General features: G+C 33.6%; 8 protein-coding genes and 1 pseudogene across 10 annotated transcripts; 5 read left to right on the top strand and 4 right to left on the bottom strand.

The window, feature by feature from the left end:
- The first annotated feature begins 10,565 nt into the window (after positions 1–10,565).
- Positions 10,566–11,989, top strand: LOC118045673 (transcription factor MYB48). 2 transcript variants are annotated; one of them, XM_035054363.2, is made up of 3 exons: positions 10,566–10,774; positions 10,870–10,999; positions 11,260–11,989. In XM_035054363.2, the coding sequence occupies exons 1-3, from the start codon at positions 10,660–10,662 to the stop codon at positions 11,741–11,743; spliced, it is 729 nt and encodes a 242-aa protein (XP_034910254.1). In that variant the 5' UTR covers positions 10,566–10,659; the 3' UTR covers positions 11,744–11,989. The 2 variants fall into 2 exon arrangements, with proteins under 2 accessions (XP_034910254.1, XP_034910253.2); XM_035054362.2 differs by having other exon boundaries at positions 10,749–10,803.
- A 5,540-nt stretch (positions 11,990–17,529) lies between these two features.
- Positions 17,530–21,847, top strand: LOC118045675 (uncharacterized). The gene is made up of 9 exons (XM_035054364.2): positions 17,530–17,689; positions 17,787–17,872; positions 18,128–18,175; positions 18,263–18,351; positions 18,890–18,943; positions 20,193–20,260; positions 20,493–20,542; positions 20,658–20,755; positions 21,493–21,847. The coding sequence occupies exons 1-9, from the start codon at positions 17,631–17,633 to the stop codon at positions 21,598–21,600; spliced, it is 660 nt and encodes a 219-aa protein (XP_034910255.1). The 5' UTR covers positions 17,530–17,630; the 3' UTR covers positions 21,601–21,847.
- An 856-nt stretch (positions 21,848–22,703) lies between these two features.
- LOC118045672 (aquaporin TIP1-2) lies at positions 22,704–23,945 on the bottom strand. Its single transcript, XM_035054361.2, has 3 exons — positions 23,756–23,945; positions 23,410–23,660; positions 22,704–23,285 (listed from the first exon to the last, which is right to left on the bottom strand). Exons 1-3 carry the CDS (start codon positions 23,886–23,888, stop codon positions 22,911–22,913), a joined length of 759 nt encoding a protein of 252 aa, XP_034910252.1. The 5' UTR covers positions 23,889–23,945; the 3' UTR covers positions 22,704–22,910.
- An 11,205-nt stretch (positions 23,946–35,150) lies between these two features.
- LOC118045671 (uncharacterized) lies at positions 35,151–37,375 on the top strand. The gene is made up of 2 exons (XM_035054360.2): positions 35,151–35,250; positions 36,290–37,375. The coding sequence occupies exons 1-2, from the start codon at positions 35,215–35,217 to the stop codon at positions 37,184–37,186; spliced, it is 933 nt and encodes a 310-aa protein (XP_034910251.1). The 5' UTR covers positions 35,151–35,214; the 3' UTR covers positions 37,187–37,375.
- Positions 37,376–41,872: 4,497 nt separating this feature from the next.
- Positions 41,873–43,510, bottom strand: LOC118045670 (large ribosomal subunit protein uL23-like; annotated as a pseudogene).
- A 1,191-nt stretch (positions 43,511–44,701) lies between these two features.
- LOC118045669 (monofunctional riboflavin biosynthesis protein RIBA 3, chloroplastic) lies at positions 44,702–47,549 on the bottom strand. The gene is made up of 7 exons (XM_035054359.1): positions 47,336–47,549; positions 46,924–47,239; positions 46,460–46,681; positions 45,979–46,304; positions 45,659–45,788; positions 45,272–45,568; positions 44,702–45,157 (listed from the first exon to the last, which is right to left on the bottom strand). Exons 1-7 carry the CDS (start codon positions 47,392–47,394, stop codon positions 44,903–44,905), a joined length of 1,605 nt encoding a protein of 534 aa, XP_034910250.1. The 5' UTR covers positions 47,395–47,549; the 3' UTR covers positions 44,702–44,902.
- Positions 47,550–48,342: 793 nt separating this feature from the next.
- LOC118045668 (UDP-galactose/UDP-glucose transporter 5B) lies at positions 48,343–53,364 on the top strand. 2 transcript variants are annotated; one of them, XM_035054358.2, is made up of 12 exons: positions 48,343–48,490; positions 48,643–48,752; positions 48,835–48,948; positions 49,026–49,118; positions 49,253–49,318; positions 50,123–50,221; positions 51,105–51,184; positions 51,601–51,713; positions 52,286–52,374; positions 52,515–52,601; positions 52,702–52,770; positions 52,842–53,364. In XM_035054358.2, the coding sequence occupies exons 1-12, from the start codon at positions 48,472–48,474 to the stop codon at positions 52,950–52,952; spliced, it is 1,050 nt and encodes a 349-aa protein (XP_034910249.1). In that variant the 5' UTR covers positions 48,343–48,471; the 3' UTR covers positions 52,953–53,364. The 2 variants fall into 2 exon arrangements, with proteins under 2 accessions (XP_034910249.1, XP_073263305.1); XM_073407204.1 differs by having other exon boundaries at positions 48,406–48,490; positions 48,640–48,752.
- Positions 53,365–55,990: 2,626 nt separating this feature from the next.
- Positions 55,991–57,495, bottom strand: LOC118045667 (uncharacterized). The gene is made up of 3 exons (XM_035054357.2): positions 56,787–57,495; positions 56,519–56,594; positions 55,991–56,415 (listed from the first exon to the last, which is right to left on the bottom strand). The coding sequence occupies exons 1-3, from the start codon at positions 57,402–57,404 to the stop codon at positions 56,261–56,263; spliced, it is 849 nt and encodes a 282-aa protein (XP_034910248.1). The 5' UTR covers positions 57,405–57,495; the 3' UTR covers positions 55,991–56,260.
- A 5,234-nt stretch (positions 57,496–62,729) lies between these two features.
- LOC118045666 (exocyst complex component EXO70H1) lies at positions 62,730–64,944 on the top strand. The gene has a single exon (XM_035054356.2). It carries the CDS (start codon positions 62,887–62,889, stop codon positions 64,756–64,758), a length of 1,872 nt encoding a protein of 623 aa, XP_034910247.1. The 5' UTR covers positions 62,730–62,886; the 3' UTR covers positions 64,759–64,944.
- The last annotated feature ends 5,521 nt before the right edge of the window (positions 64,945–70,465 follow it).

Raw genomic sequence — 70,465 nt, 5'->3', positions numbered from 1 at the left:
CAATACAGCTCAAGAACTGCTAATTACTGTCTCATTAACGCAACCTCTACGGTGCAGCTCAATCCTTGTTTACAGAAACAACCACCAGATTGAGCTCCGTAAAGTAATTCTGCTTATTTTTTTGTTTTTATTGATGTGATTAGCGATAATTTGGGAGGGCAGTAGTTTCTATTTTGGATATTTTTTTAAAATGTGTTTGTTTTGAAAGAAATCATATTAATATAAAAATATTTTAAATTTTATTTTAATATATTTTCAAATAAAATATATTTTTAAAAAACAAAATACACCACCTCTGCAGTTGCTCTGTTGAGACTTGACGGAGAGAGTGAGTTCAAGCTACTCGTTTATATTTGAATGGGCCTGCTGTAGATCTAAGCTGAGCTTGACCTATAATCTAGAACCTAACGCCTTCTATCCAAGACTGCGTGGCGGGCTCCTCTGTTCCTGACAACCCAATTTATAAATGGCGGGGTTGGGTTTAAGATGTATCTCTAGTTTATACTTTATATTAAAAATATAGTTATTTAAGAGCCTAAATGTAGTTTGGCTTCGGCCGGTTTTTTTTTTTTTTTAAACTGTTTGTTCATTGACTGGTCAAAATTGAAGGCTCAAAAGAATATATTTATATTCTTAACACATTATAAATATGTTTTTATGTCTTTCTTTTTCTTTTTCTTCTTCTTATGTTTTCCTTTTCTTCATGATCACTATATATATATATATATATATATATATAACACATTTAAATATATCTATATTCCTATATATTTATTGCACATTATTTAGTGGTTTTAGTACAAAACTAGCCTTAGTACTTGCTAATTAGGGTTGAACTGTTTTTTATGTGTAAAAATGATGTTTAGGTGTTGAAATGGGGTAAAAAAGAACATAAAAATCAGTCATGATAAACTTTAACCATGCTAATTAGAACTGAGACAATTAGATATATCTCACTAAACCTGTGGCTTAGTTCATTTGATTGGAATAACTTGATAGAAAAAATAAAAAGAATTTTAAAGCTTTTTTTAAGCCTTTTAAAAAAAAAAAAAAACAAAACTTGTGTTAGATTTTTTAAACTCGTGACCCGAGTCATTAAACCTGAAACCTTCAACATAAAAAAAACCATGAAGTCTAATTTTCAATCAATGAAATATTGAAGGATGAAATTGAAAAAATAAATCAATTTAATAATATAAAGAAAAAAATTTAAAAAGAATAGGATCAAAATTAACATTAAAAATAAAAACAATATTGTAATTAAAGCGAGAAATTGAAAAGAATAATAGCTTTTACAAAAGATCTAAGAAAGAAATTAGAAATCAAAACAATGAGAACCAAATTGGAAGACACAATACCATTAATTTGAATTGAAGGATGAAATTGAAAACCATTAAAACTTTTATAAAAAGACAAAAAAAATCAGAAAATTCAAATAATGAGAATCATATTGGAGAATATTATATTTGGTAAGCTAGAATTTAAAGATGAAATTGAAAACAAATAAAACTTTTACAAAAAAAACAAAATTAAAAGAATAAGGATTGAAGTTGAAATGCCAATAATCAAGAGGGCTAAGCTTTAATTTTTTGTAGAGAGGAGAGAGAAGAAAGAAAGAAAAAAAAGCTTATCGGTGCCAAATCAGACCACCACCAACGACACGAGCCACACTAATTAGAAGAAGACATGGTGACGCTTTTAAAAACATAGTGGAGGGTATTTTTTTTATGCTGGAAGACGCCACACACACTGCCTAAATAGCATGAATACCTCCCATATGCCCACCTTGTTTTGTTTCTTAACCAAATATATAATTTCCCCTAAGCTGACTTTATAATAATAAAAGAACCAAAAATCAAAAATATCTATTGATTTTAGGCTTAAATTTTTTATTTTAAGAATATTTTCATTGTTTTACTTTGCATTTTAATTTTTTATTATGTTTTTTATATTTGGACAAATATCATATTTCCTCTCAGTTTAAATTATAATAATAAAAAATATTATGAAAATATAAAAGTACTCTATTTCAGGTTTTTTTTTCTACTTTCAAGAGTATTTTAATTATTTTATTATTAATTTAATATGAAAAAAAACTTATTTATCTTTAATTAATCTAAAATTAACAAATAAAACATATGAAAAAACTTTATTGACTTTTGAAGCCGGTGTTAAGTTTTGCAGGTGCACAAGCAAAAGAACCGTGACATTGTTTCCGGATATCATTTAGCTCTTTTTAATTTAATTTTAAAAGACAATGAATTCCACGTTGATAGCACGTTTTCATACGCGTGTTTGGAAATGTGGTTGCTGTTGCTTTTTAAAGTGCTTTTCACTTAGAAAAGCATGTCAATAATATTTTTTTATTTTTAAAAAATTATTTTTAAGATCAGCACATCAAAATGATTTGAAAACATCAAAAATATATTAACTTAAAGTAAAAAAAAAAAAATTGAATTTTTTAAAAAACACTTTTTCACCGCAATGTCAAACACCCTAACAATGGCAACACTTACATTCCACCACTTTTTCATTGAAAACATCCCGCATGATAACTCGTGCCTGGCAATAGATTAATGCAACAAGTTTTGATTTTTTAAATTAAAAATAACTATACTATGTAAAGATAATATAATTATATAAAATTATATTGGTTTCTTAAAATTATATTTAATATGTCATCATGGATAAACAAGTTGTCAGGAAATCCACTAAACAAAATGCCAATTTTATCAAACAAAAGTTGAGAAGTTGATGACGATGACGGTGATGATTTGGACTTCACATACATGTATGTTGTTAACTTGCGTGCAGTGTGCGCACGTCACCAAGAAACAAAAACAGTGCAGAGAGATTTCTCCAGAGTGCATGTTTAGAGAGTTTTCCCTGCAAGTTGCCATGCAATGCACGAATTTTTCTTCAACCTTTTCTATTTTCAATTTCGCCTAGCAATATCATAATCACAGAACGTGGAAGCATCTCCTGGAAGAAGCTGATGTAAGGCTTATCTTGAAAACTCCCAGCTCGTATTGTGCGATTAGACGTGTTGCATTCCTCAGCCACACAACTGGGAACCCTAATGGTTCATGGAAGACTGATCACTTGAAAGACTCTGGTGGGTGGGGTTCACTGTTTGGCTCTTTATCGTACATAACAAAACCAAAGTAGAGCATCCAACATGTCTCTGTTGAAGCTAATTTTCAGAGGCATGGTATGCATTTCATTTCAGATTGAAAACAACTGACAAATCAATCGATCGACGACCACTTTCTAAGGTAGAGGGAGTGGAGAAATCATGCATATAGGCCACTCACCTTATCAGGAAAAGACGGTGATGATAACTAGAGGCACGAAGCATCATTCCTAGAGAGCTACTATAGCTATTTCTGAATTGGGAAATTAACAGTGCTCCAGCAATGGATCAATCCCTCTTTTCTATTGTCAAACGCCCCTACAGTGCTATGGCTAATCGTGCTTTTCACCAAACGCCAGGAAATCTAAGGAAAAAGAGAAGGGGATTTCTGCTTTGGATTCTATCCTCTCGAACAAGGCCCCGAAAAGCTTGGCCTGCAACCATGACTTAAATAATATTTCACCTTGATTGGGGAGGTGCTAATATGCTGTCGTGAAGAGCCATCACCGAAGAACGAACGCTTCCTTTCTATAATTAGAAATCACAACCTAGTTAAGCTATAAAAGCAATTAAGGATGATCAATCCATCTCTCACTTCCGAAGCAGATGGGACCCTTCACTTTATTTAAGGAGAGACAGGTCCCCATGTCCTTTCCCCGTGTTAATCCTTGCCAATTAGTCTATGAGAAATGGAGATTTAACAAAATATATCATCTTATCGTGTCATATAATCTACATTATCATCCCGGTTAGTATATTGGAGGGGCCGTTAGATATCATGTCATCAGTGATGCAAGCTGTTGCCACGTGCCGCTATCCCTTTTGAGCTGCACTTTTGTGAGCTTTTCTTTATGGAACAAAGATCCTCATTTCCTCCGCATGCATGAATCTGCGGAGCATCTATGTCAAGACTGCATTAGCTAGAGTGTATTAGGGAATTCATACACAGTATCACAGTAAATAAATAAAAAAATAATTATTATTTAAGACAGTGATGATTTTACACAAATCTTCTTATAGTTGAAATTAATATAAATCTTGAAAGACTTTTAAGCTCAAATCTCAATTACACCGAATCCTCGCATCACTCTATAAATTTCTATTGTTTCTATATATCTTTGTCTTAACGAATATAGTATTGGTATAGTATCTTTCTGCAATAAATACTCTTTTTCTGCAAAAAAATTATATATATATACTTAACATGAAACTCTTATAAAAAAGAATAAAAAAATCACACCACATCTCAACATATGTTTAATTAGACTCGATTTTAAATTAAAATCAAGTAAATGAAGTTGAGAAAAAAGATGTAGAAATCAAGCAAAGACCAGCAATATCGATCTAAATGCTCATGAAACAAACCCAATACGAATTAAAAATAATTAATGTGCTGCCTTCAGGATTCACACAGGGTCGGACAAAGGAAACCTAGCAATATATGCTGTATATGTATGGATTGTATGCTTCCATGCGTGCGATATGCGCATAAACAGAGAGAGAGAGAGGGTGCAATGGAGATAGATTCAAGTGGAGTGACCACAGAATGGTGGTGTCCACGTCACAATGGTTCGTCTTCCTGGCTACTATTTCTATCTTTATTGATCCACTACTCATTGAGAGCAGAGGACCCATAAAGCAAGGAGCCACCTTCGCGTTTCTTTCCTTTGTTTTGTTATCTGTGAACCATGTTGGACTTAATGCTAACATCACAACCACAAACTAATATAATGTTGTTGGTATATATTAATATGGACAACTGATGCCATCTTCCACTTTAGATATCTTCTCCCTTATCACATTGTGGCTAGTGCTACAAGATGCTACCCTAGCTCCTTAACCATCTCCAAAAATTGTCAGTGGTGGAATATTGTTGACAGACCAATGGATCTCCATCGCCCATCTCTAAATCAATTGTTCGTTGTCTACTCAAATGAAAACGAAAGGTGTTCCAGAACGATGTATTGATTAAGCTGTTGACCAGAGAACAAGTCCTCAATGCTTAATTAAACGAATCCGACCTGCAATTTGATTGGCGGAAAGATTAAACAGACACTCATGTTAATAATAATAAAAAAAACCATCATCTTGATTTTAAGGCATCAATCAACCCTCTAAATTACAGTGATTAATCGATCGATGCAGAGTTGTGAGTTTGGTTCAAGTAGTTTAATTAGTTGATGTCGAAGAAAATCTAGAATGCTAATCTAGTTATGTTCTTAGCAACGACAAATGTCAATGCCCATTTAGACCTGCTGGGTTTTATGTTGTTAATCTGGGCTGTCCTACGCAGAAGGACTCCAGTCTCGAGGCTGATAAAATGAAAGAACATATAAACACATGAGAAATAATCCAAGTTTTGGCCTCACATATTTAAGACAAAATATCATTTCAATTTAATTCAACTTTTTTCTTTTTTGACAATGGTCTCAAGAACGCTGGTATCATATCCTGGTATCAAATTTTCATGTTTTAATTTGTTTTATATCCTAAAAATAATTTTCCCTTAGCTAGGCTCTTGTGATTTTATTTGACCTTCGAACAGAGAATAGAATAGGTATCAAATCGAATATAACCGTGCCTGATATAACAACATTCAGATATCTATTGCGAAAATATGATAACTGATAAGAAATGTCAGGGATGTAATTAATTCACATTTTTACTATTTTTTTTTATGGACCGATGCGAAGTTTTTGTTATAAAAATATTAAAATCATGTTATATGGATTTTATCAATGAACGTGATATTTACCATAATTGAATAATCATATACACCTATTGATGAGGTATATTTGCTTAATCTCTTGATTATGATAATTTGAACAATTTATTCTTAGTGAGGTGGTTGATCATACTTGACACTTGTAAAAGGTTTCTTTTTATGTATTTGGGATCTTTCTGATGATTAAATGAGTATCGTTTAAAAAAAAACAATCATATACAATTTAAAAGAAATACCTAAAATAGATATGTTATTTTTTATGGAGAAAAACTAAGCCTCATCAGTAGCGTCGTTTATGAGAAGGTATAACATCGAGAAGCTTCAAATTTAATTCACGGAGGAGCTTATGACTATTGTTCCTAGGAGAACAAAACCTCTTCATTAAAGATAAGGTATGTCCCATCCTCGAAGAATTGTGCAATCGCATTAGGAAGATTATGTCAATCACTTCCAAGATAAATTGTGTTGTGACACCAAGGAGATGTTCATATCTTTCAATGTAAATGTGCTATTGCACTAAGAAGAATGAATCCACCCTATTCCTGAAAGGTTGAGGTGTTTGTGCTATAGGGAGATGTATCCATCCCCATTGCTAAGGCATTGTGCATCCCATCATTAGAGAGATGTGCGATCATATTAAGGAGACCATATTAATTCCTTTTCTTGAAAGGTTGAGGGGCTTGTACTTGGAGAGAACCTAAAAAATAGAAGGCATTGTTAATTTGAATAATTTAATTCATATACAAGAAATTTATATTCTTAGTCATTAAACATAATACATTTTTATAGGTATAATCAACTAGAATAACATTATAGTTCTGGACCTAAAAAGACGAGGGAATGGTGGTTTTCCAATAAAGGTTTTCTTGGTGGTTTGTAAAAGGAATTTCTTCTAGATCAACATAATTCTTTGGATTATTACGAAAATATAACTGGTGAACGAGAAGGCAACCCTCATATTCAAGGATTTGTTTTTGAAGAACATGATTCATTAACAATATGGTGTTGTGTTGTTAATGAATGGTAAAAAAAAAAAATCAATATAAAATATTCACACTAATTCTACAAAAAGTATGTAGTAGCTATGTATATATTGTAGCTACGTATAAATTCTCATGTGTTAAAAATAGTTCTATACTGCTATTTTGCAGTTCTATACATGCATATATGCACCTGTAATTCGATATAAAACATTCACATCTAATTTGTTAATAATAAAAAAACCCAATAGACATATTTTCGTTTGTGAAAAATATAATACTATATATTTGATAGCCTCGTACTCTCATTTTGTAGATTTATACTATATTTTTTAGATCTTTTTTTTCTGCTCTTCCTTTACAACACTTATTGCATTGTATAAAAATAAAAATAGTTCAAATGACGAGCGGCAACATGTATGTATAACGACCACTAACCAGCACGATGCTGTAAGTCAATTTGTTTTGTATAAAAAATATCAAAAAAAATTAAGATTTAAAAGTGTTAGGTCTTTCTGCAAAGCTATGCCCAAGAGTCTTTGGTTTGACTGCAACGTCTGATTTAAGAGTAATATTCATAATATTAATAATAATATTAATTAAACTTGCATGACCTAAGTTTAAGTGGATTTTGTTGCAATACCAGATCTAATAGCATTGGATGTAGGTCTGGCTGCAAGGTAGTGTCATAAAAGTATGATAATTAAAGAAATTAATTAGAAAAAGAAAAAAGAAAAAAAACCAATAGAAAGAAAAAAAACTAATGATAAAAAAGAAAAAAAATCTGAATCAATTGGGTTAACTCGCCAAATCAAGTTAACCTGCCAAACCAGAGATTTGTGTCATGAAAGTGTGATAACTAAATAGAAAAAAGATTTAATATTAATGAACTACATTTAAAAAAAAAGATTAATTAAAAAGGAAAAAGCAAAGAGAAAAATACCTACAAGAAGGAAAAAACTAATGAAGAAAAAGAAAAAAAAATCTGAAGCAACTGGGTTAAACAATCAAACCTAGGATTCATGTCATGAAAGCCTGATAATTAAACAAAAAAAATTTAATATTAAGAAACTATAGAAAAAAATAAATAAATAAACTAAAAGCATAAGCTTTTTCACTGTAGACTGCATTATGCTATTCACAGTAAAAGGTTTAAAAAGAAAAAAAAACAAAGGCATACGGCATGGGTTAATTTTTTGTTTCTTGCATAAAAAATATCAAAAAAGGCTAAGATCTAAGAGTGTTAGTTCTTTCTCCAAAGATATACCAAAAAATCTTGGGTCTAGCTGCAACGTTTGACCCAATAATACTATTTATAATATTAATAATAATATTAAACTTACATGATTTAAGTTTAAGTGAGCCTAGTTGCAACACCGGATACTAGAGTATTAGATGTAGGTCTGGCTATAAGGTCGTGTCATAAAAGTGTGATAATTAAATAGATTAATTAAAAAAAAAAAACCAATAGGAAGAAAAAAACTAATGAAGAAAAAGAAAAAAATCTGAATTAACTGGGTTAACCCTTCAAACCAGGTTAACCCGTCAAACCTAGGATTCACGTCATGAAAGTTTGATAACTAAATAGAAAAAAATAATTGACGGGTATACCCAAAATTAACTGGGTTCACCCGTCAAGTCTGAGATATGTGTTATGAAAGTCTGATAATTAAATATAAAGAAATTTAACATTAATAAACTAAACTAAATGAAAAAAATTAATTAAAAAGAAAAAAAATTGGGGTTAACTCGTCAAACCATGCTAACCCATCAAACCCGGGATCAAACAAAAAAAATTAAAAAAAAAAATTTAGCATTTCATTTAATTTTTTAGTATATAATATAATATAATTATAATTATAATTATAATATAATAATATAATATATTAAAGATGGGAAAGTGAAAGGCGTGAGAAAGCTACAATAATTTTCTCACGCCTTTTAGAATATTTACTAATTACATGACCCGCGCGATGCCACAGGTCATTTTTTTTGCATAAAAAATATATAAAAAAAGTAAGATTTAAGCTATACCCAAGAGTATTGGGTTTGGCTGCAACGTCTGACCTAAGAGTAATATTTATAATATTAATAATACCATTAAACTTGCATGACCCAAGTTTAAGTGAGCTTGACTGCAACACCGGACCCAAGAATATTGGATGTGGGCCTGGCTATAAGGTCGTGTCATAAAAGTGTAATAATTAAATATATTAATTAAAAAGAAAAAAATAAAGGAAAAAAACCAATATGAAGAAAAAAAAACTAATGAATAAAAAGAAAAAAAAATATGAATTAATTGGGTTAACCCTTCAAATCAGGTTAACCCGTAAAACCTGAGATTCGCGTCATGAAATTTTGATAACTAAATAGAAAAAAAAAATTGATGGATTTACCCAGAATTAACTGGGTTAACCCATCAAACCAAGTTAACCCGTCAAGCCCAGGATACATGTCATGAAAGTCTGATAATTAAATAGAAAGAAATTTAACATTAACAAACTAAACTAAATGAAAAAAATTAATTAAAAAGAAAAAAAAATCCAGATTAACTTGTCAAATCAGGTTAACTCATCAAACTCAGGATCCGTATCATGAAAATTTAATAATTAAATAAAAAAAATTAACATTATCAAACTAAATCAAATAAAAAAAATTCATTAAAAAAACAAAAAAAAATTAAAAGAAAAAGAAGAAGAAAAGACAGTACTATAACATAATAATATATTAATAAGTGAAAGGCGTGGGGAAGCCACGGTGCTTGCCCACGCCTACACCTTTTAAGTATTACTTAATTAATAATATATTTGAAGTGACGATTAAACAATAGAAACAGATGAAGATAATCTTGATATAAGGAGGGCGAAGGAATTGTGGGTGTCAGCTTGTGGCAGCATAATTCTTTATTAGGATTTAGGAAACTGGTATTATGGAATACATAAAAAATGTATTTCCTATGTAATATTTCCTTCCGTTTAATGGTGGCACCCGCGGGACTCCAGAACAGGTGCTTGCTATTCCCTGCTTTACGAAGTTTGTCCTCTTCTTTTATTTAGCATATATAGCTTCCATAGCTGTGGCCTTTGCTAAAGTCAAGGGACACGCGCCTCCTCAAAAGGAAGAAGAAGATGTAAGGGACTTCCACCAACTTATTCCTTTTTATCCAATCATAAATCCTGAGGTCGTCCTCTTTCTGTGGAGTTCTCTTTAAAGCTTGTTATCCCTTTCCTCACTTTTATAATGGCAATTATAACATGATTAATTATATCTCCATAGCTAATGCTTCGGAATTTATAGCAGTACTGTAGCATAACACAGCTTTTATTATATACGAACAAGTCTGGCATGGTCCCGATTGGCTTAAGCACCTGTCTGGCTACAGACATCAAACAAACTGTCAGAAAAGAAAATTAAAGCTACTAATTACTACTCATTATATTAATTCTATCAAATGCTTAATTCAGTGGAGAAGCACACGTTTGTAATATAGCGATCGATGTTATAACAGGAGCTGATTATCAAAGTTACGTCAACATATCAAAATCTCTACTTTGGTTATTGCCTATAGTGGCTGACATCAAATGCATTGGGTGAATATCTGAAAATGAGCATGCGCATACCAAATGTACGGTGAAGATTGCAAAATGATGGTTATCATAATAACTAAAACTTGCACACAGGCTCCCACTAAGGCTAACTTGCTTGTATAAATATGAGCTGTGCTCAACTAGATCCCCCCATTAAGTACCAGTAAGAAGGTGAGCTGAAGGACGTTGGAGATTAGACAGAGAGAAGAAGCAGGCAAAAGGGAGACAAAGAAAATGATGCAAGACGAGGTCCGAAAGGGTCCATGGACAGAAAAGGAGGACATACTACTGATCAACTTTGTGCACTTATTTGGAGATCGACGATGGGATTTTATAGCAAAAGTATCAGGTTTGAAGGTGGCGGGAGACACGTAATAGGTATGAATATATGGCGATGGGTGGTTTTGTAAAGGAACTACCTTTAACACCATAGTTTTGTTGTAGGTTTGAACAGGACAGGAAAAAGTTGCAGGTTGCGATGGGTTAATTATCTCCACCCCGGTCTTAAAAGAGGGAAGATGACACCTCAGGAAGAAAGACTTGTGCTGGAACTTCACGCCAAATGGGGAAATAGGTTTGAGATATGATCGGAAGTTTGCTTCTTTTTTCTTCTCTCTTTAATCATAATCCAACCACTTATTTACAGTTTATTTCCTCCATGGTGATTCTTAGATATTACTGAGAACTTTCCTAAATCTGATTTACAAACTTCCCTTCAATTCACTATGCCTGTTTTAGTATAAAGCCTAACCATCATCTCTTTTGCCCACATAATTTCTCAGATTGTGTTGATCTTCACTGAGTATTTGGTGGTAAAAAATTTATCATGTGCAGATGGTCAAGAATTGCTCGCAAATTACCTGGACGTACTGATAATGAAATAAAGAACTATTGGAGGACTCATATGCGGAAGAAGGCTCAAGAGAGGAAAAGGGCCATGTCCCCTTCACTGTCATCTTCAAACTGTTCCTCTTCATCCAATACCACTACAGTGAATTCATCACCTCTTCCACGAACAGGAGAAACAAGTTTCTATGACACAGGAGGGCTCGAACAAGTTGCTTTAGCCGGAAAAAATGGTGAGGGCGCCGTGCAAGGAGGTGAGAAGGGATACTCGATGGATGACATATGGAAAGACATTGAAAACACTATTGAACCAGTTTGTGATGGGTTTAGTGAAAAAGGTTGCAATTTTTCTTGTCCTTCGTTGGCTTCGCCGTCATGGGACTACTGCCTAGACACCCTTTGGAGTTTCGGTGAAGAAGATGGCAAGATATTTCTCCCTTACGACGATGGGACAGCGATTTTGACTGGCTAATCAGAAATTCTTTATTTAAATTTGTTAATATATGTGATATTTCTCCGAGGAAACTCTAACCCTGTATAGCATGAGTTTTCTCTAAGCTTTATGTGTCATCATCTTAAGCATCACCTGTACCAGTGTTCTGTGTGTTTTCACTTTTCTATAGGAAGATATAACCTTACGTACTAGCAGATCTTCTATGAGGAGATTGTTATGTTCAGCAATGTATAATAGACCTTTAAGCATCAATTTCGAATTCAAGTTTCTGCTACTTAATTGATAGAAAATGAATTAGTTCCATCAGCATTTTAGCATCCTATTCGATTGGAAATCTAAGCACTTCTCATATAAATTACACGAAATTAACCATTCAACACCTAACCCTTTTGATCTGTACAATTATTTTGCTCAGTTCTGGATCTGATTTCTAACCACATGCATAAAGTTCTTCGCCCAAGATCCCAAACTATGACAAAAGGTGTTGGAGAAGGTAATAATGGTTGTTTTTTAAAATATATTTTTTGTTTATAAATACATGAATATATATATATATATATTATTTTTTAAAAATTATTTTTGATCTTAATACATCAAAATATCTGAAACATAAAAAAAATAAAATTTTTTAATAAAAAATATTTTTAAAATACAAAAATAAATAAATCCATAACAATATTCTTATCTATTCTATGCACATTTTAAACGAAATAATTGTCCCCATCAATACTCGTGTGGAAAGAAAAAAAAACATCAGGTTCCCCATGATCTACACAAGCTCTCTTGGAATAGAGTTACGAAATCATGACTGGCTTTTGTGGTTTAGGTAGCCCCAAATGCACAGTTTAAATGAAATTCATCATTATCATCACCTAGCTATGCCTAGTATCGATGAAATAAAGGTAGATGGATTGATGATGTTGGATTAATTAGGCAGGTCAATTTGTATAGTTTACAAGGATCGATCGAGCGAGCTTGTGGGCTGCTCAGCACCAACTCCAAAAAGCTGCTTTGCTAAAGAATGGTCCTGATAAAATGCTTGTATCCATGTCTTCCCGAAATAATATAATAGTTTAGTGCTTCGCTTCTCAAATCCATTATATATCTGTTTAATTAGTGTGGTATTTAACTATTTATATATATATATATATATATATCTTTAATTCGTACAATATTGAAGTCTTCTGGCAAAAAGAAAAGAAAAAAGAATGGACACTTTCATTTCACTTAAATCTTGCGAACTTTCATTAAGCTGGCCCCGCTTGCCACTAATGTCGAAGAGTAACTAACAAGAATGGGCAAAAAAAAAAAAATGACAGTTTAAACGTTTATGCCCTCTCCCTCCATGTATTTCGGTAATGATTCCTTTGGCACTTCTCACAATTTAGTAAGTTTAATCTCATAGAGAAGACCTTCCGATGATCCATGTCGATCGTCACGTGAAAAGAAAGCTAGAATCATGAACTTTCTAGATTTTCAACGAGGAATTAAGCATGTATCAACTATATATTTAATATTAAATAACCATCTCAATTCAATAACTTAAAATATTAGATAAGGTTTCATGATATGATTTATATTATTTTTTAACATATTCTTTCATGTAAAAAAAATTTGGGCTTGAAACTTGTCAAGATTTATATTACCTTGTGCTTGATTTTTATTAAATAAACAGAAATACTGAGATTTCAACTCGTGACCACTTGATTATCAAGACTCTGATACCATATCAAAAAATCATAACGACTTAAAAACTTAAGTTTTCGGATAAAATCTCATAATATAATTGATATTATTCTCTATCACTTAATCTCAATAAATAAGTGATAATCTTAAACCATTCAAGCATATCCTTCATTAATTTCAAAACTTTAATATGTGTGGTAGGTTATATATACCAAGGTTCTTCCACAAATTAAGAAAGGGTTGCTGCGAAAGATTCTCACCATGCCCCACAAGTTGCTAAATGTCCAATTTACAGTACCAGACCATTTCCCCACTATCTACAGTAAAATCCTGCATTTTGTTCCCACCAGTTGTACAATTCATCTTATTCGATCTGTTTGCTTGGAAAAGTAAATCTTCACATTCGTTCAAACTACAACAGGTTCGCCACACTTCTCTTCGAATATTTGAACTCAACGAGCACTTTTCAAGTACTGTTTCCATTGATTGTCTTAGTTCAACCAACCGTGATATATATTCTCTTGTGTCCTTGCTCTGTATTTCTCCTAAAGCTTTCTTCCTTCACTTTATGGCTCTTCCAAGATCTATATCAGACCCAGCCCCATGCATACAGTGGAAGACGAGGCAGTGCCTTGGCTCCCTTGCATCCAACATCATCATTAGCTATATATGTTACTAGCTACCACTATACATAGAATTTCCCTGCAGCTAATGTCTTTTCAATTTGAAGGATATTGTCACAAGTATGGGGCTGAGAGCACAAAACAATAAGAAAATTAAATATTTGCTTTCTATAAAAAGGCATCTAGCTTGTTCCTCACTGAATCCTGCGCTTTTTTATTCTTTCATGCGATGTAGCACTCCACTTCGGGTCATAAATCAATTCTATATAACGCAAAAGAATATGTGAGTGTTGTTGATTTTTTTTTCTCAGGCAATGAAAGATCTGAAATGCGAGTTTAAAACTTGATCAGTCATGTTCAATAAAATTAATCGATATCTATATACATTAATAAATACTAAAAAGAATTGTAAACAATAAATAAAGACTAACCTGCAATGCTAGGAGATGGATGCAGATAAATAAATACGACCTCGTATTGTGTCATGCGCCTGTTTAGCATCTTTTTTTCTTTTTTTCTTTTAATTATATACCAATAGTTTTTGAAAAAATATTAAAAATGAAATAAAAAAAATAACTTGCTAGTATAGTTCTTGTGCTTCTCATTGACTTGACTTTGCTCTATGATGTAGTTCCTTGCATGGCTTGGGTTTCAACATGGCTTGTTTAACCTAACAGGTCAACATGTGACTTTATCTTCTTGTTCAAGACCTGATCTGGCTCTAAAAAAAATTCTGAAGTTGCTATTTTCTTAACATCTACCTAACCCAATTAGGCTAAAATGCAAAATAACAAACCATGCAAGGATAAAATAAATAAAAAATAATTTAGAAATTGATATAAAAAGACAATGCCGTACTAGATTGACCCCAGTTAACAAGCCAAATTTTTAATCCATGTCTTGAACAGAACCACAATGAGTTAAACTAGCTGGACCATCTATCTCTTTCATTTCTCTTCCCTTCTTTTTTTTTTTGATAGGCCTTTTATTAGAGTTAGACATAAGAATCTAGGGCTAAATTGAGGAGTTATCAAAGAATCCAAGATCAAGCTAAAAAGAATGTCATATATAGGGTAAATTAAAAAGTTATCAAAGAATTAGAGATTAAATTAAAAAATTTACCTAACATGTGCAAGTGACATGTCAGCATGCAAGGAAGCCCATGACATTAAGGAGATGCATGTGGCTTTTTCTAAGCTCTAATGACAGTCTTATTTAATGTCATTTGAATCTTCATGACAAGGGTTTCTATTTAAGGCAATGTATATCATAAGTGCAGGCTCGATAATCTATATATTTATTTTTTTCTCTCCCTCCTCACCTCAACCCCTGTGCATCAATTCTTCTCTCCTTTATATTTGGTCCTTGCATCCTTAAAGTTTTTCTAATAACAAATCAAGTCCCTCAACCTCTAATTTATTTTCATGTAATGAAAAAAATATTTTTTTTTCTAAATCAAGCACTAACAAAATGCTAAGGCATGACATCATAACCCCGAGCACTCCACAATGAGCCAACTTAACCAATATTTTAGGCTCAAATTAGAAACAACATATAGTCCAGGGATGAAATCATAAAACATAACTTGGGGAGTGAATTTAAAAGAAAATGAACATAACTAAAAAAAAAGTTAAGACACTATCATGGTTCATAGTGTTTTGTGCGTGTGTGTGCAAAATATTTTTAATATAGCTTTTAGTTTGTTTTTGTTAATGGGCCAGAAACTAATGCTATAAATTTTTTAGGCTCCATTTATTTTTTGAAAAGAATTATTTTTTCAAAAAATATATCTCTAAAAAAATGATTATTTTTCGATGTTTGACATTGTCATGAAAAATAAGTTGAAAAATACTTTTTAGTTTTTGGCTATTTCATGAAAAATAAGCTAAAAAATAACTTGTTAATTTTTTAATTTCTTTTGTCTAGATTATTAAAAAAATAAGGATTAAAATTAACATATAAAAAAGTTGAAATAGGATAAAATTAAAAAATATATATAATTTCATAAATTATTTTAAATAAAAAAATAGTAATTAAAAAAATAGGGATCAAATTTGATAAATGAAAAAACTGAAGAATGAAATTAAAAAAAAATTCAACTTCATAAATGATTTCAAATAATGATAAACAAATAAAAAAAAATTTAAAATTCTTTTTCAAAAAATCACATTTCATAATGGGACTTGTCAAAAGATAGAGTAAGTAAATGTAGAATGTATGTTCATCTATTCAATCACCCAAGAAAACATTAATTGAATGCCCAATATTCCGACTCCATTGAACGAAACCATAAGTGATGCCTAATCCTCCATTGCTAAATGCAAAATGTTCGAAGCTCTATCACTGCCTAGTGATTAAATACAAAAGATAGAGAAATTATCAAGTATCTAATGCTTCTTCACCTACAAAACGACCAGGGGTAATTTACCCTTAAATCTTCAAAATATTCATTTCAAATTTATCCTCTTCCTTTTAGATGTTTTCCTCACATTTTCTGGAATGTTTTCTTTGTCCCTCTTGTTTCTTAATCTTTGCTCCGCCCTTCATGACAACCCACCATGATAATTACAAATGAGTCTCACTTTTTATGCTAGTAAGAAATCATTTAATAATCAATTTTAAAGGATATAACTTAACTAGTTAGGTTTTAAGTTTGCTTCCTGAAAATTATCTGTTCGAGTTCCATAAAATTAAGGGCCACTAAAAATTTATATAGTCATTAACTATAAAATCTATAGAATTAATTGAAGTATATATAAACTGGCTTGAATATCTATATTAATAATAAAAAAAAAATCACCTAATAATCTCTCACAAAACATAAACCTCTAACCTTGGAGATGTGCTATAGTTTAAAGCATGGACCGTGAGGCTGAGAAATTGCAAGAAACTGATTTTCTGTATGATTGGAACTAATCTCGAGATAAAAAAAAGAAGCATATTTCATATTTGAGTAATTTTAGTTCAACGTAATTTATGAAAATAACAATCCTGAAAATATTTATGTTTTATATGTAAGAAGTAATAATAAGAAACATGCATATTTACAGTTGTAAGACATGGATTTATCCCTGAAACTCAATAAATTTAAGGGCTGAACTAGTTCGAGTTGAAAAAAAATAATAAAACTTGATTAATTTATTTAAAAATCTGAATTAATTTGTTGAAATAATCTGATATGACTCGGTCAAAACTTGACTTTAAACTTGTTAATTTTTTTTTTTTTTTTTGTTAAAAGCAGCACCATTTTGATCTTCTCTTGAAAAAAAATTAGAGATCAATCTAAATTGACCCACTCATTACAACTATGGTTTTTGAGATGTTAAAAGTGCCCTTGCTAAATTAATATCAAGAAATTCGAGGAAAAACACAAAAGAAAGTAGATGCAACCCGAGCCCCAGTGGATACACTATAAGACGTATGGGCCTTGGAGCGGAAATGGACAGCCAAATCCATTGTAAATTTGTGGATTTGTCTTCGATTAGATGGCAACTATATGAGTTGACTTGAATATAGCGCGCAGATTTTTCTTGTTGTGAGAGACCCACTGTTCACCCTCCTCAACCACACGCATCACTCTAGACTCCAGCCGTACAATGCCTGCATTTTCGAAGCTCTATCTCTTCGCTTACAATTCCCTCCAGGCCTTTGGATGGTAATGATTGCCTCTTCTTCCTCTCCTTCTCTTTTATATATTCTATCTATCTCTAAACTAATTAACAATGGAGCACTATCGTTAATTTCCATGGCAGGGCAGTTTCTCTCTATGCAATTCTGATTAACTTCTTTTCCACTCACTCACTCAATGGAGCCTATGCTTCTGCTGGAGACCTAATCTGTCAGCCTTTTCTTTTTAATCTTTTAATGTCTTATTATCAACATCATCATTATTATTGTCGAGCATTTTACTTAGCAAAAAAGAATTTATAGATAGGTTGATCACACATCCGTATTTGAAGTGACCCACCGCATCTATGTCCGGCTTGCCGGAGCTTATTTGGCATTTTAATTGGACCTTAGAGCATATAATCTTTTATTGTTAAAAATTGAATTCTGATTTTAAGTGTTTTCTATTCAATATTTGTTTTTGAAGGTTTGTTGCAAACTGTTTCTTTCTTGGAAGTGATTCATGGAGCATTGGGTAGGTAACTTATATATGAAGCTTTATTAGTCCCTTCTCAGTTTACATGGAATAATCTAATCTTGCTTTCTCTTTTCGAAATGTAAGGCGTTGTCCCAAGTGGGGTATTGTTCCCTTTTATGCAGTGGGGAGGAAGAACCCATTTCGTGTTGGTCATTGTTCGTCAAATCGTTGAGGTTTATATCTCTTCCTTTTTATGATTCTTGTTTCCTTTAAGCAAGCAAAGAAACACCCATTTGAGTCCTTTGTCTCGATCATATGTTCACCATTGATAAATTTCAGTGATAAAAAAATGAATATAATCATGGTGTACTTTTGTTAGAAAAATTGGGGGAAGGGAAGCATGGTGGAACACACATCTCACTTATTTTATGGTACTCTTCTAAGATAGGAAGTCCCGTGAATTTGGACTTGGATTACAACACTCTTAACACACATATTTATCCTAGTCTATAGATATTTCTAGACACTTAAGGATAATCGCATCATTAATACTTTACATACATGCACCTAAAAGAATTAAAGGATTCTTTGAATTGATTCACTTTTACTTTTTTTCTAAACTTCAAAATTAATTCCAATTCTGTTGTCTCTTACCTCCACTGATTCTCTATGTCGTGCGTGATGAAATGGAGACTTGATGAATTCCCACTTGCGTTTATATGATATGCTTTCCAGGTTAGCTTTAATGAAATGATTCTGTAAATTTTGCAGGTCCAGGAATTACCATCAGTTTTTATAACTTTTGTTGCTTGGAGTATGGCCGAGGTCAGTTGTTTAACTACTGGCATATTATCTTGAATTTTAGAAATTTTATTTGTGTGTTTTGTGGTTTATCTGTATACAGCCGAGGAAGTTTCACTTGTAACAATGATTTTTTTTTTCAGTGACTTAAATAGCAAGGTTTTTATGCATGAAAGTGGGCAACTGCATGGCTCTTTTGATATATTTCTGCATTTGAAAACTGAATGAGCTTCCTTGTGATTTTTTCTAATTGCATTTTTGGTTGAGCTGTCGACTTTTCATGGTTCTAGGAAAGCAAGGCAAAAGGGAAAGAAAAGAGCCTGATAAATGAAATACACGTGATCACTGATCCCTTTTCTGGTTGGACACATATTTAGTACGCTGTTGACTGCCCCTTAGTAGAAGAAAATGTCAGATACTAGAACAGCAGCAACCTAAAGCTAGAATACATGCTGGCAGGCATGCAAGTAATGGGGGTTTATTAAGGATCAACTTGTTTATGGTACCATTCAGTTTCCATGGGTGTATTGTTGATTTGTATTAGCATTAAAGGTGAATTGTTATTTTTAGTATGGAACCTGCAATTCTAGGTTAGTAGACTTCACTAAATTTAGGGTCTGATATTTATGATTTTCTTTGTCATATTCTTCAATGCTTGATGTCTGATTCCATAACCTCTTCATAAAAAGGTCGTCTAGTCTGTGTAATGGTGCTGAAAAACTGGAGCTCCATTTGCGGCTTTACTTGCTTGTTTTCTTGTGCTTTGTCATTCCTTTTGAGGATTGTTGTGTTAACCCCCCTATCTATATACTATATAACATGCATATTTTGTTTTTTATCTGAGTTCCAACAGACTATTTAGTGTTTACTATATTAGAGAATAATATATATCATATCTTGGGACCTTACCTCATAGATTAAGCTTTTGGGTTAAATTGATTCTTTGACATGATATCAAAGTCTTGATAACCAAGTGGTCACGAGTTCAAATCTCACTATCCCCATTTATTTGATAAAAATCAAGCAGAAGGTGGTGTGAGCCTGTGCAAGTTTCAAGTCCAAATGGTTTTCATTTAAAGGAGTGTGTTAGAGAATAATATAAATCATATCTTAGGATTTCACCTAACAACTTAAGCTTTTAGGTTGAATTGGTTATTTAACATATTGTATGTTGCATCCAATGCTTCTGCTCATATTTGTTCCTTGTTTTCTTTGCTCTAAAGATAGCTTTGGGTGAAAACCAAAAAATGATATGCTCATAATCTTGGTACAGGTAATTAGGTACTCACATTATGCTTTGAACTGCATCGGAAGTTGCCCGTCTTGGATAACATACCTCAGGTTGGCATTCTATTTTATTTAGTTTAAATTAGAATCTTACATATTGAATCATGCGCGCGCACTTGTGCTCAAAGAAACAAACTTCCTGCTGAAACATCAATCTCTCTCGCCCATCCACTCAAATAAAAACACATCGAAACTTATGCGTGCAAACACAGTGTTTAGTGTCAGAATTTGTGCAGTAGGAGCTGAATTATTGTTAAATGTATTTTATAACTTCTGCTTTTGCTAGGTATACCGCGTTCATTGTGCTGTATCCTATAGGACTTGCTCCTGGTGAAAGTCAGTGCATGATTTCTCACTTGTCTTTATTTTTATGATTTACTTGCCACTTCATCTGCTGTTTTAGAAGCCTTTTATCTTGTAAGATTTTCATTCATCATTCACTATAATGCAGTGTGGACCATGTACCAAGCTCTTCCATTTGTAAAGAAGAAGAATCTCTATGCAGATTTCTTTGCTGCTTTTCCTTTCAGCTATTATAATTTTCTCAGGGTATGTCTGACTTCTTGTGAGGTTGCACTATCATTATATTCACTCAAACTAGAGTTTTTGGTTTTTTTCCTGAGAGGAAGCAAGAGATGGAAATTAGTCAAACTTTGATCAGGGAATGAAATTTATTTAACTGGCATCAAGTATGGATTTTCATAGTTAAAGAGAAAATTGTATTGAGGATTGCAATTGGGTGTGGTGATTTTACTTGTTTCATTTTCTTCTGGTCATTTAAAAAATCAAATTCTTGCCGTTTCTGGATCACCATTTTTAGATGGTGGTCTTACCATCATGGCAAAACATTATTGGCAGAAATGTGGAATGGGTTTGTGTGATGGGTCTTTATTGGAAAATGCTGTATGATAAGGCATATCTGGGTTTTTCACACTCGCTGACAAACATTAATGCACTTGACAAGCCTATTCTACCATTCCAGCCTGGTTGTGAATGTATGAAATCATAATGAGATCTTCCCAGCTTGAAGTTAAAAACTTGATTGTAATGACGTTTCAATTATTGGAAATTTTCTTTGCTGGAACACTTGTGAAAGCATTCCAAGCCTTCTGTAGTTTGCAAATTTTTTTAAGATTCAATATGTCACCCTGATGTGTGGTATGTGTATGCATCATAAACACCACCAGGATGCGTTTCTCCTTTGCTTTCAGATAAAGAGCAGAACTACTGAACTGTTGTCTATTTAAATACTCATCAAATTCTGTATCTTTGAATTTCCTGGTCAGGTTGTGCTTCTCTGCTATCCTTTCCTCTGGTTAAATCTTTACCGGTATTTGTTAAAGCAACGACGGTCAAAATTGGGCAGGCATCAAGAGACAAAGAAGAAGAAGTGAATGCTAGAGTTCTTTCATTGAGACGCCTGGTGACCATTCTTGTTGTTATCAATTGTGTTTGGTATTTAATTTCTGACAAATCTGATCGATGCATTTGCTACCTTTATTGAATGTTAGAGATATGATTTCTGGAGCTCCATGTTTTTTAGTCTGCCAGGCTGGTGCACAGTTATGAAAGTTTGACATGAAATTCTGATTATGCATGGAGTTGCTGTATATTGAAAATGAGAGGGCTTTCATTTATTTACGAGGTGAGCTAATTCTATTTTCTCATGCCTGCTAAGAATTTGAACTTAATAAATAAATGAATTTTGCTTTAATCATACAGGTGCTACATAATGTAAAAGTAATTATTTAAAACATGCAGACCTTTACTATATGGTGTCCATTAATTTGTATCATGGCATGCCATCTTGAATCTTGCATGTATGTTTTTGTGCAATGTACTCTGCCTAGCAAATCAATGCCTCTTATTTAGATATGATCATGAATCAAAGCTCCTTGCGCATGCCTTGGAATCCAGTACAGACTGATGTTCCTAAACCACAGTCCACAAACATTTCAAACATGGCTTTCTATCCGTACAAATATTAAGGTCGATAATTTCCACTCATTTGAATTCCTAGTTGTGATTAATTTACTCTCTCATCCGATGTTCTTTCATTAATGGTCTTCAGTTATGTTAAGATTTGTATTTTCAGCTAATTAATCTTGAAGTTCATACATAATTCCAATCCATATCTGGGGCTTTAACTGCCTTTCCTTTTAGATGTGTTTCAACTCAAGTGTTTTCTCGTCCTAGATTTGCAGCTAAACAGAAAGCTAGCTATAAGCAATTTATTTAGTATTTATTAACATTAGGACCGAGGGTTCTGTTATTAGGTTGGTTCCTATTCTCATAATCGCGTGTGAATAGTGAGTCACTCTCATACACCAAATGATTAAATCTCAATTCCCTGTTTAGCTACATGCTTGACTCACTGTTGTCTAATGGGGCTTTGATTAGGGCATATGAATCTTAGGTGGTGCTTTAGATCCTTGTACCTTCTTTAACCTACTCAGCTCCACAAGACAAAAACCTGGGACCAATTTTCTGAGCAACCTTTTAATCAAAGTGGAAGCATTCGCCTAATCCTTGTGCAGTGGGCACAAGTGGGCAATTCTTAAATGATTGAAGAGAAACCAGACAAAGATTACAGGAATCATGCATTAACAGAAACCAGGTAAAAACAACGCCAACAACACCACCACAGATGTGTCTTCAAAAACCTTCAACCTTGTTTCATCCAAGGTATGGAGTTTTCAACTTCTTAAAAATCTGCTGAGGGGACCTGTTCGTGTGTGCTTGGGTTAATGAAAAAGACCTCGTAGACAATGGCAGCAATGGCAGACCCAGCGAATGGACCAAGCCAGTAGACCCAGTGGTTGTCCCATGTCCAACTTACAACAGCTGGCCCGAAGGAGACTGCCGGGTTCATGGATGCGCCATCAAAAGCACCACCAGCTAAGATGTTAGCACCCACAATGAAACCAATAGCAATGGGTGCAATTATCCCAATGTCACCCCTCTTTGGGTCAACAGCTGTTGCATACACAGTGTAAACCAAACCAAAGGTCATCACAATCTCGAAAACAACTGCATTCCATACACCAACTCCAGATGATAGAGCAAAGGCCGATGTTTCCTATAACACCACACGCACAAAAAAAAAAAAAAAAAAAACCAACACGGTTCAGTAAATACACAGTTGTTACATGCATATTGCACAGATTATAAAAATGGTGATGGGGCAATTAAAAATTTCTTACCAGTCCACCAGTTGCCACCTTAAGAAGCAAGCAAGCAACTACAGATCCAAGGCACTGGGCAATCCAGTACAGAAGAGTTCTAATGAATGTTATATGGCCACCAATGAAGGCACCGAATGTAACGGCAGGGTTTACATGCCCGCCAGAAATGTTGGCACCGACCGACACCGCAACAAAAAGGGCAAAGGCGTGAGCCAACGATGCAGCTACTAGCCCGGCCGGGGTTGACGAGCCATTATCGGTAAGCTTATCTGCAAAACATTCATCATTTTGATTATTTACCAGGTATTGAACTGAGGGAAAAAAAAAAAAAAAAAAACAGAGTGGTGAATTAATAGATTCTTACTGAAAGCCATGCCAGAGCCTTCCCCTGCAAAAACAAAAATGAGCATAGAAATGAACTCAGCTAGAGCTGCCTTGAGTGCATCAGGTTGGCCAGCCTCTGCTGGAGATCCGAATGCAATGCTAGTGATTGCCATTTTAGTAATTTAATAAGCTCTGTGCCTGATTTCAAACTGCCTTGAATTTTCACGTTTCTGAAGCTGATGAGTGGTGATCACTCGGTGACGGTATATATAGGGGGTCTCATGGAACGGTCATGAACCGGAACAGCCGGTTATATCCGATTCCAGCTATATTTTTAACTAGGTCCTTCCTGGAAGCCACCTGTCTTTTTCTGATAGGCGGGCCGCCATTTTGTTGCTATTTTGCCACGTGTATGGCTGATGTGACAAAGACCGGCTACTCGACGGTGGAGAAGTTCTCGCATCGACCAATAGTTGGTTTGGTGGGGGGACCCCCAATGATTGTCGAATGACCGACCATTGGATTTGTTTATGTTGTACTGATGTGAGCAGGAGCTGTTTGGAACTCCGTTGTAAACGGGCGTTTGATAAAAATTTAAATATAAAAAAATTAATTTTAAAATTTTAAAATTATTTTAATGTTTGATATCACAAAAAACTTTAAAAAATAAAAAAATATATTATTATAATATATTTTCAAATAAGTTTTTTAAAAAACAACCATTCCTATGTTTTCGAAAACCTTTTCATTTACTAATGAATTTTTTTGTATTTTTAAATTCTAATCAAAGTTAATTATTGTAATTAAAGTTAGATTTGGCATAAATATTTAGTGATGATATATGTGGAGCTGTTGCCAATGAAGTGAATAATTAATTTAAAAGCATTTTTAATAATATTTTAGTTATTTAAAAAAACACATCCAACCATTCATGATATAAAAAATTGAATTTAATAATTTTGAGAGGTATATCTTAATTGATCAAGTTCTAAGTTACCAGTTTGAATCTCATAAATCTCAGGACCACTAGAAACTTACATGGTCGTTAAGCTCAAGGCTTATGGAATTAGTAGAGGTATAAGTAAACTAGTCTGAACACTCATATTAATAAAAAATAAATAAATTTAGTGTTATTCTATCACCAGATCTACTAATTATGTAATCATTGTATAAATATTAATTCAGAACCTCAACTTGTGATGACATTAAATTATTTATGATGACTTTCCACTATGAATTTTTTTTATTGAGGTTGTAACAATAAGAAATAAAATTAAAAAAAAATTGCAGGTATGATATATCCTCTCCGTTTCACATATACTCATCATCACGAGCATTTGTAATCATCTAGATCAACAAGAAGTCAACAAATTCTGAAAAGCAAAAATAAAAAATAAGCCCTTGTTTTTTTTTCTTTTTAATTTGATAAAATGCTTATTCGTGACTTGCTCACAAATTCACAAAGTATATAATTTGTTATTGTTTTTGTTTTTTTTAATGTGGGTATCCAAATTAATTTGTGTGTATCTTGATTAATTTTACAGATTCTGAATTTAAAAACTATATAAATTTCAAGTGGTTATTATATTAGCAACAACATAGCTCATCTAAGATTAGAAAAAAAATAAATTTCTTGATTTCAAGTTTTTATCAAATCACCTTATATAGTTTATTTTTTATTTTATTGTTGTCCTTGCTCTTGGCGGTTCATGCTTAGTTTCATAGTATTTGAAATAGAAGATCAAATCAAGCTGAATACCTGTTTTCAATTCTCAAGTTATACTTTAAAAAAAAGCTATAAGTCGCAGCTTTTTTGTAATCAAAATTGTAAATGTTTTTAATGTAACTCATGAAAAAATACGATGTATATTAATTAATAAAATAATTTTAAAATTATAATTGAGATAAAAAAAAACCTTGTCACATTACCAAACAAACTAATAAAATAATAAATGTATATTTTAATAATAAAATATATAACTGAATCTGTTTGTTTTTGCGTTTTAAAAGTGTTTTTGAAAAAATTTGAAAATTTTTGATTAACTTTAAATTAATATGTTTTTAGTGTTTTCAAATCATTTTGATGTGCTGATGTTAAAAATAATTTTTAAAAAATAAAAAAAATCATTGGCATGTATTTTGACACGAAACGTTATTTGAAAAACAACAGCAACCACAATGTGACAAGTTCTAGAGTGTAGTTGAAGTTGTTTTTCAAAGTGTTTTTCGTGTTGAAATGCATCAAAATAATAATTTTTTTTATTATTTAAAAATTATTTTTAAGATTAACGCATTAAAACGATTTAAAATATACAAAAACATTTATTTTTAATAAAAAAATTAAATTTATAGGGAATGTGATTTGCATCGTGTTTTCAAAACGTTGCTATATATAAGATAAACTCCTCTTGCTTTCCAATTCTTATCCTCTTACCCCTTAGTAAGGGTGTTCAGATCCTTTCATACATCATGGAATCATGCCCTACACCATAATCCATTTATTTTAACAGTTTGCTATGAACTTATCCTTAATTATACTGGATTTTTTAAGAAATCGGAGAAAAGAATAAGGTCAAATAAGCTGTTAAAATTCATAGAAAAATAAGCAGGTAAGACGGCAATGATGGGCTTGGCATTCCCATATGAATACATACATAATCATAAATGATTATTGAACCGACCATGTACGTAAATGTTTGATAATTATTTCCAATGCCGTCATGTCATTAATCTATGCATAAAATAATCTTGGTTTCAGCATGATTTCATCTTGTCCTCGAATGGAGGTGTCAGGGCAGGTGTGCTAAAGAATGTTTGCCACCTCCCTCTCCTCCTCCACCTCTTATTTTCTAATCTTATCTGCTTACATTTGTTATTCTCTGGACGGCTATGTGGGCTTCCCGGAAAATACTTTATTTCTCAATCCGCCTACTTGTTATGCTGGAAGGAGATTGAGTGAGTCTACGGACATAAACAATCTTTTAAATGAGAGAGGTGAGGTTTTTGGCTCATTTCCTACTCATGTCATAAAAAAAACTAAGTTATAAATTAAGGATCTTATACATATAGGAAACTGGTGATTTTAATTTGGGCTGCCAAGTCTTGGGCTGGGTAGGTTGAGCTCATAATTTGAGTTAGAAACAACCAAGATCGAGCACAGCCTGTCGGGCTTAAACTCTATTTGGGCCTTATGGGTCAATAATCACATATATTACCAAAACAAGCCACGCACATCAACTATGAAATTTTTTTTTTTCCTGCCCTAAATCTTTCTGTTAAACAATATCCAACTCGGAATCTCCCTTCCTCATCAACATCTAGTAGCCTAGTGGCCAGACGTAGAACGAAAATTCCAACCCATCCGGGCTCGAAGCTTCGAACCAGCAAGAGTGCCGTAGACTCACTCTATCAAAGACGGGATCGGACCTTAACCCAAGCCTAAATCCCTAAAGCCTCCCTCTCACTTGTCCTGACACCATGGGCCGAAATCAATATCCACAGATCGAACATGTCAGATTTTGATCTTGAAGGTGCATAAAACGCCCCACAGCCAATCTCCTTTAAACATGCACTTTGTCCTTCAGGCATGGTTGACATCCACGGTCAATCAGAAACTCGGCTGATTTAGAGATAGAATCAGGCTAGATTAAAAAAAAACCCGGTGTGACCCAATAATAACCGGTTGCAACTTGTTAATATTTTTTTATTAAACAATATTATTTAATTTTTTAAAATTAATCTAATTAAAACCCCGAATCCAAACCTTAAACCGAAGTGGCAACTGGGTTAATTCTAAAAACCATGCCATCAGGACATTGAGCTCGGTAGTCCTTCAATTATGGAGCTATACAAGAATTCGGAAAACGAAATGTGTAGGACGTGTAAAAGAATCTAGTCTGATTCGAGAGGAACAGACTGGAGCTGCCCTATTCAAACAAGATGGTCAGCATATTAATTACTCTCCTTATCATTGTAATAGCAATGGTTACTGGTCTCTTGCCGTCACCCACCTAACCCCCTGCGCCATTAAAGCATCAATCTAAGCAGGTCTCAATCAGAAGAAAGTGCAGTTCGTTGAGTTCAAAGTCTTCAACTAGCTTCCACTCGTAAAGCTAACTCAGGGAATTGAACAATATACTTTAATTAAATGCTATTCGGTCAAAGCAAGCACCCCCTCTTTTGCATGCATGCTTGGTCAACAACGGTTTGAAAATGTAAGAACTTTTTTACGAACATTATTAGGTTTTAGGTGTTTGAAATTCACTTCGGAGAATCCCATGACATGGAACTCATTATGCTGTTACCTTTTTACCAGCATGGTAATGCATTATGGAACATGGTGAATATTTTGCGATGTAATTCGAACCTAAGACGTCACCTCTCGTAAGTATCAGCAAGCTAGCTAGAAGCTCATTTGAACAGTAACAGAACTTAATATATTTCACGTCCCCAATTGAGATTTAGAAATACTTTAAATAAATAAAAACGACTCAAATTCACAAAATTAATGAAATCACAAAATTTTAAAAAAATCCAATAAATTTATAGATTGTTTGTCTTTTTCACTTATAGAAGTGGGTGTATATATGTTTTCATCACACATATATATAAAGGTTTTACTTCAGGAATGTTTAAGAATATAATATAAATTATATTTTTAAAAATTTTAATTTTATTTGTTTAAAATAAAAAAAATTCCACATCATTTTAATATGCTAATATCAAAAATAATTTTTTTAAAATAAAAAAAATTTCATTTTAATTTATTTCTAAATAAAAAATACTTTAAACCACTATCATTATTACAATCTCAATCAGCCCTAAGAATAGTTTTCAGACTCGGTCTGGTGGGTGGCTCGGTCTAAGACCCGGGTTTTGACCGGGTCATCGGGTTGCTCGGGTCAATTTTTTTAAAAAATCAAAACGACGTCGTTTTAGTATAAAAAAACAAAAGTTAACAGGTTCCAATCATGTTTTTGACCAGATCACACCGGGTCTTTTGTTTCTTTATTTTTTCTTCAACTCAGTTTAGTTTCAGACTCGAGTCAACCGGATCCCAGGTTAACTCGTTGAACTGGACAAGGTTTTAAAACTATGCCCTAAGTGTTTTACACTTGCATATTCCAGAGCTCTATTGCACACATGTCGAGCTTGAAATTTAAGACGCTTTCATAAACAAAACTAATGAAGTAAAAATATGTTATGAAATAGTCGATGATGACGAGACTTCAACCCATGACTTAGATAAACTACTTCGTTTCTTTCCACAAAAATCAACCTTACGAGGGCAATATGTTTGAAGTTTCAATGTCATTTCTTTATTTTTAACCTTTTCTATCTTCCTATTTTTAAATATAACCAACCAATTTGGTGGATGTTTTATTGTGTTTGGATGTAGTGTAATTTTTATGTTTATAATTTAAAAAATAATAATAATATTTTAGTGTTTTTCAACAATTTTAATATATTAATATAAAAGATTAAAAAAATATTTTAAAAAATATCCTTCAACCACAGCTAAGAACAATACTTTCTTTTTTTGGCTTTACGAAGATGACCAAATTCTTTTAGTGGCACTACATCATCTATCATACGCTGTTTCCCTCAAAATATCTGTAGAAAAAGCTTTATTCACTGAACATCGAGAAATCGTGTGTTGCTCTTCGAGGAACATTAATTAACCGAACCATTAGCTAGCACCGACAAAGTTCATTTCCTAGCTGGCTAGCAAAGTGGCAAAACCCCCCACCGTTCTCCGCCATGGCAAACGCCGTTTGCGAAAGACTATCACACCACCAAACGACCCAACGAGTTTCCCTTCCAGTCACCACGTCATGTCTGTTGCTGAGCCGCCTGGGTCACGTGCAACCTACAACTGGCTAGGTTCATAGGTTTGTGCCCGCGCCGCACGGCCTTCACGCCAAGTGTCGTGCAGCGTGAGTGACTCAGGGGTCTCCAATTCTCTACACGTGTTAAAATGAAGGGGTCCCCAGATGGCTTGCACCTAATCCTCCATGTGCAGAGAGCACTAGACGATAATCTTATTGGCTTATAGCAAGTTCTGATTGGCCCCACTTTGTGATAGAGACGTTGCCTAATTAAATATGATTAAGATTTTTAATTAAATGGTTTTATGACTTCTTGGTATTATAATTATAGAAATAAAAGATAGATTCTCTTAAAAGTGCTGTCACTTGTGAGTTCGGTCGGAAAAAGGTTACATGTGACACAGGATAAATCTAAAATGCTAGCATCCGTAGAATATCCATAAAGTATAAGGAAATTACCAATTTCAAAACCCTGTGGTGTAATAATTATTGAAATTTGTTGATAGCCATGTTGTTATGAATATTTATGACACAAAACCTAAATCACTCTGCATAATTTATAAAACGAACAAGAAGTTTACCTCTATTACTGAAAATACCTTCATCTTTAAAATAAAATGAAATAAATCATTATAATAAGATTGGATCCATGGCTAAAATCTTCACTTTACATGAAGCTTCTTAAAAGCATTGTTATAAGATTTGATTTAGAGGTCGTGTGGGAAACGTGGGTAAATCCGTGTTTTTAAAATATTTAATTTTATATATATATATATATTTTAAATCGTTTTGATATGCTAATTTCAAAATAATAAAATAAAATAATATATATATATATTATTTAGATGTATTTCTGTATGAAAAACACTCTAAAAAGCAACCGCAATTACACTCCTAAACAGGCTTTGACAGATATATAATTTGAGGTTCGGTATTGGTGAGCTTGATGAAAATTTTGATTTTTTTAATCAAAATAAAATTTAATTCAAAGGTTTTTTTTTAAATAAAGATTAAATCACATGTGTTAAAAAACAAATTCAACTCAAAAGCATTAATTATTAGGTGAGGTTTCAATATATGATTTATATTATTTTCTAACATATTCTTTCAACTAAAAACCCTTTAAGCTTTAAACTTGTATAAATATACATTATTTTATGCTTAATTTTTATCAAATAAATAAAAATGATAAGATTCGAACTCTTGTTCGCTTAGTCATGTAAACTCTGATATCATATTAAAGAACAAATTCAACCTAAAAACTTAAATAATAAAATAATAAAATTTCAAAATATAATTTATATTATTCTCTTTAACCTAAATCAATTTACCCAATTTCTACAGCATCTAAATCAACGAAACAACTTGGTTAATTTAGAATAACTATTTACCTTGTAATATTAAGATAAATAGTTTACGAAAACCTTTTACCTTGGGATTTACGATAGAATCGATGCACACCGACACTCTTTTTTCTTCTTCTTTTTTTGCATGCAATTAAAAATAAAGTATTCACATCAAAACTAAAAAAGAAAATCATGAGAAATTAACTTCTAGCACCACTTATTGAGGTGAAGATCATCTTTTAATAATCATGCTAATGCATCTAGCTAGCCCCAATATCAGAATCATAATTAAGCAGTTACTATAATCTACATCTTTAACCACTGATCAACTTCATCACCAATGCATAAATGAAAACCGTGGAGTTCAGGTTTAAAAGTTTAGGATCTCAGCATGGAGAGTGATCCTGTATTCTTCCATGGAAGACACTAAAACTGTTTACGATTCGGAGAACTTCACGCAGGAATGTAAAGTTCGGGGTGTGAAGAACATGGGAAGGGTGTTTGAGCGGCATATAATTGGCTGGGTTTATCGATTACTTACAGAACAAGTTCTTCGATGTCTCAGTTAATTAAATAGCGAAAAAGAGTAAAATTTATGGTTAGATATATCCAAACGAGTGAAAAGGCAACGATTAAAGAATAAAAATACACAAGCACCAGTATACGCGGTAAGATTCATTGAATTAAGAAGATACCTTTTGTTTTTCTTTCTGCAATTTTGTCGTAAACGGGATATTAATATACTAAGGAGCTTTGTCTGTTCATACTCAGAGAAACTCCAAGAACTTGTATAAAAAATTGAGTTAAATTAATGTTCATAAATGGTGGACTGTATAATGCAATAATTATCATTGCCCAACATTGCACTGCACCTTACAAGCATGCTACCTCCTCCCATAAGCGCTTGATTGAGGAATGATGACATAATTTATTGTAGATATGCCATCATTAATAGTTAATCGAACGATTTAGGTTGAAGGGGTATGAATATGATGTTTACATGTTGAACATACAAGCGATATTGACCCCCGTTTCAATGCTCAAAATTAGGGAGACACTAACCTCAAGTCATGATCTCCATGAAACACATATGAGTGCCCAAAACTCATGCGGCTCAATGCTTTCCTAAAATACAAATATCAATGTAGATGCTTAGAAGCCTTTATGGCTTATAATATAGGTTATTCTATTGAATTTAGTAGTTATAAATAGTTCGATTGTGGATTTATCATAATTAGAATTTATAAAAAATTTATGGATAGACAGAATTAAGTCCAACAAGTGAATTATTTATGCTAAATAAATAACCTAATAAGAAAGAATCATAATTTTTAATTCAATTATTGGATGAGATTCAAATTTTATCAAATAATTTTACAATCTAAGTTTTATGGACGGATTGGCTAGATATAACTAACTGAGGTTCTAAAAACCCTCAAATTAGACATAAAAGATTATTTTTAGTTAATTTTATTATTTTTTTAGTTATTGAATTTTTAACTTAATTTTAGGTTTTATGTTGTTTTTCCTATTTTACTTGTGATTTTGATTTTTCTACTTCGTAAAAGTCAGTTTTTGGTATATTCAAGTAGTTGTAAACCTTTAAAAAAGACATAATTTTTTTTTTTAAAAATATTTAGTATTAAAATATAAAACCGATTAATTCAATTTTTATTTGTGATTGTTGTTTTCATTTACGTCAACTCAATAAGTCAAAGGCACCCTCCATCAAATTGTACCTAGGGTGTCTACATGGCTCAACAAAACAACACCTTCAGTCAGGGTGCTTGTTCAGATTTCATGAATATTGAACCTTGAATGAGACTAATACACTTGAAGCCAACTATTACATTCAGTTGCATCATTCTTTAATCAAACCTAATCTAATCGCCACCAATCACAAAGACAAAACATGTATGCATTAAATGAGGACATGCTCCTTAACAAAATATCTCTTAGGGTCTTATCATTGTTATTAGTAGCAAAACATCCCATAAAACTAAGAACTAGAGTAACTTTAATTTATAATTGCCCCTTACCATTCCAAGTCTTTGTCCATGGGTAATCTAAAACTATAAGTGATAAACATATTGATTATTTTATCATTGCATTGGACATATTTATGTGGGTTTAAAACTATATAAATAGTCTTGAACCCCAAGGTAAGTCATCTTATTTTTTATAAGAAAAATTTTTATTCTTCTCTTTCTAGTTCTTGAATATCCTCTACAACTAAACACACACACATACAATCTCATAAACTCACATCTTCTACCTAAACTAATTTATATATTGAAGGGTCTCCAACTATATATTTTAAGTGACTTTTTTCCTAGGTGATCAAATTACTTAAATTTAAGCTTCAATGCTTTCAACCCATCATAGTCTTAAAAAGAGAAGGTTTTTTATGATGCTCTCAAGATCCAGAATATTAGAAAAATTACTTTTTGTCATGTTTGAGTGATGAATGATCACATGTTCATGTCAATCTTTCATTCTTTATAATTGTAGTTTTTTGTTAATGCATGTATTGTCTACACTGATAATGATATTTGCGATATGTTAAATATTTAAATACAATTTCTTTGAGGCTGTAGTTATGTTTTCTCGACGAGTTTAAAAATTAATTAAGAATTATTAATTAATGCAAAAAACAACTAATAAAGGATTAATAATTTTGGAGACTCAATCAAGAATTATTTATCTTTAAGAACTCGATTGAGAAGTAGATGTTGTATTTGTTGGAGCAATTTACATAGAGATCCAAGTAGCTCAATGGCTGACCCTTCGCTTGAAAGATCTTGGCAGTAGCCCCAGGCTAAGTAGAGGTCACGAAGAATATCTGATAATTTATATAGCTTAAGGGTGTCGAAAGCTACAAATTAGAATAGTGTCAGAATAGATCGTAAGTCAACTATTATATGGTTGCTTTCAGTTTTCTCGGGCAGTTCACAAGCCAATCTAGGACAGCCCCTATGAGAAATGCTTCGCAAAAAAAAAAACAATAATCCGAAAGTACTCATTATTTTAAGCTTCGTAAAACATTTCATTAAATTAATCAATACATCCTTACTATGCTGCTGACTCTCCAATTAATTTAGCTCGACATTCTGCTTTAGATTCCCTCGAAAATAAATAAACATTTCTTGTCCAGATAAGAACTTCGATCATTTGGACAACAATAGGCACTTTTCATAAGGTTGAAGTCCAGACCCGTTTCTCACCTAAGAAAATTTTATCATATACATTTTCTCGATTGTTTTTTGTAAAAAGTTTTTTCTAGAGTTTATGTAGGCAAATGTTGAAAAGTCCGAACATGTATAAATCGGTCAATTTCAACTAAATGCCCATCTTCTTTCATCTGATTATTCATAATTAATATATATAGTCAACCACCTACTAATCGTTGAAAATTAATTATTGTCGGTGTTTGATTTAAAACTTTACTGAATTTAATAGAGATTCTAGAATAATATTCACAAAAGCTTGCAAAATTATACACACACACACACACACACACGCAAAGAAATCAAGCTAGCCCTCCCACCATGATTCATGGACTATATATCCAAGAATTTCTCATCTCCTCCTGACTGCATGCGAAGGGTAAAGGTTTCAAATCTTGATGTTGACGTTTAAAAAAATTGCACATGAACACCAGGATTCATCCATCATAATATTTAGGAAGTAACGTGATGATAGGCCATGAAAGGAGGTAAGAAGTAAATCAACGGTGAACGGTGATGAGAGGTTATTTCTATCATGAAACATGGAGAAACCATAATTCATTGACCAAAGAAGCCGTGGAGGGAAATTTGGTTTAAAAAAAGGAAAGGGTGTGTAAGGAAAAACCCTTGCATGCAAAACCGTGTAAAAGAACATGTTAGGAGAACAACCTTTTAAAAATACAAAATGTAACTGGATTTACTCATTGAATATAAATATATAGAGGAGAGAAAAGGAGAGCCTAAATATTTTAAGCAAGAGACAGAGGCCCTGAAAGAGTGGGTGGGTTTTAAAGCAAATTTAATATTACATAGAGGGCAGAAACTGAAAGTGGAATCTGTTTTCTGTAATTGGAAGATTTGTTTTTTCTTTGTCATTATTTGAATTTTTTTTTTTTTTTTTTCCTTTGATGTTGATTGGATTTTCTTGAACTTTACGAGAAAGCCATCCACATGTTTTGTCTTTATGTGTACCTCTTTGTTCTATAAATGAGTCACTAATCACTTCTGTTGAAGCCCCCCCCCCCCCAAGGTACCTTGACTTTTCTTTTCTTTTCTTTTCTGGTTTCTTTTTTTCTCTCAAGACTTGAGAAAGTAAAAATGGAGGAGTTGGGTTCTATGTGGGATTTTGGAGAGGTGGGTTCTTTCTGCTCTTTGTTTCCTCTTCTGGGTCTTGCTTGGTCTGGCATTTAAGCCCTTTGGTGTTCTGTTATGTGTACTATGTACAGTGTGTTATATATTGTGTGATGTTCAACGTGTTTTATTTATGAGGTCTCAAGTCTAAACCTCAGTTCCTTTCTCTCCTCACTACCGGTCCTATGATGAAGTCCATGAATTTTCTAATGACCCCGCCTTGTTGCTTTAATTTATTTCTGTTTTAAAGCCTTCATGGTAGTTGTTCTGTGTCTTGTATGCTTTTACTGTTTACTATTGCTTGCAAAAGTGTAGTGATCGGCTTGAATGAGCATCCTTAATTTGATGGCATTTTCTTTCTTTCGATTCTTACATGATATACTTGTAGTGTTTTTCGGTTTCGTAAAAAAAGGGGTCCTCGTTTTGCACTATTTTTTTTCCCTTCCTTTTTGTTTGCTCGGTGAAGAATTTGGACTTGTAAGACTTGCCTCGGGTTGAAACTTAAGAGTCGAGACTTGTCTGTATTGATGTAAACTTGAGATGTTTCATGGCACAAGTTACGGGGACCAATATCTTTTAAAAGATAGGTTTGTTTGGTGCACTCTTTCTCTCATTGGTTTTCTCTTTCCCTTTTCGAGTTCAATAGATTCACCCTATTTGACTTGAAGGACTTGTGATCCGCATGGGCCCGGATTGAGATTATACTGTTTTTCTTACCATGGAAATTCTTGTTCATCAATTGGATTCCTTGGGAATTTCTGTCTCTGCCTACTAGGATTCTGTGATTTTTGCATTAGCTTGTTTGGTGTAGAGTCCTGTACCCCTGGAAGCTAAGGTATTGATGTTGATTTCTGAGTTTCTTCGAAACCAAGGCTTCAATTTTTGTCGCGTTTCCCTGTTGATTTTACTTATGAAAACATCAAGTCTGTATTATTACTCTATCCATATCTCATATCTGTATTTTGAAGTTGCCAAGCCATATTTTATTGAATTCTTGTGCTCATAACAAAACTAATTAACTTGTTTTGAATTGATTTTGCAGAGCTTTGATGAATTGAAGCAGAAGCTTGTGTACACCACCATTGAATTAGATTCACTGAAAGTTGAAGCAAATGAAGGACTGAGGAAGCACAAGGAGGATGTTAAGCAATTAATTAATCACCTAAAGATTGCTTACCAAGAAAGAGACGAGGCCAAGGGTCAACTGCAAAAACTGCTCAATAAACTTATGCTTTTCAGTACTTCTGAATTACTGCCCATTCTTCCTCAAGCACAACCGGAAAGCCCCCTTGTGATTCCTGCTAAAGCAAATTCCAGTATAACTGAATCCAACAGCCTATCTGATACGTATAATCATCAATCACATGGCTCCTCCCCTGTGGAGTCCTTAATTGATGCAGTTACTTCACCAGATTTCTCCAGCATTAACATGGCAGAATCAAGTCACATGGGGTTTGTGAATAAGGCCTTGGTTCAAGAATATGATGGCTCTATACCAACAGGTTTAGTGGCTTCAGCAATGGCCAAGATTGATCCGGCCGATATTGTAATTGATAATTTTGTCAAAGGAAAAGTCTTACCACAGAGGGGAAAACTGTTGCAGGCTGTGATGGATACTGGTCCTCTTCTTCAAACACTTCTTCTTGCAGGTCCACTTCCGCGGTGGAGAAATCCGCCTCCGCTGCAGCAGTTCAAGATTCCTGTTTCTTTTAAGGGTTTTGAAACTCCAAACCTCACAGCAAATTCAAGCTGCCTTGCTCAGCATCCATTTCCTTCCCCGTCAAATATTGGGTTGTCTCGTGGATCTTCTCAAATGTGCTCAGCATCCATGTTAGATTTTGCTACTTGTGCTTCTGGTTCAGGTATAGGCAATGGATGTTTGTTAAGTTCTGGTGCCATGCATCAGATTCCAGCTAGGAAGCGGCAAAGATTTCAATGAGAATGCGGCACCTGGTTCCTTTTTTTTGTTTTTTTTTTTGTAAAATCAAATTTCAGTGGTTAAGGGTGTAAATGAGATGTTTTGTTTTCAGCGCTTGAATGATATAACTAGTTAGCTTGGCTTATTTTCCTTTCTGTACATGAAATATTACATTTTCCTGATAGAAGAGGTTTTCAAAACAGTTTCATTTTACTATGCCCTGAATACATTAGCATGAGAAAACATCATAGGATTTTGATCCTGTCGTGTTTGGCGGATCAGAGTATTGATCACAGGGACAGTCAGATTTCACAGTCTTCATCAACATTGACAAATTAGGACAAGTCCAGAACAGTAGTTGTTATCCATGAAGTGTTGGGTGCTCCTTCCTGCCCTAATAATAACTGGAAGTATATCACTGATAAGGGAAATGAAATCTTCGTAAGCTGCAGATTAATTAGCTCAGGATGTTCTATTTCTGCTAAGCCTACATTTGTAAACAGAAAAGCTGCTACCTGAAAAGTACACAGTAGTGATACGATCCAGGTAAGGTCAAATTCGGATTTTGACGTAAAATGCGCAACTATCCAGTTTTACGGAAATAGTCATAATTCTCAATCCTACCATTGGATCGGGCTGAAATTGTACGTAGAGGCTCCTGACATGTTTTCATACCTTGGGTTAAAATATCATGTCAATCGGAGTTCGGCAAGGCATCCAAACACGGGTCAACAGAGGCTGTACGGGTTTTGTTATTTACTTCCTTTTGACTTGTGGACTTCCTATTTGGCTAGAATTCTTTTCTTAAAAGGATGCGGCAGCTTATTTTGGGAATCTCCTAGTTCTACAAAGATCTTTAATGGGCTTCAACATAGTTTCCAAGTATGGCAAGGATTCATAAATGTTTCAGAATCCTTTTCTTACAAGGATTCCTTATTCATCCTAGCTGCAAAAAGGAAAGAAGATTTCAGAACTAATTCTACCTTCAGATTTGATTCTCCTAGCTTATATAGGACTTCTAAAGGGCTACAAATCTGATCCTATCATATTTAGGATATTAAATTCGGATTTATTTATTTTATTGTTATTTTCTTCCTAGTTTAGGGTTTATTTATATTATTTGGGTTTAATTGTAAGTGGGCATCCTATAAGTCCACATAAGGGGTCCATTAGGGTTTATTTAGGTCTAGAGTCAGTATAAATAAAGGCATAACCAGACATGTAAGTAAGACAATTCAGATTAATAAAACTTCTTGTTTGCCGCACTTTGTGTGTGTGTGTTGGTGAGATAATCTCCCTTTCATGGTTCTTTAAAGAACTGAAAACGACTCATCGAAGAACAACTGTCTTTGTGGCGTCATCCTTATACTTCTTGTTCGCGAATCAATATTCGTTGGGTGGGGGTTTACGTTTTCAATAGTGCTGGTGCCTAGGTACAAGTTATCTTTGTGTCACACTCCTATCAAACCTGATTTACTTGGCTTTCCGGGAATTGGTGTCTTTGCATGTGGGTTGCGTGACCACGTGATCACGAGGTTCGCATCAAGTAGGAAGATCGGTTGCTACTTTCACTAGCTTGTTGTATTACGTAGTTGTGGAAACTGAGGCAGTAGCTAGTAAGGGATGACCTTAAACAAAATTTTGAACTCTGGCACAGTGTTAAAAGACCTTGTGTTGCTGTGAAGTATATGATTTTTTTGCCATCACGTTGCACATCTCCAGAAAATACTTTTTTTTTGAACATTTTCCAGCAAATACCGAGATACTAGTCATATTGAAATGTTTAGTTCAACTTTTGCGTATCCTATGGCAGAAATATAGATCAGTCCTTGCTTGACTCTCTGCAGGTATATTCCAGCACATTAAACAATCCATTGATCTATTCCATGAGGTGCAATAGATCTATATATTAATTCCCGTCCAAATGAAAAATACTGTACGGGTTTCTGTGTGTTCTACGCGAACCCATATCATCTTTCTGGCCTGCAAATTAAGGAGGTGTGAAGCATCCATGAAGTTATTAGCCAAGAATCAGCAAGGAGTGGAGGTTCATCTTTGTTTGATGTGGCTTTGGATGGGAGCAAATTTAAAAGAATCTTTCCATAAATCAGTTTCAGGATACACGATCGAATATGCCAACAAAGATCACAGCAGAATGATATTATCAGTTCTGAGGAGTAAGTTAAGGTCCAGGTCAAAACAGCCTTACAATTTTATATTAACAACCACATAGGAAGAAAATTGAAGCTTCCATAGGTTCTTTCAATACTTCATCCCAAGACATACAGGACTAGCAGAATCAGATCCAGATTCTGGCAACTAGCAGTTTGATGCTCAGCAGACAGCAAGAGGCAACAGTCTGTCCTTGACAATTCCATCCTCTTCCTTGAGTTGTAGACTTGTAGTAGAAGGCTGGTGACTCAATTTATCGTGAAGCGTAAATGTGAATTCTACACCACTTGTAAATTTATATTTGGCAGAATCATTCTGATATTAAGATTGAATTTACAGGTCACAGGACACCCTTTATATACTTTGAAATTATTTTTCAAACATTATGCATTTCCCTGGGGCTTTCTAGTATATTATCTAAGGTTTTCACCTCTTTTCTCATACAAAAAAAATTTGATGAACTCGACATGATAACTAAGTATTTTTATAAGTTTTTGGCATATCAAAATCAAAAAACTTGAGGGATATTAATGAACTTAAATTTAACAATCTCAAAACCCTTTATGACCTAAACAAATAAGTTGAGATGCTGCTTGAACCTAACAACATGGCCTCAGGCAATGCATTTGGATCCATTTTTAACCTCTAATGAGTTCATACAACTTGCTTGAGATCAAAACTCTTTCTATAATATTTAAAACCTTTATGTGGGTCTTTTGATATTTTATGTTGATCAAATACATTTTATTTTGAGTGGAATATAACTTAAAATATCAGAGATAAAATGACTCTCCACTCCCTTCTCTCTATAAAAAAAAAAGATTCATTGATTATAAATACCTCAAAAAACCCTTCAAGCTCTAGGTTTACAATATCTTAACTCTCAATATTTTTAAAATATATATTTTTAAAGTCTATTTCTCTAAAATATCATTGTATTTTCTCTATATAAAAAATATTCACTTAAATATCTGATAATCCTCAAATCTACAAAAAAAAACCTTTTGGAAGTGCCAGTCACCTTGACCTGCTAAGCAAAATATACAAGTTATCAATCACCTTAATTAGAAAGAATACATTAAATTAAACCATCTAGTAAGTGGCTTAGTGATAAGAGCTTGTAATCAAGAAGTTTGCTTTCCATGTAGTTGCCAATATTGATGGCTACTAGAGACTTACCTGGTAGTTAACTTCAGAGCCCGTAGAGATTAGTCGAAGTGCGCGCAAGCTAACCCGGACACCCCACGTAAATTAAAAAAAAAACCAAAGAATACATCAAATTATTATAACCAAAAAATTAACCAATTATCCAACATATAAACCTTACTCCTAAACTACTTGGATTTTTGTGGTACATCATCATCACCTATATAATTTCAAATGTAGCTGTTCGGCATTCTCTGAATTGCTGATGCAGATTCTCGAGGCTGCCTGGATTGCAAATATTGGATTAAATCAAGCTGATCCATGCTAAAAGGTTTTTAGGGATGGAAATCTTCAGTTGCAAGAAGGGAACTTGAGATGTTGCAAATTTTGTTTGCAGAAATTTACTGCTAGATTCTGACTTCTTGCTCTTAAACCTCACCTCAGTGTCATGGACTTGAGCCCTCCGCACACTCCGCTAGATATTCCACAGAGGGAAGAACTTTCCCAAGAAAGAGAAGCAAATCCTACGCTCCCAGATCCTACAGAATTTAGCACCTGGACCTTAAGAAATAGGCAGTGGACTTGCTTCGTCGTGTTGATTGCAGAAATTTCAGTGCGAAATATTTTATAGATAAAAGAATATTTATTTTACATGTAAAATATTTTTCAATATTTAACTTAAAAAATATTTTCACGTAAATATTTTTCAATGATGCTAATGGTGGTGACAGCAGTAGCTAAGTGGTCATAATAGCGGGGGAGGAGACGCTAAAATGGTGATAATGGTGGTAGAGAAGGAGGAGATGGTATAAAAAGTGATGGTGGAGGTGAAAGATATGGTGATGGTGATGATTAATATGGTTAGATTATATTATAAGTAAATTACTATTTATAAAATATTTTTATAAAATTTTATGAGTTCAAAATATTTTTCAGAATTAAATTTGAAGGTTAACTATAAAATATTTTACATTAACCTTTATTTTTCTGAAAAATACATAGATATAAAAATAAATCAAAAAAATATTTTTATATAAATATTTTATGAAAATCAAAAGACCAAAAGCAACTTTAGAGTGCCTTTCATGTTAGGGGAATTAGATTAAACAGGTGAAAGCTGATGGAATTCTAAGAAAATCAGTAATTCCTAAGATATATGTAATGGAATGGAGATGAGTCCGCTGGGCAATCTGGGCAGCAAAACAGAGAACAACGTTCCATCTCTGACGGAGCCAAGTTAGCTGCAAATCAGCAGTGTTGGAGCCAACCTAAGATATGTTACCGTCTTCCCATTTTTTATTTTTCCAAATCCTTCCTTACCCTGTTTTAATTATATAATGTAGACATTGAAATGATCTAATATCTGAATGCATAGTTCAGACTTCAATGGATAGAAACCTCAAGCCTACAAGGTTGCTAGATCTCAATTACAGTTAAACACGAGATAAAATATAACCAGAAGTTCCACAAGTTCACAACTCCAAACTGATTTTGCAAATCTCTATCATTAATGTCACAACAAAACGGCCTTACTCTGGAATGGAATAGCAAAGGCCAGCTTCAAAAGCAGAGAGCAAGCACTTAAATGATTCCAATCTTGTTCACCACATCCAATGCTGGTGTCAACCTAACATATGCCTTCTTGGTACCATCAGGCCTGCAGCAAAATCATTGAACTCAGAAAAAGGGACTAAACATTTGCCAAAGGGAAGAAGATGAACAAGAAAAAGTTTCAAGCAACAAGTCTCATGGATCTGCCATGCATAACAGTCCTGCCTTTTCCATGGCAGATGATAATTCAACCAAATTGCCAAGTATAACAAACTACATCTAATAGAGATGTACCAGTGTGTTGTGAATTACAGATGCAAAAAAAAATGCCATCTTATCAACATTTTCTAAATCGAATTGTAATAATCAATATCTTTATAAGTGGTTCGATCAGACAATATCATATATTGATGAAATTTGTTTTGACAACAAAACAGTAGAAGCTAAGGTTTTGTGCATGTGCTGGTAGGGGTAATAATTCCAGGTACGGTCTTGTTCATAATTAACATAATGAAATTCAGAAAAACATCTAAGCAATTATTGACAAACACCATCTGCATGTGATTCAAAAAAGTCAATCAACCACTTCTAAAAGAAAAGCATCATATTTTCTCAAGACCAAAAACATTAAAAAGAGAAATAAAGATTGAACCTGACTTGACAGCATACCTGATCAGGGTATTCACTTTCTTAGACTGAATGTCATACATATTCTTGACAGCATCCTAGATTTTCTTCTTGTCAGCACGTAAGTCAACCATGAAAACCAGGGTATTGTTGTCTTCAATCTTTTTCATTGCAGACTCAGTGGTGAGGGGATACTTTAAAATCTGATAATGATCAAGCTTGTTCCTTGGTGGAGCACTAATGCGAGGATATTTAGGATTCCTCCCCTTCTTCAATGTCCTAGGTCAATGAAATGTAACTTTAGTTCTTATCTTCTTCGTCTTCTTGAAGGTCGAACCTGACTTTACTGCTCTCGCAACCGTCATGGCCTATGACTCTGAGTCAGCCTCTTTTCAAACTGTCTGTTGCGCATGCAGCATGCACACAAATGGTGAAGAAAAATAACGATCATGAGCAACACAAACAAACTAATCAAAACCCTAGCCTTGCTCTTTTTCAATAATTTCATCAGTACAAGATAAGAAATGCACATTGAAAACACAAGAGACTTATTCCCGAGCTTAGATTTCTCTCGCCACTGAAAAAACACTATCAGCAAGGCTTATTTTCAACTAACAACCCAAAAACAGATCCTCTTTATAACAACTTATTGCTCACTTTTCAGTCATTCTATCAAACAACTTGATGTCATTTTCATTCATTAAAGTTTTCTTCTAATCGTTCACTTTTATTCTGTCTCTTTAAGTCATTAAACCAATAGTACAAAGTCATTAAACCAAAACATGAAACAAAAAGAAAAAAACAATCTTCAAAATGTAATACTAAAATTATGTGTGAATACTGAAATGGGATAAAATCATACCTTTAGCTGGTGTCATTGCCGCCAAATCAACAACTTGAAACCCTAAAGAAAACCCAGAAAATAAAAGGGTTGATAACTCTTGTTTAAAAATATACGGGTGTTAGATATATAGAGATAGATAAGAGAGAGGACCTGTGGCTGGCGAAGCAACAGAGTAGTGCCGTCTTTAGCTGAAATCATTATTTCCTCTCTTACAAATCACTAGATTGCAGCAGTGAATTTTTTTCTTAGTTTTTAATTTGATTCTTGAAACCTTTTTATACAATTGAGCTAAAATTAATACCCGATTACATTTTTTTTTTTTAAATGATTGAAATAAAAAATAGAACATCAAAGTGAAAAAGTGATAAATCAGGTGGCGTCTTTCAATTTTATATAAAAAATTATTTTATCCCTTATATTTCTCCGATAGATCATTTTAATTTTAAAAAATTTAATTTTAGAACTCAAAGTTTTTTTTTTTTGTTAAACAAAAGAGAAGGCCACCAAATTGGGATAAAAAAAAAATAATAATAAACATTAACAACCATTACAACCATCAAAATAAATGAAAATGATATCAATAAATTCTTTTTAATAAAAAAAAATTTAATTTATGTGATTTTTTTTTCTTTTACTCACTCAGAGAAAACATATTTGATTGTGAAAATATTTTATAAATGTTTTTTTAATAAAAAAAATTTTAATTTAGGTGATTTTTTCTTTATACTAAGGAGACATATTTGATTATAAAAATATTTTTCGATTCATATTAATCAGCGGGTCTATTTGAGAAGACCCGCTAATTAATATGTCTAATTTATAATACAAGCGAGTAAATAATTTTAGATGATTGTGTGTTCTAACAAAATTAAATTTTAAGTAAGTCTATTTTTGTCATGATAGTAATAATAGCATGAGAGGTTGATGATTTGACGATGATATACCATACCATGTTTATGATTTCCGGATATCATGGCATGATTTGTTAAGAAAGATTATTACAGTTCATCTTTATTGAGTCAAGTCTTTTTCGATTTTCGGTAGAAAGTAGAAACACTGATGTGATCCTATATTTGCTGGCGGCGGGTTGGCACGTAGATGACGGGTCGGGCTTACAATTACCACCTCTAAAGATGGGTCTAAAAATGAAAGGGGAGTTTAAATCTAAGAAAGTAGTCTAGGGACGTAATTGATAGAATCCAAAAAGTAGAGGGGCGTTTTTTATACTTTTAGTTTTACCCCTTTTCTTTGCAATGAACTGTGTATGCTTTCACTATAAAAGACAGTAGAAAATTTGTTGCAATGACAAGAATCAACGAGAGAGAGAAGGAAAATCAAAGCTCGCTATGATACAGAATGAGGAAGGCCACTTCCGTAAATACACACCGATCGATCTTTCACTCTTCCTCCGGTGAGCCTGTGCTACTTTCAGTTGGGTTGATGAATCCAGCTAAGGGTCCTCGTATATCAGAGCCATAAACATGACCCATCTTTGTACGCTTGGTTTCCAAGTACCTCTTATTTTCATCTGTAATGGGTGTGAAGACAGGAACCCTACCGATAACAGCCAAGCCATATCCCTTCAAACCAGTGAACTTGGCGGGATTGTTGGTCATCAGGCGCATCGTTCGGACCCCTATGTCTCTCAGAATCTGCATCAAAGTTTAAAGAACTGATTCTAAATGTTCTTGTGATTTTCATTTGGAGAGAGTTTACGGTTTTTTTTTTTTTTGGGGGGGGGATTTTGACAGCATTTTCCGACTAACCTGAGCGCCGATGCCATACTCGCGTGCATCAACGGCTAGTCCAAGTTCGATGTTAGCCTGGACCGTGTCATGACCTTGATCCTGCAAATTGTAGGCTCGAAGTTTGTGACCAAGGCCGATTCCTCTTCCTTCATGGCCTCGAAGATAAACAACGATCCCTCTACCAGCTTGCTCGATTAACTGCATTGCCAAATCCAGCTGATTGCCACAGTCACAGCGAGCTGATCCAAATATATCCCCTGTCAAACATTCTGAATGAACTCTTACTAAAACATCCTGTCCATCTCCAATATTTCCCTGTTCATGTTAATTTGTTTAGAACCTGATGCAGCTAAGAAATTGAACTTCTGGAAACGAACAGAGGAAAGAATCCAAGGACATGATTACCTTGACTATAGCTACGTGTTCTGTACCTTCTAGCTTCGAGCGGTAGCAGTAAGCTTCAAATAGACCCCATTTAGTAGGTAGACGAGAAATTGCACTCCTCTCTACTAGATATTCTCTCTTCCTCCGGTACCTACAGATCAGTGATATATATTGAACAATAACATGAAAAGAAAAATCCTGAATCAACAAGCTGAAGAAAATAAATTCACATGAACAATAGCATGAGCATTCGAAATCATTCTAGCAAGTAATATATCACGGAGACACCAGCAAAAACCAATTTTAACCAAGAAATAATTATATGCATGCGTCAGTGTTACCTTATTAAATCAGTTATTGATACGATTGGTATGTTGTGCTCCATTGCCATCTTTCTTATATCAGCCAAAGAGGCTATAGAGCCGTCTTCTGGATCAATAATTGCTGAAAGAACAGAAACTGGTGGCAATCCAGCCAACATCACCAAATCTACAGAAGCCTCTGTATGACCAGCTCTTCTTAAAACCCCACCGTTGCGATACTTGAGTGGAAACACATGGCCTGGCCTTCTAAAATCTTCAGGCTTGGTCTCAGGAGAAGATAGAGCAAGAACAGTCTTAGCCCTGTCTGATGCTGATACTCCAGTACGTGTTCCAGATTTTGCATCCTGAAAAGCAGGGGAAAAATGATAATTAATCAAACATGTTTAACAGATTTTTATGACTTAATAGGATTACACAGTACTTTTCTTTAGTAGGATTATATATACAGGAGTGAAATGGAAGGGGGGTTATCTATTAAGATCTAGGAATTAAAACATACCACAGTGATTGTGAAAGTGGGGGCAGATGAATCTTCGTTCTCTGTCTCTGGTGACATCAGAGGAAGCTTAAGTCTTTCAAGATCCTCCTCTTTCATGCCTACCGAAACAATTCCTGATCCATTCTTAATCAGAAATGACACATGCTGAGGACTTGCAAGAGATGCTGCCATGATAAGGTTTCCTTCAATATCCCCATTTTCATCGTCTACAACAATTACAAACTGAAAGATATGCAGTCATGGTTAACATTTAACTCATGATTATTCTTGGTTATATCATAATGGAAATTTTATTGCGGTCATAATTCTGGTGTTTTTTCTGCATTATTTCTCGAACGCACACCGCAGGTATAATTTTTTTGCTGACTTCAAAGTAGAAAAACTAAAGGAGATCGATCATCGAAGTTCTACAGAAGTAAGCAGAAAATAGTCCGCAAATATAGAATGACGGAGAAAAGATTTACCTTTCCCTCACGTAAAGTATGGAGTGCCTGCTCAATTGAAGAGTACCCTTCGGTAGGGCAGTCGGGATCGCCCTCTGCATCACTGACGAAGAAATCAATGGTTTCCGGAGTAATTTCAGCATCAAGTGTTACAAATGGTGCAGAAGCAGACTCATCAAAAGCTCCCAACAGAGACCCATTTTCACTTCCCTTCAAAAAACTCTCATCAGACGCACTTCCACCTCCAATAGCCCAACATGTGGGACTCAACAGCCTGTGTTTGAACAGGTCTGCTCCTGTTCTTATACCACGAGGAGTCTCTAAAAGTCTCCGAAAGCTGCAACAGAACCATCATTAAATAGAAACTATGTTAATGACAGCGTGCTAATAATTAGCTAAATATACTTCTATTAGCTAGCTAGCTAGAACAGACCTTGAACTCGTGACCATGTAGGGAAACAAGAGGTCAGTGTATAAGCTGGCACAGTCCATGGAACTGGAGATGCTTCAACAACAAAAGCCCTCTTCTGGTTCTGAAATGATCGACAATCTTCCTCCACTGCGTACTTGATATGTATTCTACTAGTATAGAAAACAAAGAAAAGCCCACCTCTTGTTCTGGATGTGTATTTGCTTGTGTCGTTTGGTAGTGCCTTTATCCAAAAGCTTTTTATACAAACTTTTTCTTTCTGTCTTTTAATTTCTGTTAATGGATATCTCAACTAGAATTTAAAAAGTATATTCTTACAAATCTATTTGTACGTAAAATTAAAAATGTAATTTTTAGTTAAATTAAAAGAATAATTTGGCATGAAATATCATAATTAATTAATTAAATTAAATTAATTCCAAAAATAAAAATTATTTATTTTTCATAATATCCATGCCCCCCTCCAAATCATTAACAAGTTAGTCCCTTTTTTTTGGGGATTATATAAACTAATATAAGAGGCGACCTGATTTTTTATTTGGATTAAAAAAAATGATATTATTTTTTTAAAAATAAAATTTTAATTATGAAATTAAAACATTGAGTTGCATTGGATTAAATTTTTTTAACTAAAACATTATGTGAAATTATCATGCAGAATATTTTTTAAAATAGTTTTTTTGTTTAAAAATATGTTAAAATACTTTTTTGAGATAATTTTATATATCAATATATTAAAATATTTTAAAAAAAAAAATCAATCTTAATACTTTTTAAGCTAAAAATATATTTAAAAAATAATTAAAAAAAAAACAGAAGTTGTGTGTAAAAATGGAAAGCTAATGGAATTTTTTCATTAACTTTTGTGTCTAATTTGACGGTGAAATACATCAAATATGGACAAAGAAGTACTTGGAGGGATTAATGTTTTATAAAAAGTACAAAGACTAGGTTATATTACCCACGCTCCGGTCCTTTGAGAATGAGATGGAAGCGTCCATTGACTTTGACTCTTAGTAATAAAATAAAGTGACGTGGCGGAGCCTTTTAAGCCCCAAAAACGGAAGACAAACACCTAGAGACTCTAGACGGACAGAAAAGGGGACTCAAAAGGAGCGAAAATGTTGCCGGCGTGAGCGATGACCATTGCAATTGCTGGTATGTAGTGCGTAAACAGTGATCCCTCTCTAACCCCTACAACCTTACACGTTTCCTTTCTTCTTCTCTCTTCGATCCCAAATCCCCGCTTCCTTTTAATTTTTGCTTCAAAAGAAAATAAAGAAAATCAATAATTGTTTCTTTGAAAGCAGGTATGGCCGATTCGTTATTATCAGGTGGCGTTAAAGAGAACAAGCTATGGAAAGGAGTCCTTGCTGTCGCCGGAATCATGACCACTCTTGTCATCTATGGCCTTTTACAGGTTTTTTTTCTTTTGTTTTTATGTCTAGAAATGGTTTAGGGTTTGATATTTGATTTAAAAAAATATATATATTTGGGGGCAGGAAAAGATCATGAGAGTCCCATATGGGTCAAACAAGGAATTCTTTAAGTACTCGTTGTTTCTTGTTTTCTGCAACCGCATTACCACGTCTGCTGTCTCTGCTGCTGCTCTTGTGGTAAGTCCCATTCGGTCTGTTTTAGAATTAGAATCTAATGTCTGAACAATGGGTTGATTTGGAATTTTGTTTCTTAGGCAAGTAAAAAAGCTTTGAATCCTGTTGCTCCTGTTTACAAGTACTGTCTCATATCAGTATCCAACATACTGACCACAACTTGCCAGTATGAGGTATGTTTTGTTTTTTTCCTTACCATTGCTTTGATCAATGTTTCTGCTGGAATTAGTTTTCTGCATAAGTAATTCTAGATTTGTGCTGGATTAGGTTTAGATATGCTTATGCTGACAATATGTGCTTGATCCAGGCACTCAAGTACGTTAGTTTCCCTGTCCAGACACTCGCTAAGTGTGCCAAAATGATTCCTGTCATGGTATGTTAATTTCCTGCGTTGAATTATAATTTTACTGTTTCTGTCATTTCGGATAAGTTTAGTAACAAGCATTGTAATTTGTTTAGCTCTAGCATGTCAATTTTGCTTTCTGGGTTGACTGCTCTAACGTCGGGCTTTAGTAGTATAAATTGAGGATACAGCTGCAGGGTTTCTAGTTATGTAATAGTTTTGTGCTAACATTCATTTGTCTTTGCTGTTATTTGTTTATTTATCTATTTTCTTTTTATGAATGTATTTCCTGAAGAAATTATCTGATAGAGCTGCGTCTGCAGATTAGGATCAGTATTTTCATTGAAGCTTTTTTGTATTGCTTTCCTGCTAAATAATCATTTGATGGATGAAGGTGGTTCTATATCGTTCTTCTGGATGCAAGAAATCATTCTACAATGAACTTGATCCAAAGTATTCCCAGAATGCTTGTCATGTATGTGCATGTCTTCTCTTTTTCTTAGTAGCTGGGGGGTGGAGGTATGCCAACTTGCAGCCTGAAGTCCTTTAACACTGGCAATATGTAATTCTTTCTGCTGTACTTCTCAATAAATTTTCCTGTTGGGACCAACTTCCTTCAAGTACTTCTAAGAAATATCTGGGAAACATTTGTTATGGTGGATATAAGAAATTAATACAATAATGCATTAGAGAATGACTGCATGGATTGGTTTCGACAGAATGCTCAAAATGTCATCTTTCTGCATTTTTTGGCTTGTGTACCTTTCGCTGCCAGTTACAGTTTTTATTTTAATTTCAGCTTTCAAAGTGTTGATTTCTCATCTTTTTGTTCAGGTTTGGGGCACAATCATTATGCAAAAGAGATACAAAGGAATGGACTACTTTTTGGCTCTTCTAGTGACACTGGGCTGTTCAATTTTCATTCTATTTCCAGTAATGACTATGCTTCCTGTCTCGGCCACTCCATTTTTAATGCTTTTTGATATATAGCATCTGCTTGTACTTTTTTGCAACTTAGTTTTTTTGGGTTGATTACACTTCACTCTGCTCCATAATTTATCTGTTCAGAAATCAAAGACCACGCTAATTTTCCATTTATTACCAAGATGAAAGGGCCAAAGTTAACCAGGATTCAAACAAATATATGAGCACAACTTCAGGAAAGATCAACGTCTGCATATATTTAGGGTTCCATATATGTAAAAAATTAAAATTTTTAATATAAGTAAGGTTGTACTGTAAAAGACACCATCAGATTCTTGTATTTGTAGAATTATTACCAATGACTTGAAATTGTTGATGGTTGTCTATGTGCTCCCCCCCCCCCCCCCTCAGTGTGTGTGTGTGTGTTTCTTTCTTAAGCCCTATCAATGCAAAGAGTAGCAATGGTAGGCATAATGAGAGATGTTTGGATCAGCAATGCATTGAATGGTCGAAGTTGTAAAAAAGACATCGAACCATACAACTGCAAACAGAGACTTGTGCATAGTGTTAGTTCATAATATTTAAACCAACTTGTGCACTGTTATCTTTTCATTTTACGACTCCTTTTCTGACCTCCAGATATGAGACACCTTTGTTGTTTTATGGGAGATGAGAATATTGTGGTGGATGAAAATAAGAGCAATGCTTATGTTAATTGAGACCTTGCCTTATTTGTCTGCTACAGATATTCCTTGGCTTTCTGTATGTACATGCTTTGTATTTGTAGTGGTTGCTGTTATTGTTCATGCATGATGGTAATCTATGGTTGTTATCTGCTTAAGAATCATCTTGACTACACACTGAACTAATTCTATTTTGTTTTTCGATTTAGGCAGGAACTGAGATTAGTCCATACAGCAGAGGAAGAGAAAACACTGTTTGGGGTGTTTCCCTGATGCTTGGCTATCTCGGGTATCAATTTTAAATGCATTTATTCCCAGGCACTGCATTTGCTCCATTGTTAATTTAGCTGTCATTTCCATAAGCAAAATTGCTGCAAATCACAATTTTATCCATTTGTAAATTGAACATCTGTTTGCATATGCATGCTTTTGTGCTTTTCTGAAAGGGATGCCTGGAATGCCAATTTCAAATTGTTTTGGCATGAATGATAAAATGGGAAAGTGACTTCTTATATTGATGCTACATGAATCAACAGAATCATTTCTATTTTACACTTCCTTGTTCAAGTAATCTATTGTATGGATAGAAAATTGATAAGTTTATGGGTGTGGGCCAAACAACATTGAGTGTTTTGTTAATGGTTCACTGAAATGTTTTTGGGAAGAATAATGTTGCTCAGCACATAAACCTTGTATTTCTGACAGTTTTGATGGCTTTACAAGCACATTCCAAGATAAGCTATTTAAAGGTTATGATATGGAGATTCACAATCAAATTTTCTATACAACATTGTGTTCTTGCATTCTCAGCTTGACAGGTGAGTTTTCCAATCTTGCCCAATCTCTCTCTCGAATAAATTATGAAAATATTGTGATTTATGTATGGCTCTCTGCTGTCATTGGATTATCTTGATTTGATCTCCTGTTTTTTTTAAATGGGGAGGAGTCATTGGATGGATTGTCCATGTGAACCTTTTTTCACCTGTTTTTGCAGTGTGATTCCATTTTAATTGTCCAATTAGGTAGTGGGTTATAGGTTTAACTATGCAAGTGCTCAAATTTTTTTGTGGCTTGGAGTTGGACTTGCTGAGGTACTGCTCTTAACCCATGTGAATTTTGCTCTCAGCATGGTTAGGAAAGGAAGAGCCGTGGTTCCTATCCTTTATGCTCAGTTCACTTAGAGATGATGAGCCTTTGCTTCCTTGTCTTTTGGGTTTCCAATCATATTTTTAATGAAGGCAAATGCCATGATAGAGCTTTATTTTAAGCTTATAATACAATCAACTTTTGTCTTGGACAATAGCTCATCTCTTCTACTTTCAGATGGTATTTGTTTATGCTATTGCTGTTCTGTTGCTGACTGAATGCATTGACTTAATTTCTGCTGTAGGCCTTGTATTACAAGGACATCTTCTTCCAGCCATAGATTTTGTGTTCCGCCATAATGATTGTTTCTTTGACATTGCATTGCTTTCCACTGTGAGTAATTTTTACTGTCATAACTCTATAATATCAAGGGCCAAAATGTTTTTTGCCTGACTTTATTAAACATCCTCCCCCCTTATTTACTTTCAGTGAAGATTCAGGGTAAATCTGAGAAATAATATCATTCCGTGCAGGTAGCAACTGCTAGCCAGTTCTTCATTTCTTACACAATCCGCACATTTGGTGCTCTAACATTTGCTGCTATAATGACCACGAGACAGGTGAATGGAAAAATCTCCAACTGAATCTAATGTTTCATTCTTGTCATCACAACTACCCTTCTGATAAACGATGCCTTTCTATTTGTCTTTGTTACTGAAGTTATTGAGCATCGTGCTATCATGTGTGTGGTTCGCCCATCCTCTTAGCTGGGAACAATGGATTGGAGCTGTAAGTGTTAATCACAATCCTTGTTCAAACTCTCTCATCCCAAGGCCCCTAATTCTCATACATTGAATCAGGTTATCGTCTTTGGTTCTCTGTATGCAAGAAACTTGTTGAAAAGCACACCTTCAAAGCTTCCACCTTCCGAGCATACTCAAAATGGAGAAGCAAAACCCTTGATGCAGTGACTTCAAAACTTTGGACTTGGTGCTGCCTCCAATTTTACAGTGATTGGCAGCTATTGGTCTAGTTGTGAGCTTTCCATTCAAGAGACTGCAAAATGGATGGAGATGGACACGATTTCATCCAAACAATTCTATGCAGTACCACAAGCAAAAGGATCCTCTCTGAGTGGCATTAGTAGTTATTAGTGCTAGGGGAGAGAAGAAAAATAGTAAGAGAGAAAGTGACGTTCCATTTTTGTGTAGGAACTGACCAAAGCATAAAAGGACTGATCTTTTACTTGTGTTTAATGTCTGAACACATGCCTCTAAAATATATCCGAACAGAAAAGGTATAGAAAAATACTTACACTTTGATGCAGGAGCAAGGCATCTTGTCAGTATTTTATCACTAATGAACCTGAGGGATGCTTGTCTATCATGTTTTCATTTATTTTATTTTATTTTTGGCTAGTTTTCAATAAAAATTCTAAAATATTTGTGACAGTGCTCTAGACTCGTCATATCTCGTCCTTTAGCACCGTAAACTTGGTTGCGGCTTGACCCTTGAGGCCCCTTGAGGGTCTTGGGCTTGTTCATGGTCCGGCTCTGAGTGCCCCTGATTTTACCCCAGCCTGCCTTTGGTGGGCTTGAACTTGACCCTAGCTAGGCCCTTGATGCCCAGACTTAATTCCGGCTCAGCTACTTGAAACGCTAAATTATGCCCAAACTTACTATATGTCAAGTAATAACTAATTAAACTGAGTATTTTAAAAATTAAGGAACAGTTTTGTTATATAATAAAAAGTTAATTGCTAATTGTGGAAGTGTATATATATATATATATATATATATATATATATAAGAATAGGTAACTCCTTCCTTTTAAAAATTGAAACTTTTAAACAAATTTTGAATTTTTTTTTTTCAAATTAATTTTTTTTTATGTTTTTGAATTATTTTGATATGCTAATATCAAAAATAAATCCTAAAAAATATATATATTATTTTAATATATTAAAAAATATATATTTTAAAAAACAACCTCAACTACATTTTCAAAGAAAGTTAAAATACAGCTGTGCGGTGTGATTTTCAGCAAGACAAAACAGAACTTAATTAGTGCTGTCTTACCACAAAGCACAAAGTAAATGACCTTGCGTTGCAGGAAATGCTGTAAAGTTTGGTCATGTTTTTTTGGTGCTGTAATCGGATGGGGCACGATCCAGTATAAATTGGACCACATATGAGTAAAATCTGATACATACTGGATTAATTTGGTATTATTAAATGCGTTTCAAAACAAAATCAATGCTTATGAATTCTATCAATAAGCACTAGAACTGCATAATATATATCCTTGTGAAAAGAAAAGAAAAAACTATAAATTTAACCTTTTTTCATTTTTCCAAATGCAAAAGGAAGATATCTCAGGCCACCGGTGGTGCGCCGACCAAATCAACCACACTTGTCGACCAAAAAATCATATAATAAACCCTAGCCTGGCGGAGTGGACTGATCTTTTGGAATTTTCCTTCTTTCTTCTCGGCTGTCCAGGGATAAGGTTGGTGAGATTAAAGTTAGCAAAACCTTCGGCGAAAGGAAAAGAAGAAAAGGAAAACTGATAGTGGTATGGATAGAGTTAAATTGTATTGGTTGCTTCAACGCCTGCCGAGACTGTTTTTTGCTTTTGTCCCATTAAAATATACAGAGACCTTAGACTTTCTAGAAAGCAAAATGCAAGGTAAGAAATAGAAGACGTCAAGGAGCCCCACGACTGAGAAAATCTGAAATGGACTGCTACCCAAAAGTGTACATTGTTGTCATCATTTTGTCTTTGATTTCTTGGGTAGGCATGCACACAGCCACTCGAAGACAGAGAACGCCACCGTTGCCCGGCACTGCCAGGACAGACCATAGTTATAAAATCTCTTACATGTCAACATGGGACGACAGGATATATAAAACTCTCCCGAGAGCTTGGCCAGTTCTTCTGCTCTGTATCTACTTAGAATTTAGTTTGGTTTGGAATATGCTCAAATGGCCATGACATTAAGAAATAGAGTAAGAAATGAGAATTAATTACAAGTGGGACTTCAATTTTAGCGAGTACACATTTTTATTTTTTTGAGAACTATATAAGCTGTGTTCCCTTTTATCATAAAGTATATAATTTCTATTCTGCAAATGTAGGTGAACCAAGCGTTAAAAAGTAAGGATAAGGTTCTAAAAGCATATATTTCTGGTTAAACAAACAAATTCTTAAGAAAGTTGGACTCGGTGTCTCAAGCCAGCGCTGGACAATTTTATGCCCAAGACTTTTGGAATTGGACTGCAATTGTGGTATGACGAAACCAAAACTCAAATATAGATGGAGCATGCATGTCCAGAATTAATTATATTGGGTATATTTGTAGCTTAGTTATAGTTATTTTTTAAAGTATATTTTATTTAAAAATATATTATTTTTTGTTTTTTTATATTAATTCATTAAAACAATTTAAAAACATTAAAATGTAAATAAATAAATTTTTAAAAAAAATACTTCAAAAAATAATCATAATTATATAAGGAATGCTCTCAATAGCAGAAGACAGATGAAGAAGCAAGAAAAGGAGTGGTGTTGCGTCTCTCTACTGAAAAATTATAAAAAACACTTGCTTGTCCTTGAGTGCCGACTTTTGCCCCGGCATGCATCAACCCGTGACTCCACAGGTTATAATGAATGACTCACATGCTCTCTCTCTCTCTCTCTCTCTCTCTCTCTCAGTGTGTGTGTGTGTAACATTCCGACACCAGCAAAACAAGATGCATCAGGTATAATTAATGACATGCCTGGAGACCAATGATGCATGGTCTCCGATCTGAGACTATGAAGGAATAAAATATAGGGTGCTCCTAATTACCAGTTGTTGTTTTCCTGCGTGAGCATAATAATGCGGGAGGGAACAATTAATTTATTCAAACAAACAACGCACTTGGCCAAGCAGTATACGTTTTTATTTTTATTTTTTCAACAGAACAAAACATTTACACCGATCTGTATAGTTGAATGGCCAGCAAGCGAAATTAATTATGATGCACATTAATTAATTGCTTTAAAACAACAACGTAAGACTACTCATGATGATGCAACCGATCTCATGAAACAGATCTCACATTTTCATACGGTGTATATGGCACGCTAGCTTCTTGATTAGCAGCGTGATTAAACAGCTATTATTCATTTCACACAGCCTGCATGCTAGTATTTCACACTATTCATGAATTAGTAAAAACAATTAAAAAGAAACTATGAGGGGCAGAATGCATGGATCAACAGCTCAGGTTGACCATCAAGGGAGTGGGGATGACGAAGGCGGTGTTGTTGCAGATGGCCACAGCTGTGCGTTCTTCACTTTGGAGACGCTTGCAAGGACGCCTAAAGGGGTCACATCCCCTATGATCGTAACTTTCTTTGTCGCAAAATCTATGCTGAAAGATGCAACTCCTGCGCATAAATTTTAAGGAATCGCTTTAGCCCACAAGTTTATATGAAATTGTTAAACAAATCAACAGTGTTCTCTCTTGTGTGTGTAGTAGTATTAAATAACCTTCCATTTTGGAGATATGTTTCCTCACTTTTCCTTCGCATCCTTTGCAATGGATAGAAACCCTCAAAACCACAACCTGAAAAGAATTGATTAACGATAAGAATATATAATAATATTATTAAGATTCAAAAAAAGTAGTGATAAACGAGCAATTAAGCTCCAAGATATAATATTTTGAGCCCAGTCCTTGTCTATCTTGAATAATGAGCTGAAATTAACTATGTAGAAATTACTAGTTGATGAACTTGTGTAGAAACTAATTAACAACCTGATGACGGGAGCGTGTTGAGGAAGAAGATCTTAAAGCAGGAGAATCATTTGAGCTCATACGACTGGGTTTATTTCCAGTGTCAGACACGTGGTCAGCCTCTGAAATCCAGTCACGAGAGCGAACCAAAGAAGAAGATCTGATCCGTGCAGGAAAATCAATCGAGCTATTTGTAATCCTCGGGTTTGCATGCTGGGTGCTAGGAGCCATTGCAGGGACTTCATGGTGATCAGACTCCGAAATCCAATCGATATAAGGAGCTGTATCGCTTTCAAGAAGGTGCCTGGAGGAGGAACCTGGTACAGGGCGACTTTGCAGATCACTTACATCAGCAGAGCTTTTTCTACGTAAATAACTCTGCTTAACAGAACTGATCACCGATCTACTATCTTCAGCGGAGCTTTTCCTATATAAATCTCTTTGCTTAGCAGAACTTTTCCGGCTATAAGGACTGCAGGGGCTAGGGGGCAACTCAGATGAACAAGCTGGTGTATAATCAGATTTAGAACTCTTCCTGTCAACAGGTCTGGTTCCATGGCGCACTATGGAACGATGGTCAAGGCTTGAGCAAATGGCTGTGGAAGCTGGAGAAGCACAGAAAAGATCCATCATTTTCATGTTCTTGGACCAAGCAAAGGCTATGTAAGTGGTCAATGCTAGGAGTTATAATTGTTGGTTTAGGAGATTGATACAAAAATCTTCTTAATGATACCACCTAATCCGCTTTTTAAAGTGGCGTGGCTTCCAGAGATTCGCGTGTTTGGAAATGTTTTAGTTTTTTTTATATATATATTTCACTTGAAAAAGATTACATATATATTTTTTATTTTTTTATAGTTTTAATAAGCTAGTATAAAAAAACAAAAATATTTTAAAAAATTATTATGGACCACGGTACCAAATATATAAAGAAAATGAACCATTTTGGTCCCCATAAAAAGAAATATTGAATAATAGAACTTAGGAACTTGGAAGGAGTGTGATTCTGGACCTTTCGAATTATTGTAATCAACTTTCAATTATTTAGTTTTAAAATATTTGAGGTGGGGCTGTTGATCCTTTGTGTGTCATGATTACTAACACTGGCTGCTGGCTAGAGCATGGTTCTAAACCCTTTTTCCCTCGGTTGATTATAACTTAGTCCCTGTACTTGATTGAAACTAATTAATTAGTCCTCCTTGGTTTCTAAGATTATATAGTTAAACAATGTATTTTTAAATGCATTTATAACTTAATCTTTTTTATTTATAAATTAGTCCTCGCGTTCTTTTTCACTTTATTATTTTTTTCAAAAGAAAATGATTGCTTGCATTCGATTAGATAAATGAGCTTCCTTTTAACATGGCATGATTAGACCATTGATGACATAAAAAAAGCAGCAACCGAGTGCGTGTTTAGGCAGTGCTTTTAAAAAAAAAATGATTTTTTTTTAAATGATTTTTTTTTGATGATTTTATATAGTTTTTATACGTTAATATTAAAAATAAATTTTAAAAAATAAAAAAATATATTATTTTAATTTATTTTTAAATAAAAAATATTTTAAAAAATAATCGTTACCACAATATCAAATATTATTTTAATATAAAAATATAATTACAGTTTAAAAAATATACATTAAAAAAAAATATAAATCATAGATTTTCTCAAACTCAATTTTTATCATAATAAAAAAAAGGTTTAAATTAAAAAAAAAAAAAAACCTAAAAATTTCTGTAGTGTTTGTGAATGCTGTTGAAATCATATTTCTCAAAAACTTGAAATTTTTAAAAAAAAATTTTTTTATGTTTTTATATTGTTTTAATATACTAATATTAAAAATAATTATTTTAATATATTTTTAAATAAAAAATAATTTAAATTATAATTACTATCACATTTCCAAGCCCATTACTATCATATCTTCAACGGCTTCGTAGCCTGATACAAACAGATCGTAAGTCAAAAACCTGAAGACATAAGAAAACTGTAAAATGATATCATCATAGCCCACTTGAAGAAATGGACATTAGCCCAGACAATTAAAGCCCATAATTCAAATACACCTGGATTTCATAGAGTCGCTATATATTGTGTACAATTAATCAGTTAATATTTGTTGAGAGGTAAGAAATATATCGTAAGAATCTTTTAAAAAAATAAGCAACGAACATTTAAATACAGTGGAGAGTATTCTAGTTTTTTAGATGAACTTTGTAGAAAAATAGAAAAAAAATGTATGCTTTGTTATTTGTTTCTCTATAAAACTTGAAAACATCATAAATATTATTCTCAAAATTATTCATAGTAATATTTATTCCGTGTCATTTTTTATTATTATTTTCAATCTAAACCAAATAAGGTCCTTGTGTTCTATTTTTTTATATAAAAAAAATTGTATTTAATTTATATGTCATAGAGAAAAAATTTTAAGATAAAAAATAAATATGTAAATTAAATCTGAGAAAAAAAACCATTTTATAGCTCTTTTCATGGGAGAATTTGTTTTTCCTTTTCAAGGGTGTAAGATCAAGGAAAGTTGTGATTGAATTTAGGTTAAAGAGATATGAAAATATTAGCCTTTTAACATTTAACCCTATTTAATATTAACTTTTTAATAATTACTTGAATTATTTTAAACTGTTAGATTGAGTGGGTCATATAAAAACAATTTTTATATAATTTAATTTTAAAATTTAGTTATATAAGATTTCAAGATAAATTTATTTGGATATGTGTGTGTGTGTGTGTGTGTGTGTGTGTGTGTGTGTGTGTGTATGTATGAGCTGCAAAATGAGGTGATGTGTGATCTAGGATTTTTCTAACACTCGTGATGTTTTCAACTACGGTTGAGAAGGTAAGGACTATGGAAGGGAAGCAATTTTACATCATGACTGTATTTCATATGTAACCAATCAAATTAATCTTAAGAGTACCATCACGAAGTTAACAGAAAAAAACAAAAAGGGATTAGTTAAGAGTCTAGTCAAGTTAAAAAATGGGAAGTCTGGAAATTACGTTGAAAATCCTCATCAGTTAGTTGAAAGATGGCTCAGTTTTCAAAATTTATTGTTAACTTGTTTATAAATTGATTGACATGCCGTTCATACCTGGGTTAGTCGTAATGAATTGTTTTTATAAATCGTTAAAATAGATAGGTTGTTATTTTAAAAATGTTTTTTATTTGGAGTATTAAAATAATACTTTTTTAAAAAAATATATTTTTAATATAGTGTATCAAAATAATCTTAAAATATTAAAAAATTTTAATTTAAAAAAAATTTAATTTTTTTTAAATACAAAAATAAACAGACCGACTTCGAGCTAAGAACGCTGATAGAACAACGTGTGCCCCTGGGTACGAGGCGACCCATTTCACACTGGCCCCAGTGGCATTTACCTCTGGACAGGAACTTGCTCCTCGTACACAATCTCCTCGTAAGCCTCGTTTCGGGATTGCAGTCCAAACCTTAAATATAGTTTGGTCAAAATTTAATATTTTTTTATTTAAAAATAGTTTTTTTTTTATATATATTTTTAAATTATTTTATATCAAAAATAAATCTTAAAAAACAACTAATATTATATTCTCAATCATTTTGGAAGATCGAAGACTTGTTTCGCATACATGCATGTTGCTCCAGCACGGTATTCCAGCCGATTTCAGCCTTGGAAGGAGTTTTACTTTTTGAAGTGGTTTTCTACAGCCTCGTAAAATTAGCCGAGTGAAAATATTTATGCAAGTTTATTTTTATATTTTAAAAAAAAATTAATTTTTTTATATTTTTTTTTCAAAGTAATATTTTTTTTTAGTATTTTTAAATCATTTTAATGTGTTGATGTTAAAAATAATTTTTTAAAAATAAAAAAAATATTATTTTGATGTATTTTCGAATAAAAAAAATACTTCAAAAAAATAACCATAACTACCATCTCAAACAATCTCTTCAAATATCCACGTGGCAGCTAATTTATCAGCCTCTATGTCGCAAAACAATTAGCCTCAAAATATAATCGTCAAAACTATTCAAAATTGATTTAGAAGCAAACTTAAATCCGCAGCTGTAATATTTCCTCCATTGCTGATAATATTACCGGCAAAAGGAGTAGAATTGCCGCTAAAATAAACATTTTTAAATACTTCTATTTTGTTAGAAGCTGTTCAGCTGCTAACAAAATATCTATCCTTAAAAATAAGTTTTGTGGAGTATATTCGTGACTGTGATACTTTTTTATAATTATAATTTAAAAAAAAATATAAAAATTATTTTTAGTTATAATTTTTAAAAAATAAATTTTAAAAATACATGTTCAGTTAAAATTGATATGAATTAAATTTTTATATTAAAAAAATAAATAAAAATAAAACTTTATAAATAAAAAAATATATTATTTTATTTTTTTAATAGAAATATCTTAAAATAAAAATTATTTTACTAACCAAATAATTTATATTCCCTAGTAATAAAAAAGAAGAAGCCGACATGACAACAAATAATCTTGTAGTGTTTTAAAGTTGTTTTATACTGTATAATAATAGTTGCTTTTTAAAATATTTTTAATTTAAAAATATATTAAAATAATATATTTTAATTTAAAAAAAAATTAATATAGCACATTTAAATGAGTCAACAATATAAAAAAAAATTAAATAAGAAAATTCAAATTTTAACCGACCCCATTCATATGAATGCAATAAATTAAATTGGGGTCTTATTGGTTTTCACAATGGACCCCAATATTGATACTTGTCGTCGCAATGGGTCCCTGTAAGAAATTATTGGTCCTTGACAGGCAATAACGACAGACAAAATTTAATGTGGTCGGCATTAGTTTATCTCTCAATTAAGCCAATGAATTTTCAAAACCCCAGGATCTGCCATAACAAAACAGAAAATGCTGGGTGACTTACATTAACTAATCATTAATTAACAATTAGTACACTCTTGAAAGCTTTCCTCCAGGCCATATTATAACCCCAGAATTTATTCGACAAAGAGAGCAATTAAATTTAATCTAGAAACCGAAACTGCCCGATAAACCGGTTAGCCGGTTACATCCTATAGTCCTATACTACTGCTAGAGAGTTACTATTTTTGAGGAATAGTTAGTTTCTAATTCTATGGTTTCATATTTGGTAAGGGAAAATAACCTCATGCACTAAAACCGGACTAGAGAAATTATATGGGAGTTGATTTAATGGTAAAAATTTGAGATTAAATTTTTTTTTTTTTATGATTTTAAGTTTGTGTTTTGTAGTTGCTAATATAATGGTCACTGTAGAATTATATGGTCGTTAATTTTAAAACTCATGTAATTAATTAAGATATACATAAGTTGTTTCAAACACTTACCTTAATTAAAAAAAAAAAACCGACTTGAGACTAGGCATCACGCTGTTTGAAGGAGTGATAATTAATAAATATTAATTTATATCTATGTATTGAATTTTATTAAGTTTCTTTTTATAATTTAAAAAACCAAGGAAAAGGAGGATATATATATATTTTTTTATTTACGTGGGTGTTCTGGCTAACTTGCGCGCACCACGACTAATCTTACGACCCACTGAACATCCTGCAAGTCCAATGAGCATGTAAGGCACCGCAGAGGTGACAGACGTGCACAATGAGATTTGAACTCTGATGTAAAGGAAGAAAATAAGTCATTTCCATCCTTAGATCAAGATTTCAAGTGCAAAAAGAGGATATTTTCTTCGGCCTGGTGCTGGAGTTTCTGGGTACTTTCATTTTTGAGTCGAGCTTCTCTCTCATTGGTGGCGGAGGAACTAGGAAGTGTGATGTCTTTTCAACGAATGGTGCGTACAAGCTTTTCCATGTGAAAGGGCGTTCAAAAACAGACAAAATCATACCGCGTGGACTTGGAGACATATTCCAACAAAGCCCTCCATCCCATCTCTTTCCTTAGCTCCTAACACTCTACCTTTTCTATAAGTATCTCTTTTGCTCATCTATCCGTAAGAAATCAAAACTTATCTCAAGATTCTGCTGTCTGTCAACTCCACAAGAAACCCCTTTTGATCTTATCTCTTGCTCTTTCTTCTTAGACAGAGTCTTAACTGATTGATATATATAAATATACCTTGCATGCAAGAAAAGGTATGAGGACTATGCTGCACAAACAATCACCTTCAACCTCACCTAATCCATCACCACACCATCGCCATACATTCTCCGATACATTAATGGACGAAAAAATCGAGATTGCACAAGCGCTCATTTCTAAATGGGATGTCTCCCCCAATTCCTCCAGCCTCTATTGTACCATCACTAATCTCTTCGCAGCAGATAACCGGTACGAAGCCAAACAGTACCTTAACTCCGTCCAAGACCTCCAAGCAGCCATGCAATATTACATCTCCCATGAACCCACCTCGGAAAATCTGGTTCTCGCTCAAGGTCTCATGCAAATTGCCATAAAGAGACTCGAGAGGGAGTTTTACATCATCTTGAAGTCCAACAGGCAGCATCTTGACCCTGAATCTGTTTCCAGAGCGTCAAGATCAAGCGTTTCTGAATTCGAGGATGAGTCTGAGGATGAGGAGCAATCGAGAGCCGGAGAGGATTCCATATCTGAAGTAGAGCGCGTTTCCATGTCTGCCATGGAAGATTTGAAGGCGATTTCAGAGTGCATGATTTCTGCTGGTTATGGAAAAGAATGTATCAAGATATACAAGAACATTCGAAAATCGATTGTTGATGAGGCCTTGTATCATCTGAACGTTGATAGCAGGTTGAGTTTCGCACAAATTCAAAAGATGGATTGGGAGGTTCTGGAAGTTAAAATCAAGACCTGGTTAAATGCAGTCAAGGTTGCAGTTCAAACTCTGTTTTACGGCGAGAGAATTCTTTGTGACCAGGTGTTTTCTTCTTCTCCTGCAATGAGAGAGTCCTGCTTTGCGGATATAACAAGAGAAGGTGCCTTGTCTCTCTTTGTTTTCCCTGAAAACGTAGCCAAATGCAAGAAAGCTCCTGAGAGAATGTTCCGCACCCTCGACCTCTACGAAGCAATCGCGGATCTCTGGCCTGAAATCGAATCCATCTTTGATTTAGAATCAACCTCAACCGTCAAACAACAGGCCATTAACTCACTAATCAAGCTCGGGGAGGCAGTCCGCGCAATTCTAACAGAATTCGAGTCTGCAATCTCCAAAGACCACTCAAAAACAGCAGTCCCAGGTGGTGGCATTCATCCCCTGACACGATACGTAATGAACTACATCACTTTCCTCACTGACTACAGTGGCATACTTGCGGACATCCTAGCTGACTGGCCTCTACCAGTTCTATCTTCATTACCAGAAGCTTACTTCGGTAGCCCCTTCTCCGATGACGGCACAATTAACTCAGCAATATCAACAAGATTAGCCTGGCTGATTCTTGTTATGCTATGCAAACTCGATGGCGGAGCTGAGATATACAAAGATGCGGCTCTCTCGTATCTATTCCTCGCAAACAATCTTCAATACGTGGTAAATAAAGTCCAGAAATCCAACCTCAAATTTCTTCATGGTGATGAATGGATAGAGAAGCATGAGGCAAGGGTACGGCAATATGTATCAAATTATGAACGCATGGGCTGGAGCAAAGTGTTTGCTACACTACCGGATATTAATGATAATCAGATGACAGCCCAGCAAGTCACCGAGTGTTTTAACAGCTTTAACTCTTCTTTTGAAGAGGCCTATAACAAACAAGCTTCGTGGGTTGTTTCCGATTCCAAATTGAGAGACCAGATTAAACTTTCGGTAGCCAGAAAGCTTGTCCCGGCATACAGGGAATTTTATGAGAAGTATCGGCAAGTGGTGGTAAGGAAGGAAGGGATTGTCAGATTTGCCCCGGATGACTTAGATAATTACTTGTCCGATTTGCTTTTTGGGACTGGAGGTTCAAGCACTCATCTTTCGTCATCTTCCTCACTGTCGTCAATTTCCTCGTCTCCGAGTCACTCTCGAGGCGGCCGAAGTCATTGAGCGGCCGCCCATTCCTCAGCCGTTCTGGCCCTTGTGAACATATTTTGTTTTTCAAAGATGCGTGTATAGCTTTTTGTCACGTGCGTACATCACACTGTTGACCGTCTATGAGATTGTAAAGATACGCTTTGACAGAAATTATTATTTAATTTAGATATTTATATAAAATATTATACAATTTAAATATATTTTTAAGATATTTAACTTTAAAAAATTTATATAAATAAAGCTCATCTCATTAGAGAGCACAACAATCAACACGAATCTAATATAATACTTAAACAAGATTTAATAAATATTTAAGTTTAAAAAATATCATTTATTCTCTCTTTACACTTAAATAGAGTTTACTCTCTTGTAATCTATATAAAAACTATATGGTATTATCATTAAAAGTATATTTTTTTATTATACACACATTTTTATTGAAATTTTTGTAAAGTTTTTTTTTAATATATGTTTTCAATATCATATTATCGACTCATTCAATTTTTATAATTCGCAAATAAAATTTCACATGTTCTCATCTTCCGGGAATTCCATGATTATATATATATATTATCATCAATACAATAACAACTTCTTCTTTTTCCTCTATATATACTTACTCAAAACATATTAATTATTATATTATTTTTAAAAAATATTTTAACTAATGGGACGATTGACTTAATTATGACATAAATCCAACCACATATTTTTTTTAATGTAAATAAACCTCAAACTTAAGTCTACATCGTTATAGGTGTGTGGTTTCAAAATAAACCAATTAAAATATATCACTCATATTTAATTTAGATTCGCACAGTTTTTAATTACAAAATTATATTACATAGTAAAATATGCTTTGAATACACACATTACAAAAGCAATACCCATTACTCATCACGACACCATGATGTATCTGAAATTTATATCATACACAATATAATTAGTTTATACACAGAATATTTACTAATATTATTACTATTACTTCTTTTTACGTAACTCTTCACAACTCAAACAATTTGCATAATTTAAGAATACAACATCATCTTTTGTCAAACCAATATTTGTTCAACTTTTACATGAACAAATTTCTCCAATTGTTAATTAACCAGGTACTAATCTTAGTAATCTCTCAAGGATTAATTACTCGTTAATCAAAGAATTATACCATTAACTAGAAAACCAAAATCTTTTTTTGATTATTAATCAGAGCACTAATCTCATAAACAAAAAAACCAACATTTTTATCTGGCATTAATCCCATTAACCAGGGATTCAACATCCTTGTCAGCCTATTAATCAAGATACTAGTTCCATTAATCAGGGTAACTAATTTCTTAATTTCTCATTAATCATGACACTAGTCTTATTTACTAGGATAACTAGTTTCTTCAACAATTTATTGTTTATCAAATAGGATTGCTTAATATTGAGGGAGAATTACAAACATATATAGTAAACTAATGCTTAAATTTTAAGGTGCCAAGCATCTACCTGAATTTTATACATGCAAACTGATCCCCTACTACTGGGTGGGTCCTGTGGTCTTTCTTGAACCAACAAGAACAATATCATTTATTATTTTTATTGCAACATCAGAAAATTTTTTTAGTCAAATTTAGTCCAACCTTCCCTCTATTTTTAATTTGTATCTAGAGTTTTATATTTTTTTAATTTATTTAAGTGAGGTTAGTTTTATTGGAAAGATATTATCCCTCACTTCCACTTTCACGACGAATTTATTATATATATATATATATATATATATATATATATATATTATCATTTTTAAGTTATAAATCCAACTAAAACTATAGATAAATTACCCAAAATAAAAGATCAATCACTAAGATTTTTTTAAAAATACATGGTCAATCCACGTCGATTTGTGAGTGTCATTTAGAGTTTTTGTTAGTTTACTAATTATAATTTTTTAAACTAAATATTTTTTATAAAAATAATTACTTGTTCATATTTTTTTCTTATATTTTCTTTTCTTTTTAATAGTTTTGTTTCTATGAGTGTATTTAAAAATATGGTTGCGATTGTTTTTTAAGTGTTTTATATATTAAAATATTTTTTTTTTATTTTTAAAAATTATTTTTAATATCAGTGTATTAAAACAATATAAAAATATAAAAACAAATTAATTTAAAAAAAAAATAAAATTTTTAAAAATATTTTTGGAGCATGAAATCAAACATACATATCTGTTTTCTCCAACAATAATCTTACATCTACTTCTTTAAAGGCGCTAGACCTAATCGTCGTCTATCAGGTAGTGTTCTTGCTTATCCGTTCCCTGCAAACTAGCGGCTACAATTCCCAAGTCTGTTAGAGTTGAAGTTAAGGGAGAAGAAGTGTTTGGAATATATTCTGGAGGCTGTGATTGAATGAATCAACCCTCCCCTCATGTAATATATATATATATATATATATAGGTTTAGGGTTGTACATGGTACTAACCATGTAGTATACTACATATGATCAAAATCCTATATAAAGTAAATACATGATAAATATAAATATACATAATAAACATTCCATAATATGCCCCCTCAAGCTGAAGGAGGAGAATCCACATGAAGCTTGGATCGAAAATAAGTGAAGGACGCATGAGGAAGAGGTTTGGTAAGAACATCAGCAAGCTAATCCTTGGAGGAGATGAACCGAACCTCAATGTCCTTTTTAGCAACTCGATCATGAACGAAGTGATAATCAACTTCAACATGCTTAGTACGAGCATGAAAGATAGGATTAACAGACAAGTAGGTAGCACCCAAATTATCACACCAAAGGATAGTCGTAGGAGCAGAGGAGAAATGAAGATCAGATAACAGAGCCCGAATCCATAAAATCTCAGCAGTACCATCTGCAAGAGCCTTATATTATGCTTCAGTAGATGAACGAGCCACTGTGCGTTGTTTTCCAGACTTCCAAGAAATAGGTGTTCGGCCGAGATATACCAAGTAGCCACCGGTGGATTTTCTGTCATCAAGACTACTAGCCCAATCAGCATCTATAAAACCATGTAAGGAAAGAGAGGAACCTCGAGTGATGTGTAGACCATAAGATGCCTTTCCTTGAAGATACCGGACAATTCTTTTAACAAGGGACCAATGACCATCGGTAGGCGAGTGCATAAACTGACATACTTTATTAATAGCATAACAAATATCTGGGCGAGTAAAAATGAGATACTGCAAGGCACCAACAATCTGTCGATAACGAGTAGGATCAGAATACTGAGTATTCGAGGACAACAATAGCTTAGAAGAGGATGAAGCAGGCGTATCAACAGCTTTACACGAAGACATATCAGCTCTCTGAATGATATCGAGAGTATATTTATGTTGTGAGAGCATAAGTCCCATGGAAGTCTTGGTGACTTCAATTCCCAAGAAATAATGCACAGAGCCTAAATCCCTGATTTTGAATTTTGAATTCAGTAAGGTAATCAAATGACGCAGCAGAGTCGAATTGTTCCCAGTAAAAAGAAGGTCATCCACATACACAAACAGGTAAATAAGATCATGGCCATCAGAGTAAATAAATAGAGAAGGATCAGCATTAGAGGCACGAAAACCAAGAGAAATGAGATAGTCACTGAGTCTGGTATACCACGCCCGAGGAGCCTGTTTTAAACCATAGATAGACTTATGCAGGTGACAAACATTAGATGGTAGAGTAGGGTGAGAAAAACCAGGTGGTTGCTCCATATACACCTTTTCTAGAAGGATCCCATTCAAGAAAGCATTGTGAACATCAAGTTGATGAATAAACCACCCACGGGACACAACAATGGTAAATACTAACCTCACAGTTGCAGGCTTAACAACCGGACTAAAAGTCTCAAGATAGTCTATTCCTTCTTGTTGAGTGAACCCTCTGGCAATAAGACGGGCTTTATACCTGTCAATACTACCATCTGCTCGCCGCTTGATTTTATAGACCCAGCGACTGCCAACAACATTTATAGAGGAACAATAAGGAACTAAAGTCCACATACCATTTGATTACAAAGCCCGAATCTCATCTTGCATAGCTTGCTGCCATGTCGAGTGCTGAGTGGCGTCTTTAAACATGAGGGGTTCATGCTCAGGAGATGTAGAGCACATGGAAGTAGGGGACTGAGCAGAACGCACGGGAGCAGAGGACTGAGACACACTAAGATGTGCCTGTTTTGGTTGGCGTGGATGAAGTGTCATGTGGTGGCTACGAGAGGAGTTAGCTGGCAGAAGGGATGGATTATGAGAAACCTGCTGAAGATCAAAGTTAGATAAATCCACTACCAAATGCAAGCCAGGAGATGAGCCAGAGGAAGGACCCAATGTGAGACTACTAGGAGGCCGAGATGGGGACACAACCGGAGAGGAGTCTGCTGACAGTGGAATCACCGTACCTGGAGAAACAGAAACCATACTTGAAGAGTGATCAGTAGCATAATAAAGTGGAGAGGAGCATATTGAAGTGCAGTAGGATCCATGATTGAGGAGTGCTAGTTGTAAATACTGCAGAAAAAAACAGAACATTGAAAACAAAACACTGGAAGGAGAAGGGGAGGCGCTGGTTGTAGATGAAAAATATATTGCTCTAATACCAAGTTGAAGTTAAGGGAGAAGACGTGTTTGGAATATATTCTGGAGGCTATGATTGAATGAATCAGCCCTCCCCTCATGTAAATATATATATATAGGTTTAGGGTTGTACATGATACTAACCATGTAATATACTACACATGATCAGAATCCTATATAAAGTAAATACATGATAAATATAAATATACATAATAAACATTCCATAATAGTTAGCAAGAGGAAGGGTACTATTGGCCCACCTATAGGGACTTCTCTGGAAACGACGCTAATGAGTGGATGTGAACCTCGTGATATCTTCTTGTTCATGAGAGAAGTGAAGGAATGATGCTGTAAAAAATTGAGTATCCTTTTGTGCCGTCGATAATTACTCGATACACCGGGAGTTACACCTCTTCTAGAAATGAGATTTATAGTCAACATATTTCATAATGGATCTCATGTTTATATTTATATAGAAGTAAGACAAAATTACTTTATAGAGAAAAAAAAAAAAAGAAAAGAAGGCCAGTCTTGTATTTTACGTTTGAAAAAAGAGAGGAGGAAACACTGCGCCACTGCCAAATAGCCCCTCCGTGTAATAAATACATGGGGAAGGGTTCTGTGCATATGTTTGGGTGAGAAAATCACAGTACCGGACTAGAGGAAAAAAAACAGAAGACGACGACGACGACAACGACGAGATGAACACTGGTCCAGCCAAGCAGTCCATTCCGTTCAGCATAGGAAGGCCAGCCCAGAACTGCTTACCAAAACAGAGACAAAAAAAAATAACGAATCATGGACAACAGGAGAAGGCCAAACATGCAAAAGCCCTGAACTTGTATTACAATGTTTCTGTAATAATATATTAATCATAGGATATATAATTATAGAAACATGAGGATAACTATATCATTTAACTTATAGGAAACCCACTTATGTGTTATCTTATTTTTTTTTTTTTTAAATGAATTCTAAAATATGCCCGGGATGCCTCTAAATCTTTTGTCTTCACGATAATCTTGATGATCTATCTGCTGCACCTTTTTACTCCTTTGGCTATTCTCGTGACGACGAAGCTTCTTCATCTTCATGGCATGAAGGATTATTGCGAGGAGAAATATCGCTACTTTGGCATCTTT

Source organism: Populus alba, chromosome 1, assembly GCF_005239225.2.
Source record: "Populus alba chromosome 1, ASM523922v2, whole genome shotgun sequence".
Taxonomy (NCBI): domain Eukaryota; kingdom Viridiplantae; phylum Streptophyta; class Magnoliopsida; order Malpighiales; family Salicaceae; genus Populus; species Populus alba.
This window is presented reverse-complemented; position numbering and strand designations above follow the sequence as displayed.

Excerpts from the sequence above, each read along its gene's own strand:
- LOC118045673 (XM_035054363.2), top strand. The coding sequence starts at position 10,660 with ATGATGCAAGACGAGGTCCGAAAGGGTCCATGGACAGAAAAGGAGGAC. Across the intron at positions 10,775-10,869 it reads TTTTATAGCAAAAGTATCAG|GTTTGAACAGGACAGGAAAA; the intron begins GTTTGAAGGTGG and ends GTTTTGTTGTAG. Across the intron at positions 11,000-11,259 it reads CACGCCAAATGGGGAAATAG|ATGGTCAAGAATTGCTCGCA; the intron begins GTTTGAGATATG and ends TATCATGTGCAG.
- LOC118045675 (XM_035054364.2), top strand. The coding sequence starts at position 17,631 with ATGCCTGCATTTTCGAAGCTCTATCTCTTCGCTTACAATTCCCTCCAG. Across the intron at positions 17,690-17,786 it reads TCCCTCCAGGCCTTTGGATG|GGCAGTTTCTCTCTATGCAA; the intron begins GTAATGATTGCC and ends TTTCCATGGCAG. Across the intron at positions 17,873-18,127 it reads TTCTGCTGGAGACCTAATCT|GTTTGTTGCAAACTGTTTCT; the intron begins GTCAGCCTTTTC and ends TTGTTTTTGAAG.
- LOC118045672 (XM_035054361.2), bottom strand. The coding sequence starts at position 23,888 with ATGGCAATCACTAGCATTGCATTCGGATCTCCAGCAGAGGCTGGCCAA. Across the intron at positions 23,661-23,755 it reads AGGCTCTGGCATGGCTTTCA|ATAAGCTTACCGATAATGGC; the intron begins GTAAGAATCTAT and ends AATGTTTTGCAG. Across the intron at positions 23,286-23,409 it reads AGGTGGCAACTGGTGGACTG|GAAACATCGGCCTTTGCTCT; the intron begins GTAAGAAATTTT and ends GTGGTGTTATAG.
- LOC118045671 (XM_035054360.2), top strand. The coding sequence starts at position 35,215 with ATGGAGGAGTTGGGTTCTATGTGGGATTTTGGAGAG. Across the intron at positions 35,251-36,289 it reads CTATGTGGGATTTTGGAGAG|AGCTTTGATGAATTGAAGCA; the intron begins GTGGGTTCTTTC and ends TTGATTTTGCAG.
- LOC118045669 (XM_035054359.1), bottom strand. The coding sequence starts at position 47,394 with ATGGACTGTGCCAGCTTATACACTGACCTCTTGTTTCCCTACATGGTC. Across the intron at positions 46,682-46,923 it reads ATACTTTACGTGAGGGAAAG|TTTGTAATTGTTGTAGACGA; the intron begins GTAAATCTTTTC and ends CATATCTTTCAG. Across the intron at positions 45,158-45,271 it reads AGTATGGCATCGGCGCTCAG|ATTCTGAGAGACATAGGGGT; the intron begins GTTAGTCGGAAA and ends ACTTTGATGCAG.
- LOC118045668 (XM_073407204.1), top strand. Across the intron at positions 48,949-49,025 it reads TCTCTGCTGCTGCTCTTGTG|GCAAGTAAAAAAGCTTTGAA; the intron begins GTAAGTCCCATT and ends TTTGTTTCTTAG. Across the intron at positions 49,119-49,252 it reads CCACAACTTGCCAGTATGAG|GCACTCAAGTACGTTAGTTT; the intron begins GTATGTTTTGTT and ends TGCTTGATCCAG.
- LOC118045667 (XM_035054357.2), bottom strand. The coding sequence starts at position 57,404 with ATGAAAATGATGGATCTTTTCTGTGCTTCTCCAGCTTCCACAGCCATT. Across the intron at positions 56,595-56,786 it reads CAACACGCTCCCGTCATCAG|GTTGTGGTTTTGAGGGTTTC; the intron begins GTTGTTAATTAG and ends AATTCTTTTCAG. Across the intron at positions 56,416-56,518 it reads ACATATCTCCAAAATGGAAG|GAGTTGCATCTTTCAGCATA; the intron begins GTTATTTAATAC and ends ATTTATGCGCAG.
- LOC118045666 (XM_035054356.2), top strand. The coding sequence starts at position 62,887 with ATGAGGACTATGCTGCACAAACAATCACCTTCAACCTCACCTAATCCA.